Here is a 72089-nt window from a genome sequence, read left to right as displayed (position 1 = left end):
GGGGCGGGCCAAGCTTTTTATCGTAGAAAAGTTAACACAAGAAAGGGGCCATATGATTGATACTAATGCCACACCATAAAGTGGTTATTGGTGTGCACTGCCCCGTTAGCTATTATTATCAAGGACAGGTGTACCCCTAGATAAGATCTGCAGATGAATCGATCGAGACTTTCTCTGACACAAGCCCTTGTTGTTCGGACCAGTTATATGCAGCCAAGCTTGTGTGCATTGCAGATGTATTAACAGGTGTGTGACACAGGCAGCCACTTACCTCAGCGCGTCGACGCGAGCAGTGCTGCTCAACACTGGTCCACCTCGAAGGTCCTTCACTGGTCGCTCTCTCTGGTACTTCATGGTCTGGGGTCCATCTCTGGAGGAGGCAGAGGATGGGATGACTGGAGGGGGTACGTAGACACCGCCTCTGCAGACAGACCCTCTTCGTTCACTTAAAACAAATAGGATGTCTGGTCCTGGTGGCCGTGGTCAACATCTGGAGTCTGGAGATCGAACCTCTTCACCGATATTGGATTCATGATGCAAACCTACAGCCTCTCGTCACATCACCAGCATGCATGTGCGAGAAGGTTCTGTATATTTAGCAGACTACAAAGCAGCACCAACTCTGAATGAAGTGCTGGTGGGGCTCTTGGCCCACTTGCAAAGGGCCGCATGGAATATATATCTTGCGGTGCCAAGATCATGAAGTACAGCCCTGAGATCTTTGCAAGGAAGCCCCCTCTTTAAAGGCCCCCAGTGTACACCATCTGCAGCTGGAGGCAGATCTGACGTGCCCCAAGGAGAAGTCAAACCCCAGAAGCGTCCTCTGGTAATGAGGACTTGGGCAATCCCAGGTGGGCAATTAACGTTGGAACTCAAGCAGACCCGAGTGAGCTTAGGGACCACATACAGAGCCTTGATATCGACTGCACTGATCTCAGGTTACTTCTCTTCACTCTCCCCTTCTCGAGATCATTTATCACTAGCAATAGAAACTCATGGAAATATGCCAGATAAAGAGGAGCTGCAACAAATGTGCCTGTTCAGAGAAAGTCTGATGATCTACAACATAAAAAACGACCCTCACAGGCCAGTTGGTAGCAGAACAGGCCCTATTCCAGTGCCCCAAACATGATACATATGCATGCTGCAGGAAACTGCCTCTTTTTGACATGGTCACTGTGAGAAGGTGGCCTGGTATATGCTGTCCACTAGTTATAGTGGGCACCCTGTACCATCCAAACAGCCCCTTATGGTGATAGGTTAAAGACAACCTTTATTGAAAGCTATCCTAGTGGTAGCTATGAAGAGCAGCCTTCAGGCTAAGTCTTGAAGGAATGTAAAGCAGCTTGTTTGGCCAGTCTATAATTTCTTGAGTTACTAAATGAAAGACAACCACACCAGGTATATATATATAAAATATATGTATTTATTACTAAACACACCCTCCTAGGCTCCTTGTGAGACTAGAGGTCAAAATACATAAGTTACACTTCAAATTTTACAGTAAAATAGCACAAATACACATCAGGCCTTAGGGGCGAGCCAAACCATATACTAAAATAGTGGTATAAGAACCACAACTTAACTAGACACAAGCCCTAGAGCCTGTAGAATCGCTGGGACCCCAAGGAACCACCCAAGGTAGTGTCACAGGGGACCCAAGGGGGCTGTGTGCAGTGTGAGAACACAGCCAAGAGCTCCCGTTAGCTTCTATGGGGAAAGTCGTGGTTCGATTGTTAAAGCTTAGGGACACTTAGAAATGAGTCAGGACCAAACCCTTTGGGACTTAGGAAGTTGAAGGGTAAACACCCACAGGAGCACCGGAGTACTTGTGTTACCTCACCCAGGGAAGCCGGGTGCATAGGTGTCAAATGGTGTCGGATTGCGTCGTCGATTTCAATGGGAGCTGGCAAAGAAGTGCTACTGCCGGGAAGATACGAAGTGTCCGAAGAGATCCAAGCCTAGATCGAAGATGAGAAGAACCTGAAAGCGGAGGGGACAGAGTCTGGGTCACTTGCCAGTGACCAGGAAGACGATAGGCGGATGCCCACCAATGTCGGGTGTTTCAGATGAAGAAGGTGAAGCTTGACTCTTCAGCCACGAGGACCAGGAGGCGTCGAAGACCACCAGGAGCTGGATTCGAGCTAACCCACAAAGGATGTCGAGTGCTGCAGTGTCAGTGCACGGATGTGACACAACAAGCCTTGGAAACAGCAACCCACGCAGAAACTAGAAAGATGCTTCTGTGCAGACCAGCAAGGTCTGAGGGACTCACCACTTGGTTGGGAGTCAGGGCACGTCTGGAGCAATCAGGGAAGCCCAAGGAAAAGCAAAGTTACCCCCTCAGGGACCCACCAGTCGACGGACCAGGGATCGCGAAGGGACCTCGAGAGGAAACACAAAATGGCGGCCCATGGGTCACTCGGGGTGACTAGGCCGACAATCTTCGGTGGATCTTCTGCTCGAGGTGGGGGCTACAAGTAAACCCAAGTATGACTTCAAGAGACATTGAGAAGTCAATGCACTTGCAAAAGTGCAGGGTGACCAGAAGTTCCGGTTCGACCCTACTCACAAGGGCTGCGGGTCTCAGCTTTGCTGGGAACTCGGATCTGCCTCTGAGATGTCTGGAAATCCTCTTCCTGGGCTGCAAATACTTTGGAGTCCGGCGGGAGCTTCGGAAATGCAGACGGGCAAAATGCTTCATTGGTGTCTGCCAAGCAGGGGAGTCACTCCTTGACCCCAAGGGAGATTTCTTCAGTCCTCTAGTCTTTAGTAGAGCGTCGAAGTTGCAGGATTCAGCTTCAGAGTTTCGTCCAGGGATATCTAAAGTTTTGGTTACAGAGGTTCCTTACTTATACCTAAGGAAGGGGTTGGACTAGCTCTGGGAACCCATATATGGGAGGGTTTGGAAAGAGGGGTGGCTACACCCATTTCCTTTGTCCAGTTTCGTGCAAGAGCAGCGCCTGGAAGCCCCTGAACCGGTTTGAGCTGGACTATGCACAGGGACACCAAATGTGCCCCCCAGTGCAGGACTTCAAAGCACTCAGAGAGTGCTCCCACCCAGCCCCAATACACATAAGTCTGTCTGGGAGGTGGTTACACCTCCCTGTGACAGGAAACCTATTGTCTAGGCCTCCCCTGCCGGAGTTTCAGTCAGCAGCAGGAGGCCAGGCCCAAGTCTGTGGCTGCAGCATCCATTTTGTGATGCCAGGGCTCTATTAGATCTCTCCCTCTAGAAGGGTGGGATCATATCCTCTCATCAAGAACTGATATGGGGTATGATTCCAAGGTGTTTGACACCAAACACAACATGTTTCCGTGCAGCCAGAAAAGTTAGCATTAACCGTTTAAGATATAATGCACTTAAGGGTATATGGTCAGGCTGTACCGCTGACAACCCCGGAGAAGAGATTCCGAAGGTTGCAGAGGGGCTCAGCTCATGCCTGGGCACCCTCTCATATATAACCAAGCGCCCTGCCTTCAGGATTGATAAGGCCTGCCATAGGGGTGACTGATAGGTTACTATGTGCAGTGATAGGTGAGGTATAGTGAACATATACCTCAGTAAGAGGTGCATGCAACATCTTACCCAGGCTGCAGTAGCAGACCTGTGGTGTCATTTTGGATGGCTTTCCAGGGGTGGCATAATACATGCTTCAGCCCCTGGTAGGCCTCTGGGGTACCTATGCCCTGGGTACATAGTATACCATATACTAGGGACTCACAAGGGTACCTCAGGATCCAATCTGTGGTGCATCTAAGGTACATGCAATCAATTTACAGAGAAAGCAGCTAGACTGGGGCCCTGAATAGCAGGGTCCCAGCCAGACTAAAGTCGAAAAACAGTGAAACACCAGCAAAAAGTGGGGTAAACATGTGAAGCAGATCCTACTCTCCTACACAAACGCAGGGACATTAAACTAACCCCGACCAGTTGAGTCTTCATGTTCTAACTGGAAATATCTGGAGAGTCCATCTGCATTGGCATGGTTACTCCCAGGTCTATGTTCCACTGTGTAGTCCATCCCCTGTAGGGAAATGGACCACCTAAGCAGTTTGGGATTTTCACCCTTTATCTGTTTTAGCCATGAGAGGGGCTTATGGTCTGTCTGAACAATGAAGTGAGTACCAAACAAGTAAGGCCTCAACTTCCTCAGAGCCCAAACCACAGCAAAGGCCTCCCTCTCAATGGCTGCCCAACGTTTCTCTCTGGGGGTCAACCTTCTGCTTATGAAAGCTACTGGTTGATCCCGACCTTCATCATTCAACTGTGACAGTACAGCCCCTACCCCCAACTCAGATGCATCTGTTTAGACCATGAACTTTTTGGAGTAGGCAGCACTTTGCAGAATTGGAGCAGTGCACATGGCCTGCTTCAGGTTATCAAATGCCTTTTGACAGCTAGCTGAACACTGAACCTTTTTTGGGCATTTTCTTAGAGGTTAAGTCATTCAGGGGTGTCACTATTAATGCATACCCTAGACAAATCTTCTATAGTACCCAGTCAGGCTTAAGAAGGCTCTCACCGGAGTCTGGGTAGTGGGAGCAACCCAGTCCATTATGTTCTGGATTTTGCTCTGCAATGGTTGAACCTGGCCTCCACCTACAAGGTGGCCCAGGTACACAACCTGACTCTGCCCTATCTGACACTTAGTAGCCTTGATAGTTAGGTCTGCTTTTTGCAGGGCCTCCAAAACATTCCTCAGGTGGACCAGGTGATCCTCCCAGGTGGAGCTAAAGACAGCAATATCATCTAGATATGCTGCACTATAGTCTTCCAGGACTGTAAGGACTTGATTCACCAACCTTTGGAAAGTGGCAGGTGCATTCTTCAAACCAAAGGGCTTTACCACAAATTGATAGTGCCCACTAGGGGTAGAAAATGCTGTTTTTGGCTTTCCATCATCAGCTAGTCTGATCTGCCAGTAGCCAGCTGTCAGGTCAAATGTGCTCAGAAATTTGGCTGAGGCCAAAGTATCTATCAGCTCATCTGCCCTGGGGATGGGATGGGCATCAGTCCTAGTGACTGCATTGAGATCCCTGTAATCCACACACAACCACATCTCTCTCTTGCCATCTTTGGTGTAAGGTTTAGGTACCAGGACTACTGGACTAGCCCAAGGGCTATCTGAGGGTTCAATAACTCCCAAATCCAACATCTTTTGGACTTCTGTCCTCATACAGTTCTTGACATGGTCAGGTTGCCTGTAGATCTTATTCTTAACAGGCACAGTGGAGTGCACCAGGTGGTCTGACTTGGAGTCAGAGAAAACATATGTCTGTACTGACTGAGAAGCTTTCTGCAGTCAGTTTGCTGCTGGGCAGTGAGGCTGCCTGCCAAGGTTACACCATCAACTGACCCATCATCAGGGTTCTGAGAAAGCAGGTCAGGGAGTGGGTCACTCTCTTCCTCCTGTCCTTCATCAGTAGCCATGAGCAAGCCCATGCTGCCCTGTCAACATATGGTTTAAGTCTATTGACATGAAGTACCCTATGGGGACTCCTAGGGGTTCCAAGGTCTACCAAGTAAGTGACCTCCCCTTTCTGTTCAACAATTGTATGGGGGCTACTCCATTTGTCCTGGAGGGCTGCTGGGGCCACAGGCTCCAACACCCACACTTTCTGTCCTGGCTGGTAGACAGTCAGTACAGCCTTTTGGTCATGCCAGGCTTTTTGTAATTCCTGGCTAGCCTTAATGTTTTTAGCAGCCTTTTTCGAATACTCAGCCATCCTGGAGCGGAGACCAAGTACATAGTCCACTATGTCCTGTTTAGGGGGTTTGAGAGGTAACTCCCCTCCCTCCTTCACCAGACACAAAGGATCCCTCACAGGATAGCCAAACAATAGTTCAAAAGGGCTGTAACCAACCCCCTTTTGTAGCACCTCCCTGTAGGCAAAAAAAGGCAGGGCAAAAGGATGTCCCATCTCCGCCTAAGCTTCTCTGGGAGACCTTTAATCATGCCCTTTAAGGTTTTGTTGAACATTTCTGTTAGAGTCGGGGATCTCTGGTTGGCGCAAGGTTGCCCTTGTGTCAAGCAGGAACCCTCTCCTCCACGTCAGGGCGCAGGATAACCCCTCGCGAATGACCCTTGCTCACCCTCTAGGTGCGTGGCGTGAGCAGCCAAGGCGATTCCTCAGGCGTTGTTGGTTAAGCACTTACAATCATACACACAGTAAATACATCAATCCCCCCAGAAACGGACACCAGACTTGGATATATATAAAAATACGCTTCTTTATGTAAAAATAAGGATATATATCTCAGCAGACTTATCACAAGACCAATAACGTTTTCGCTAGGCCACCAGGTTGTAAAGCAGGCAAATGTTCTTTGTTCGTAGCTTTAAATGGAGACCTTGTAGTCTCTTGCAAATGTTACTTGTGGTTCCAGTACTCACAGAGGTCGGCTCCTGCGAACGGGGAAATAAGGCGTTGCGGGCCCCGAGCCCGATACTGGAACTTCTTTCGTGATGTGGAGAGTCGGCACAGGTCGGGGCGACTCTCAGCTTGGGAAGTGTTCTTGGGTCCTCAATCAGCAGGTGTGGGCAAGTAGGCAGGCGCGGCCAGCGACCCTTTAGCACGGCGGTGCCGGAGGGTCTCCACAGCGGGGGCGGCGCGGCCTGAGATGTCCGGGGATAGCGAAGCGGGGTCGCAGGGCACGGTCAGTGCAGCTGGATGACCCGGCGTAGATCACAGTCGTCGGACGGCTTCCGGCGGGAGGGGTGATAGCGCGGTCAGCGCGCTCCAGTAGCAGGCGGTGACAGGGATGCAGGCGGCCTGGCCCGGGGACAGAGAGCGGCTCTGGACGGAGCGGGGCTCTCACGGGTTTGAGGCAAGCAAGCTTCTGAGTGTCACGGCCCTAGGAGGGGCGATGAGGGGCGCAGTCTCTTTCCAGCGGGATGCACACACGGCTCGAATTGGAGGACGAGCAAAAGCACAGAGAACCCACTGGTCCTGGGGTTCAGTTCAGGGGGCAAGCTCAGATCAAGCCCTTGGAGAATGTTCAAGCACAAAGTAGCAAAGTCTTTTCAGTAAGTCTCTTCCTCTCCTTTCTCAGCAAGGCAAGCAGCAGGCCAGCTCCTCCAGCGTCTTCTTCTCCTTCTAGTCGGGCAGAGGTTCTTTGTGGTAAACAGGATTCTGCTTTCTTAGGAGCCAGGCTCCTACTTTTATACCATGATTCTTTTGTTCTTTAGCGCCAGGGGGCCTGGGCCTGGCTCAGTCCAGTTCTGGAGCACTTTGTTATGGTGACTCTGCTCTTTCCTTTCAGTAGCAGGGCAGAGACATCAGCCGCTCCACAGGGGGCGGCGCCTGCTTTGTGGTGGCAGAGCACAGGTCTATTCAAGAGTCAAGGTGTACTCCTCCCACCCATCCAGGTGTCACCTCTCTACCCACCACCTGGCAGCCAACCTGTCTCTGGGGATTCCCCAACCCTGCTCCTACTGTTGCTAGGCAGAACACACACACACACACACCAGAGGCGGACTGAAATGGTCAGGTCAGTAAATACTAACTTTCTAAAAGTAGTATTTACAAACCCAGGATATTAAAATAAACTTGACTACAAGAAGTATTTTATTATCCTGAGTTCAGGCATACTAAACTTGACACTCTACCATGCTCTCTGAGTCCACTGGGGTCACAGCGTTGGCGTGATCCCAGCAGCCCATTCTGGCCTATGGAGAGCAGGTAGCCTTCAATAGTGAAAAACGACAAGGGCTGTAATTCACTACTAAGACATGCCACACACATCAGGGCATGTCCTACCTTATGCCTACAATGCACCCTGCCCGTGGGCCTACCAGAGGGGTGGCTAATATGTAGGTAAGGGAAGGTTTAGGGACTGGCAAGTGGGGGCACTTGCGCAGTCAGCGCGACAGTCCCAGACTGCACGCAGGGTCTGCGGTGGCAGACCCTAGACACATTTTACAAAGCCGCTTTCTGTGGGTGGCGCAACCAGCGCTGCAAGCCCACCAGCAGCATTGGCATTCACAAGCCCTGGCACCCCTGGTGCACTTTACTGGGGACTGACAGTGAACCCAATAAACCAATCAGGGACATCAATTACAGGTACACTTTACCTAGGGAGCACTTGCACTGCGGCACGGATTAGCCGTGGCGCAGTGCCCTGAGCGGACAACACCAGCAAAACAGTCGAGGCACACCATCAAAAAGTGGAAGGGAAACTCACGCCAAGGTGCCAGGTCTAACACGTGTCCCCTCCAGCTGAAATGTGGGGAGAACTACCCTTGCCCAGGGGGTTCCTCGTCACTAAGGCGGAAATACCTGGACAGACCGTCAGCGTTGGCGTGATCTGTACCAGGACGGTGTTCCACCGTAAAGTCCATACCCTGTAGGGAGATGGACCACCTCAACAGCTTCGGGTTCTCACCCCTCATTTGCATCAACCATCTGAGGGGCCTGTGGTCCGTCTGAACCCGGAAGTGAGACCCAAACAAGTAGGGTCTTAGCTTCTTCAGCGCCCAGACCACAGCAAATGCTTCTCGCTCAATTGCACTCCACCTACTTTCCCGTGGAAGTAACCTCCTACTGATGAAGGCTACGGGTTGGTCCCAGCCCTCCTCAGTCATCTGTGAGAGAACAGCCCCTACACCATGCTCTGAAGCGTCTGTCTGTACTAGGAATTCCTTGGAGAAGTCAGGGGCCAAGAGTACGGGCGCCGTGCACATGGCAGTCTTCAGGGTGTCGAAAGCTTTCTGACAGGTGTCAGTCCAAATCACGTTCCTGGGCTGCTTCTTGGAAGTCAGCTCTGTCAAGGGGGCAACAATGTAAATGTAAATGTAAATGTAGTTGAGCTTATATAGCGCACAGCTACCCGCTGTGGGTTTCCCGGCGCTTGCTTAGGGAACCCGTCCTGGTATTCCCCTGTGAGATAGCAGGGTATCCACAAGGTGAAAGTCAGGCATCCCTTGACAAACCTCCTGTAGTACCCAGTGAGCCCCAGGAAGGCCCTCACTGCGGTCTGCGTCTTGGGGGGTTCCCAAGCCAGGATGGTCTCAATTTTGGGTTGCAAGGGTGCCACCTTGCCACTCCCCACTTGGTGTCCCAAGTACACCACGGAACCCTGCCCGATCTGGCACTTGCTTGCCTTGATCGTGAGGCCTGCTCGGCGCAGAGCCATCAATACTTCCCAGAGGTGGCGCAGGTGTTCGGGCCAGGTGGCGCTGAACACCGCGATGTCATCCAGGTAGGCGGCACTGAACGCATCCAGCCCAACCAGTACCTGGTTGACCAACCTCTGAAAGGTGGCAGGGGCATTCTTCATCCCAAATGGCATGACTCGGAACTGGAAGTGCCCATCTGGAGTAGAGAATGCTGACCTCTCTTTGGCCCCTTCGGTCAAGGCGATCTGCCAGTACCCAGACGTTAAATCAAACGTGCTGAGGAACCGGGCAGCCCCCAGCCGATCAATGAGCTCATCAGCTCTGGGGATGGGGTGCGCGTCAGTCTTCGTTACTGAATTGAGTCCTCTGTAGTCCACACAGAACCGGAGTTCAGGTGTGGCTCCCGGCGCAGCAGCCTTTGGGACCAAGACCACGGGGCTGGACCAAGGACTGCTGGAGGACTCAACCACCCCTAGCGCAAGCATTTTGGAGACCTCCTCCTTGATGCAAGCTCTGACCCTGTCAGTTACCCTGTAAGCCTTGTGCTTCACAGGTAAGCTGTCTCCTGTGTCCACATCATGGACGCACCAATCTGTGACACCAGGAACCAGGGAGAATCTATCGGGAAACTGCCCCAGCAAGTGGCGGCAATCTTCCTGTTGTTCGGGCGTCAGGGTGGGTGAGAGGTTAACTCCATCCACTGACCCATCTTTCTCAGAGGCCACTAAGAGGTCAGGGAGAGGCTCGGTCTCCTCTTCTATTCCATCATCAGTGGCCAACAGCATGCCCACTTCGGTCCTCTCTAAGTGGGGCTTAAGGCGGTTAACATGTAGGACCCTCAAAGGGTTCCTGGGAGACTGCATGTCCACCAAGTAGGTGATAGGACTTTTGCGCTCCACAACCTCAAATGGACCTGTCCACTTATCCTGAAGTGCACAAGGCTCCACTGGGGCCAAGACCCACACCTTTTGTCCAGGTTGAAGCTCTACCAGAGTGGCATTCCGGTCGTACCACCGCTTCATCTCCTCCTGGCTGGCTTCCAGATTTGCCTCAGCAAGTTGCCTGAAACGCCTAGTCTGGTTTCGGAAGGCCAGCATGTAACTGTATACATTCTGGGGAGGTTTCCTGGGAGATTGCTCCCAGCCTTCCTTTACCAAACTCAGAGGTCCTCTTACCGGGTGACCATACAGAAGCTCAAAGGGGCTGAACCCTAGAGACTTCTGTGGCACCTCTCGGTAAGCGAAGAGCAGGCATGGCAAGAGGACGTCCCACTTACGCCTCATTGGACCGTCCAGGCCCATGATCATGCCTTTGAGGGTTCGGTTGAATCTCTCAACCAACCCATTTCCTTGGGGGTGGTAAGGAGTGGTGAACTTGTAAGTTACCCCACACTCCTTCCACAGGGATTTCATATATGTGGATATGAAATTGGTCCCCCTGTCGCTCACCACCTCTAGAGGGAATCCCACTCGGGAGAAAATTCCCATCAGTGCTCGTCCCACCACGGGGGCCGTCACTGTCCTCAGAGGGATGGCTTCAGGGTACCGGGTGGCATGGTCCACCAAGACCAGGATGAACCTGTTGCCCAGGGCTGTCTTGGGGTCCAGAGGCCCCACAATATCAATACCCACTCGTTGGAATGGCGTACCGACCACGGGGAAAGGTTGCAGAGGAGCCTTGTGCTTCCCTCCGCTCTTACCACTTGCCTGGCAAGTCTGACAGGTTCTGCAGTAGGAATCGGAATTCTTATGCATTTGGGGCCAGTAAAAGTGGGTGACAAGCCTGTCATAGGTCTTGTCCATCCCCAAATGTCCTGCTAACGGCACATCGTGAGCCAGCCCCAGTAGGAAGGTTCTGAACTTCTGGGGTACCACCAGCACACGGGCTGACCCAGGTTCAGCAGCCTTAGGCTCGGAATACAGGAGGTCACTCTCCCAGTACACGTAGTGTGTTTTGGCCTGAACACCATTGGCCTGGTCTGCAGCCTGTTGCCGCATACCCACGAGAGAAGGGCATTCTTTCTGCTCCCTGCAGAATTCCTCCCTGGAGGGACCTCCTTCTTGCTGCCAATGGGTCAGCTCAGGCAGGTCTCCCAGTTCGGCAATCTGTTCCCCGGTAGGCTCCAGAGCATCCCCCTCAGGGTCTACTTCCTCCTGGGCCGTGGAAACTTTGGGGGCCGGTTTCCCGCGCTTCCTGCGCCTTCTCCCTAAGGCCGGTTCCTGGACCTCTCCCTCAGGCTCCAGGACCCTCTCAACACCCCTACTGGCTGCCATGGACCGGGTGGTCACGCACGCCCAGTCGGGTAGACCCACCATCCTCAGATGCGTGGTCTTCTCCACCTTTTCCCAAGGGGAGCTCTCCAGGTCGTTCCCTAGCAGACAGCCTACAGGCATGTCAGTTCTCACAGCGACTTGTAGAGTACCAGAGACCTCCCCCCACTCAAAGGGAACTTGAGCCATTGGACAACGACTCTCTATGTTGTCAGCATTGACAACCCTACAGTAGGCATGGGGTACAATCTGCTCTTGAGACACCAGGTGTTGCCTCACCGAGGTCACGCTGGCTCCTGTATCTCTAAGAGCCTCAACCTTCTTTCCATTGATGGTCACTACTTGCCCATATTTCTTAGTGTTAGAGGGCAGGTAGGTTACAGGGACCATCTCACTGTCTCCTAGCGAGACTAGGGTCATCTGCCCGGGACCCCCACCCTCCTGGACTGCTACCTCCTCCCCAAAGTTAACACTAGCTACTTGCCGGGGTGGAGCACCAGTGGGTGCTGTCTTACCAAACAGGCGACACTTAGGATCAGAGGCAATGTGACCCGGGTCACCACACCTATAACAATTGAAGGGCCCCTTTGGAACAGGTCTACCTGTCGGGGCCCCGTTCTGCTGCGGGGTTGGGGGAGGCTGAGAACCCTTCGGCTGGTTCCCTTGGGAATTACTTTGGGGGCCTTTTTGGAACCCCTTCTGTTTACCCCTGTCCCCCCCACTCTTCTGCTGGGGACCCTGCCCACCTTTGGCGGAGTCTCCCACTTGACTCTTGTGGACCCTGGTGCTGAGCCAGCGGTCCGCCTCCTCAGCAAGCTTCCTCGGGTTGGACAGCTTGCTATCAATTAGGTGCTGGCGTAGCTCAGGAAAACATTGACTGGACAAGTGCTCCCATGCAATTAAATCAAGCAGCCCTTGATAATCATTCACTTTGCTACCCTTCACCCAACCATCCAGCGCTCGGCAGAAAAAGGTCACATACTCCACATACGTACTCTCAGGGATCTTCTTGGTCTCCCTGAACCTCTGTCTATATAGCTCAGGAGTTAACCCATACCTTGTCATTAAAGCTTCCTTCATATGGGGGTATGAGGCTTGGAGATCTAAGGGCAAATCTAACAGGGTGTCACGCCCTTCAGCAAGGAACCTTCCCCACAACCCCGCTCCCCAGTCTTTCTCAGGGACCCGGTGTGAAGACATGGCCACCTCATAGGCTCTAAACCACTGCCCTATGTCATCCTTTCTAAAATACTCCTTTACTACATCCTTGGGGATGTACACCTTGGACTCTACCTGCACTGGTGGAGTGCTGCCACCAGAAGGAGCGGTGTCCAAACTTTTCGCCTTCAGCTCCAACTCCTTCAATCTGATATCATGATCCATTTGGCGTTGTTGTGCCTCCAGGGCCAACTTCTGCTTTTCCATTTCCATTTGTCCTGCCAACTTTGCCATCTCCATTGCATGCGCCCTGTCTGCTGCCCTGTCTGCCAGCTCCTCTGGCGACCGGACTCTGCTGGGCTCCTCAAGGTTGTCGGGTGGAACGATGTCCCCCGCATTCCGTGGGTCTCGTGACTCCTTCCAGGCTCTCAACGCCTTGGTGTACTGGGTCTTCCTCTTGAATCCAGCATGGGGGACTCTGAATTTTACACTGTAGCCTTTCAATTGCTCCATCGTGTAGCCTCCCAGTCTCTCTCAATCCACCTCATCTATTCCAGAAATCACAGAGCTAGGCATGATTGCAGTAATGGCAGATGTCTCAACAAAGTTCCAAAAATGAAAACCTGTGGCTGCGTTATTTGGTCTGCTCTCACTATCTGGTGATTAATAATTCACTGTATGCAAATTACAAGTGCAAATCCGAAATCCCACCCGCTGCCAACAATGTTAGAGTCGGGGATCTCTGGTTGGCGCAAGGTTGCCCTTGTGTCAAGCAGGAACCCTCTCCTCCACGTCAGGGCGCAGGATAACCCCTCGCGAATGACCCTTGCTCACCCTCTAGGTGCGTGGCGTGAGCAGCCAAGGCGATTCCTCAGGCGTTGTTGGTTAAGCACTTACAATCATACACACAGTAAATACATCAATCCCCCCAGAAACGGACACCAGACTTGGATATATATAAAAATACGCTTCTTTATGTAAAAATAAGGATATATATCTCAGCAGACTTATCACAAGACCAATAACGTTTTCGCTAGGCCACCAGGTTGTAAAGCAGGCAAATGTTCTTTGTTCGTAGCTTTAAATGGAGACCTTGTAGTCTCTTGCAAATGTTACTTGTGGTTCCAGTACTCACAGAGATCGGCTCCTGCGAACGGGGAAATAAGGCGTTGCGGGCCCCGAGCCCGATACTGGAACTTCTTTCGTGATGTGGAGAGTCGGCACAGGTCGGGGCGACTCTCAGCTTGGGAAGTGTTCTTGGGTCCTCAATCAGCAGGTGTGGGCAAGTAGGCAGGCGCGGCCAGCGACCCTTTAGCACGGCGGTGCCGGAGGGTCTCCACAGCGGGGGCGGCGCGGCCTGAGATGAGATGTCCGGGGATAGCGAAGCGGGGTCGCAGGGCACGGTCAGTGCAGCTGGATGACCCGGCGTAGATCACAGTCGTCGGACGGCTTCCGGCGGGAGGGGTGATAGCGCGGTCAGCGCGCTCCAGTAGCAGGCGGTGACAGGGATGCAGGCGGCCTGGCCCGGGGACAGAGAGCGGCTCTGGACGGAGCGGGGCTCTCACGGGTTTGAGGCAAGCAAGCTTCTGAGTGTCACGGCCCTAGGAGGGGCGATGAGGGGCGCAGTCTCTTTCCAGCGGGATGCACACACGGCTCGAATTGGAGGACGAGCAAAAGCACAGAGAACCCACGGGTCCTGGGGTTCAGTTCAGGGGGCAAGCTCAGATCAAGCCCTTGGAGAATGTTCAAGCACAAAGTAGCAAAGTCTTTTCAGTAAGTCTCTTCCTCTCCTTTCTCAGCAAGGCAAGCAGCAGGCCAGCTCCTCCAGCGTCTTCTTCTCCTTCTAGTCGGGCAGAGGTTCTTTGTGGTAAACAGGATTCTGCTTTCTTAGGAGCCAGGCTCCTACTTTTATACCATGATTCTTTTGTTCTTTAGCGCCAGGGGGCCTGGGCCTGGCTCAGTCCAGTTCTGGAGCACTTTGTTATGGTGACTCTGCTCTTTCCTTTCAGTAGCAGGGCAGAGACATCAGCCGCTCCACAGGGGGCGGCGCCGGCTTTGTGGTGGCAGAGCACAGGTCTATTCAAGAGTCAAGGTGTACTCCTCCCACCCATCCAGGTGTCACCTCTCTACCCACCACCTGGCAGCCAACCTGTCTCTGGGGATTCCCCAACCCTGCTCCTACTGTTGCTAGGCAGAACACACACACACACACCAGAGGCGGACTGAAATGGTCAGGTCAGTAAATACTAACTTTCTAAAAGTAGTATTTACAAACCCAGGATATTAAAATAAACTTGACTACAAGAAGTATTTTATTATCCTGATTCAAAGGCACGCCCACTGACACCAGCCACGCCCCGACCTGATACAAAACGCGCGCTGACTACAAGCGCGGCGTCTTAGTTGATTCTCCTGAGGCACAGCCAGGAGCAGGACTCTTGTGTTTTAATCCTGTGTAATTTGTGCAGTAATTGCGTGTTTTAAAAGGGTCTAAGACTTTGTCTCTTCCGCACAGCGGGTAGAACGCTGACGCGGGTGGGTGGCTTTCGAAGACCGTACGACATTGGCCGGATTCAAAGGCACGCCCACTGACACCAGCCACGCCCCTACCTGATACAAAACGCGCGCTGACTATGAGCGCAGCGTTTTAGCTGATTCTCCTGAGGCACACCCGGGAGCAGGACTCTTGTGTTTTAATCCTGTGTAATTTGTGCAGTAATTGCGTGTTTTAAAAGGGTCTAAGACTTTGTCTCTTCCGCACAGCGGGTAGAATGCTGACGCGGGTGGGTGGCTTCCGAAGAACGGACGACATTGGCCGGATTCAAAGGCACGCCCACTGACATCAGCCACGCCCCTACCTGATACAAAACGCGCGCTGACTACGAGCGCGGTGTCTTAGCTGATTCTCCTGAGGCACAGCCGGGAGCAGGACTCTTGTGTTTTAATCCTGTGTAATTTGTGCAGTAATTGCGTGTTTTAAAAGGGTCTAAGACTGTGTCTCTTCCGCACAGCGGGTAGAACGCTGACGCGGGTGGGTGGCTTCCGAAGACCGGATGACATTGGCCGGATTCAAAGGCACGCCCACTGACACCAGCCACGCCCCTTGTTTCACCTACTCACCTCCATAAAGGATGTGTCTGTACCGGAAGCGCAGCGAACGAGCGCGGCGGGCGCGACAATTGCGCGCCGAAGGCGCGCTTAAGGCAAGCTCGTCTGCGCTCGTCTGCGCCGAGACCGGGCTTAGGGCAACCCCCCTTGCCCGACCGTCTCCGGACCTGGAGGCTTACATATACAGTAGGGAAGCACTGATGCTGCTGGATCCACTAGCTGGCAGAGCTATCTGCCCACGCCTAGCCCCTAACATAATATCTGAGGACAAGAACCTCTGCCCCAACTGCCTAGGGCGTTTGCCACATATTAATCCCCTCCCACTTGATTCACTATCTAAACTGGATCAGACCTCAGGCATATCCCGCTAAAGCTTGCTGAATATAAGCATACTACTAAGGGAGAATTAATTAGTGGATTACTAAATGTCAGATCCCTCCCGAAACATGCCACTGAAATACAGCTACTGATCGAATCTAACAACCTGGATATTCTGTTCTTAACCGAGACATGGACGACGGCGGGAATGGAATCAGAGCTGGGGCGGGCATGTCCGATGGGATATAAGATTGTTCATAAACCCAGGACTATGGGACGAGTTGGAGGAATAGGAATTATCTTTAAGGAAGAATTAAATATTGTAACATTGTGTATCGATATGGTCTCATGTGCCGAGGTTCTTGGGATATCGATCAGACACGCCTCAGGCCACTGCCTCACGGGCCTAATCTGCTATAGGACAACGGGGTACATCAATGCAATGCAACAGCAGGAATTGATCTCTGTTATCAGTAACATGTCAATCTCACATAGCAGACTGCTGATACTGGGAGATTTTAACCTGTGGGACAACGACCAACTACATATGGCCTTTTATAATATTACACAATCCTGTAACAACCTAGGTCTGAAACAATGGATAACCACCCCCACACATAGGCAAGGAAATATAGTGGACTTAATATTCGCTGCAGAGGATCTCATTACTATGGGGACAATACTACCAGTAGACTGGTCAGACCATCATCTCTTACTAATCAATATCCATACCTTATATAATATAGGACCAACAAACACGCAGACTAGGACCTTTATTAGCCGTGACTGGAAGGGTCTGCTAAAAAGGAAAGAGGAAGGGAAGATCGACTTCCGTCAAGTTGGGAACTCGTTTGGTCTAGAGAACGACATTACCACCAATTATCATCTACTATGTAAAGAGGTAACCAGGAAACTTGACGATATTGCACCACTGAAAGCTATTAGAAAAAGAGGAAAACCCTCCGCGCCCTGGTATAGGGATAAATTAAAAGAACTGAAAAATGCCTGTAAAAAGGCGGAGAGGCATTGGAGAAAAAATTATCTAGAGCAGGAGAAACTGGCCTGGAGGCAGACAATTGTGCAGTATAAGAAAGAGATCACCTTAGCCAAAGTAAACTACTTCGCAGACCTAATATTAAGCAGCTCCAACAAATCTCGTGACACCTTCAGGATAGTCAAAGAGCTGTCCCATCCTGAATGTGCTAACAGCCAAATTAAGCCCTCACAAGAATTATGTGATGGTCTAGCATCCTTCTTTCAGGAAAAAATCACCAAAATTATCGAGGGTATGAAGGATGTCTCCACTCCTCCAGTGCAGTACAATAGTAACACCGAGAATAGGGAGAAGATCGAAGGAAATGTAAGACGCCCCACCCCAAAGGCCATCTTGGAGAATTTTGAGACCACGACAGAACAAGAATTTATTAGAACAGCCCTTAATATAACATCAGGATGCCCTTTGGACCCTCTACCTCATAAAATAGTAAAGGAATTCGGGGACGAACTCTTTCCAGCACTTCAACAATTGTGTAATCAATCTCTTTACACAGGCACTGTACCAAAAGACTGGAAATTAGCAGTTGTTACCCCCTTGCTGAAGAAATCAAATCTAGACCCGAATTGCTATAAAAATTATCGACCTATATCGCTCCTGCCATACCCAATTAAGATCATGGAGCGGCTGGTCAGCAGGGCACTAGCCCTCTTCCTGGAAACTAACAACATCCTTGATTAGGAGCAATTCAGGTTCAGACCAGCTCATGGAACCGAGTCAGCTCTACTGACGGTTCTGGATGATCTACGAATGAGGGCGGAGAGGGGAGAATCAGCAATCTTAATCCTGCTGGACCTGTCCGCCGCACTCGATACGGTGAGTCATGACATTCTGCTGACAAGATTGAAGAGCATTGGAGTCGGGGGAGCTGCGCTCGACTGGTTTCACTCCTACTTGACGGATAGATGGCAGGCAGTAGCAATTCCGCCGTACCAGTCAGAGTTTGTTACAGTTCCACATGGGGTCCCACAGGGGTCTGCAATTAGCCCGATACTTTTTAATATATATATGCAGCCCCTGATGGGCATCATCAAGGCTCACGGCATAAGCGTGATCAACTATGCGGATGACACGCAGCTGATGATTTCTCTTGATGGTGCCCACGCAGACTCACTTGAGACCTTTCACACCTGTATGCTGGAAATGACATGCTGGTTAAATCAGAATTCATTACAATTCAATAGGGACAACACCGAAATAATGCATTGCAAAGTAGGTAGAATCACTAGAAGTCTACCCACGGACTTCTGGCCTTTGGAGCCAGGCGAGTCATTAACTCCAGTGAAATCAGTGAGGAACCTCGGAGTCAGTTTCAATGACAGTCTGAGTCTAGAGACCAATGTCAATAAGCAGGTCAGTAGCTGCTTTGCCTTAATGCGAGGACTTCGAAAGCTGTAGCCCCTTTTACCAACACAGGTTAGAGCCACCATAGTCAGGAGCACTATTCTCAGCCGCCTGGACTACTGTAATGCTCTCCTACTGGAATCCCCTGCCTATCTGATTTCCAGACTTCAGAGCATCCAGGCGGCTGCAGCAAAATTGGCACTCTCCCGAGAGCGAAGATCCTCTACTACCCTCGCTTTGGCCGATTTACACTGGCTACCTATACACCAGAGGATCCTTTTTAAATCCCTATTCACCGTCTTTAAGGCTGTGCATGGGATGGGCCCCCGACCACTTCAAAACAAATTTAAGTGGTATGAACCCACTCGGTCCCTTCGATCCTCCTCTTCTAATCTTATTGGCATACCAAGGATCAGGAAAGCCACCTGCGGTGGCAGAGCCTTCAGCACTGCGGCAGCTCATCTATGGAATAGACTACCTATTGACATCAGGAAAACAGATGAACTGATGGCTTTCCGGAAAAAGGTGAAAACATGGCTTTTCCCTAAAATCTAACTATCCAGATTCATAAGATAATCCTTTGCTCCTGATGCACAGCGTTTTTCAGCTATATGTACACAGCGCCAGGATGCCCGTAGGGTTGCAGAGCGCTTTACAAATGCCATAAATAAATAAATAAATAAAATACACCCAAGAGAGCTCTTGCCACCACAGGTGCTGTAGTGGTCCTGAGGGGGATGGCCTATGGGTACCTGGTGGCATGGTTCACCACCACCACCAGTATAAACCTGTGCCCAGATGCTGTCTGAGGATCCATGGGACCAACATTGTCAATCCCAACCCTCTCAGAGGGAACCCCCACCACAGGTAGTGGTATCAAGGGGGCCTTTGTGGTTCCACCTGCCTTGCCACTGGCTCGGCAGGTCACGACAAAACTCCTTAGTGTCTTCAGACATGTGGGGCCAGTGAAAGTGAGAGATAATTCTGTCCCAAGTCTTGTTCTGGCCCAGGTGTCCTGCTAGAGGAATATCATGGGCTAGTGTCAATAGGAAACCCCTAAACTTCAGAGGTATAACCAACCTCCTGGAAGCACCAGGCTTGGGGTCTCTACTCTCTGAGTAAAGGAGTCCATCATCCCAATAAACTTATGTGTGCCACTAGCATTCCCAGCAGCCTCATCAGCAGCTTGCTTTCTGAGGGGTTCAAGAGAGGGGCAGGTTTTCTGCTCCTGGCTCAGATCACACCTGGAAGGGCCCCCTGTCCCCAAAAACTCAACCTGTTCAGGTCCAAGTTCCTCTGGGACAGTTCCTTCTTCAGTCTCAAGATCATCTCCCTGAGGAGACTGATCTGCATTCTGAGTCAGGGGGGGAGGCACTGCCTTAACCCTACTGCTCCTCCTCTTGGGAGGCACCTGGTCCACTCTTCCAGAATCCAGGGCCTGTCCAGTGTTAGACATTTTGGCCTGTTACCTAGTCACAGCAAAGACATGAGCAGAGATCCCTAACATTTCTGCATGTGTCCTGAGCTCCACTTCAGCCCAAGCTGAAGTTTCTAGATCATTGCCAAGCAAGCACTGTAATGTTAGGTCTGCACTTACCACAACCTTCTTAAGGCCAGTTACCCCTCCCCAGGAGAGGTTAACAACTGCCAGAGAATGGTCTGTACTGACATTGCTAGCAGTGGTCACTTGGTACATCTCACCAAGTATAATCTGCCCAGGATCAACAAGATCTTTTGTCACCATAGTGACACTTGCTCCTGTGTCCCTTAATGGCAAAACCTCTTTACCATTGATTAAAGGCTGTTGTCTGTATTTTCCCAGATTACTGGGACTCACAAAGGGGGACACATCCATGCCCCCATCACAGACTAGAACAGCCTGAGTTGGAACTCTGACTAGGCCAGAGTCCATCTCAGAGCCCATGATCAACAGTACTACACCCTTATTCTGAACATTACTACCACCAATTGTAGCTGTACTAGGGGGAACAGTTGCCTTAGGGGCAATGGTGGCAGGAGTTGTTTCTTTGGACTTGGTGCAGTCAATTGTCCAGTGAGTTTTCTGCTAACAGATTTTGCACCATGGTTTCTTTTGGCCTTTTCCATTGTTATACTGTGAATCCCCACCTGAAGAAGATTTTTGGGGCCCTTGTGAAGACTTCTGGTCTTCACCTTTCTCCCCACCCTTGTCAGAGTTTTTAGGATCTTGCTTCTTGGGTTCACCACCTTGGTCCTGTACCTTCTGCCTCACCCTGGTTCTGACCCACTTGTCTGCCTTCTTTCCCAATTCCAGGGGAGAGGTCAGATCTGAGTCCCCCAGGTACTGGTGCAACAGCCGATTTTGACAGTTATTAAGGATCTGCTCCCTCATAATCAAATTGTACAATCCTTGGAAGTCATGCACTTTGCTGCCAAGTAACCAACCCTCCAGAGCCTTAGCAGCACAATCTACAAAGTCAACCCTGTCTTGATCCTGTGCCTTTTGGGTATCCCTGAACTTTAACCTGTATTGCTCAGTGGTTAGGCCAAACCCTTCAATCAAGGCACTCTTCAGACTGTTGTAGTCATCTGCCTCCTCCTCTCTAACAGTGAGGAGCTTATCTCTGCCTTTGTCTGCAAAGAAGAGCCATGAGATTGCTGCCCACTGCTCCTGGGGGACCCTTTGAACTTTACAGGCCCTTTCCAGTGCAGTTATCCATTTGTGGATGTCATCCCAACTCTGGTACGGAGGGACAATCTTTCTACGGTCATGAGACCTCTCCCTATCTCTAGGGATGTCGCTGCCACCATAGGACTCTAGTCCCAACTTTGTCTAGCTCAGTAGAGCTCTAGAGCCTCCTTATCTAGGGCTACCTGCTTTCTTCTAATTTCAAGCTGAGCTTCCTCATACTTAAGCAGTCTCTCCCTCCTCTCCTGAGAGGTTTCCCTCCTATGAGAGGAAATAGAGGTCCCTATAGATGAACCAGAATGGTTAGACTCCACTGAGGGAGATCTAGACCTTCTAGGCCCACCACCAACTCTTCCAGGAGGGACAAAGAGGGGGCCATTGTGGCCCTCCCCCTCATCTTCCAGGGGAGATGGATTTCCCAGGTCAAGATCATTGTCATCTTCCTGGCCAGCATTAGAGGTCAGGTCATGGGGGATTTCACCCCTAGGCCCTTCCTCATGTGCTGCACGCCCCACTCTGCCTACCCCTTCAGACCCTATAGGTCTTCTGAGGTCATCCAGCCTGAGTACTTCTATGAAATGCTGGGTGGTTGGACATTTGCCTGTCCTCAGTTTCTTAGCTGTGCATAATGCTCTCAATTCCAAGAATGGGAGACTATCATACTTGGAAACTCGAAGCCCATTGGCTTCTGGCAGGGACCCACTGGTTCCTGGCCATGAAGACATTACTAGTGAGGTGTGGTGTATTGCACTACCTACTCTAGTATGACCTACTAAACTCTCTTGAGTTGTAGAATGGGTGTGCTAAGCCCCTCACACACAACTCTAAGTTCAGTAGAACTTACTGTACTCTAAAGCTTGTATTATATCAGAAACAATGCCTCCATCAGGATGGCTAGTGAGTTATCATATCAAGACCAGAGGCTTCAAAGCCTCTGCCACCTTTGATTTGTGACCCCGGCTTCCTGACAGACCTGGGGAACACAACCCCCTGCACTGGAGCCCATATGGCACCAAAGCAGTTGGGAAATTAAATATTCAGGAAGCGTGTTCCACTCAGAGGCTAGGGAGGACCTAGCCTTGCAGTTCGACCTGGACTGTTCCCATTGGGTGCAGGGTCAAGACTGATTTGCATATGGCTGGTTCCAAACTGGAATGGCACGGTGAGCAAAAAAACGATGGATTTAGGCCAGGATCTCTGTACTGGGATGAACGTACGACATTGTTCTGCATTCTGTCCATCAATTGTTGTTTTTGCATCCACTTACAGGCTAGGGACATCCCTAAGGTGGGCTCCCTGAAGTGAACAGCCGGAGAAGGGTTTCACCATTTTGGTTTTGGTGCAAATAGAAATGTCAACATCAGGGTTTTGCCTATTCCCCACAGGAAGTGGTCAAATAGGGGGCGTAGTCACTCCAGTGGTAGGTAGCCAATTTACTACAACCCTAAATTCCTTTAAAAACCCCTACATTGAGTATTTAGGGTTCCCTCAACACCAGGCTGACAGATTTGATCACCTGGGAACAGAAGAAGGACAAGGAAGAGCAGACACAGCCAGAACTAAGGACTTGCACTGAACCTGGTGCCAAACCCTGCCTGGTTGCTGTGCCTTGCCAATTACAAAGACCCGATTCATCCTGCACCTGGGCTTCTTCCCCAACACATAGAAGACTGCCCAGCAGTTTGACATCCATCTAGCATATTCCTTGGGGTGGAGGAGCCATCTTGCTGCATCTGCAGGCACAGACTGCATCTGCTCAGTTTACCATGTTGCTGGCCATTGGGCCCACCAAGGTAGCATCACATCAAGAAGAAGTGTCCGTGGCTCTAGAAGTTCTGCCCTATCTCTCTGCTGAGTTTCGAGACGCTAGACCCTCCAGCAGATCCCCTGCACTAATACCCTGAGTAGCAGAGCACATGCACCAACCAAGGCTTGTTTGTGTCCAGCCTAGACACCACCACCATAGAAAATCTTCCTTCACGATGAGGAACTTCAGGACCAATGAGATCCATGATCAGAGTGGCCCTGTAGTCCTGTTTTTTCCTCCTCTGCAGAACCAACTGTCAACAGTGAGAACCTCGACCTTCAGTGACCAGCCAGCCAAGACCCGCTGCACCAAAGCTCCTCAGCCCAGAGCTGTGACATCTGACTGAGTCCCCTTGGCCCTGGGGTCCTCACAACCTGAGCCCCTCTTTGGGTTCACCCACACTTGACCCAAAGTCCCTTTTTGCAGACTTTGTTTTCATGTCCCCACTGACGGCTACAGTGTAGCGCTCAAGCCTATCATCCTAATCAGCACCGCTGCACCCATACACCCCAAGGCAGGTAACCCAAACATGCTGGTGGTTCTTTGGACATTGGCCCATAGGACAACATTACTGCGTTCGATGTTCATACCTCAAAATCCATAACGTTTTTTTTTGCTTTTTATTTGTGAAATCAATATCTCTGAAATAACAGAAGTTATTAGAAAGATCTTGGTATATAAATTTATATAGAAATTTGTGAAATCTTTGGTAAATTGATTTCGGATTTCTTTTTGAATGTGTACATCACTTATTGTCTGTGTGTGTGCAACACATGCTTTACACTCCCCTCTGATAAGTCCATGCTGCTCAACCATAGTACCACAAATAGAGCACTTGGTGTTATTAAAGTGAGTCCCGTAAATCAAATAAGGATCGTCAGGACTTTTTGCATGGTGTGCCCTCACATTGTCGCTAATACATAAAAAGCCAGGTTCTGCTATTTAGTGGATCAGCAGGGGGATAAAGTTCTGGCAGGGGTTACACAATGGTCCCATACCCCTTCAAAATACCCACTTTATGATTTTGAGAATAAAGATGGGGAACCTTCTTTAAATGGAAAACATTAGCGGTTCAGGCTGCAGGTTCACAGGAATACCAAAGCCTACACCAAAGAAGGTGTAACACCAACTCGGGCAGCAGATTGGGAAGTTAGGGAAGAGTAAATGCTACAATAAACCTTAAAACCATTGCAGCGATCCTTGAAGATGAAAGAGACTGGTAGTGCTATGTACCACTCCACTGTTTGGTTGATGGACCAACTAGTTGGACTGGTTGATGGTGAATTAAAACCCGCTAAAACACAATTAAACATTTGATATTTTCTGTAATTATTTTAAGAACCACAAACTCATTTCTTATTATTTCAATTTTGTTTATCTAGAACATTGATTAAATTCTTAAATCTCGCATTTATTAACTACAGCTTATAATCTCAAGTTTCGTTTTATTAAAGAGACATCAAACATTTAGAAATTAGACATGAATTTGAAAATTGCAGTTAATCAATTACCAATTAGCAAATGACGATGGCTTCAGAGCAAACAAAGAGTTATCCGCATTCTCAAGTAAAACTCCCTGGACAGGCTGTCTGACCCACACTGAGGGATCAAACCATCAGGCAAAATATATGATGCACTGCAAATCTCTTCTCCCAAATGCCAACAAGCCCAATGGAACCCAACGAACCAGCCAGTTCAATGCAACCCAACGCCACACACGAGCGAACCAAAACCAAAATAACATCTCCTCTTAATGACAGATGAGGGGCCTTTTTATACCCTTTTTCCCCTTACTTCATATGAATATGGTGACTTTTAGGGGCAGAGAAAGTGTTCTGATTGGACAGTTCGGGGTTATCATCAGTTCATTTAATTTTTTCCCAGTGTAAACTAGTTCTTCATGGTAACTTGGCATAGGGAGGCACAAATTGAAAATGTTACTCAAATTCTCAGGCGAGAGCAGCGAATGTATCTTCTCTAGGTGAAAAAGTCATATTCCATGTGTTCTTTATTGTCCTTTCCGCTATTCCCACATAGTCATCTATTGGCTTGCGGTCAAATCCCTAAAATTCTGTCCATTACAGGGAACACGATGTCAGGAGTTCATGTCACTTGGTGATCTCCAGAGCCCTCTGAGCATGCGCAGAAATCATCGCGCTCACGTGGCATCTGCTTCAGAGAACGCCATCTCGGGTATTGCAGCCTAGTAGGCCCAAATGCCAACTTTAGCAAAAATAGACATAACAGTAATTAAAATATAGAAATGAAGATTCTAATGTATAAACCCATACTAATGCCAATGTATATTAGTATCTTCCTAGCTGTAGCAACATTTAAAGCGATAATACTTACCATTTTATAATTTGAAGCCACAATACAATCACAAAGCAATATAGACCATGCAACTTTACTATTTTATCACACTCTAAAGTTAGTTTGCGTACCATTGTTAATCAGTTAATTATTCTGCCATGCAATTTGCAATTTAGTCCCACGTGTATTTCGTGCTTATCAAAGGTTGATTAGTAAATTTTCACTGCAAACATGTTATTGTAAATTAATTTTAGAATGATTACGTAATTAATGTTGTTTTACCTGCTCCATCAATCCCCCCTTTGGTGATTTTAAACATCACCACTACTCACTAATTTCTACGGAAAGGGTTTTATTCAGATCCACTTGCATTTATTAGTTTAAATCATAGTGTTCTCCATACTGTTCTCTTTTATTTTCTTGTACATATTTTCTTGAAATTCTTCTAATTCTATCTCTCTTTCTCTTATTTCTTTCTCTTTATTTTTCTTGTTTTCTCTTTTTGTCTTATTTTGTAATTTTCTTCTTTTTATGCACAGACATCCTAATCTCAATATTAACACTAAAATAATCACAAAAGTCACAGGTATCAGTATTTTCCCTACAAAAGAGCTATCTAATTTTGTTAATAAGTTCTTAATAGTGGAAACACCCTTACCAAGTTTCTCCCATACACCTTCAACCTTCATTGGAACAATTTCTTCATGCAATTCAGTTAAATGTTCTTAATATATTTCTTTAGGGTCTGACTTTCGTCAGGAATGTAAGTACAGCAATGTTGTACTTTCAGCATTCCACAGACTCCTCACTCTTTTGCCAAAATAATGTCAAGGGCAAGTCGATTTTGCATTAACATAGCTCTAATGGCAACCATTTTGGTATTTACCATTAAGAACCCTCCAGCCATGCTTGTTGATGAACGATCCACAACTGTAGACAATTGTCTAATTTTATGTGCATTCAGAGATATTCCAACTGCTGGTATTAGTGCTCCAAAGATATCACCTATAATTTCTGACCAACTCTCCCTTCTTCTACATGTTAGCTGTTACCTATTTCGTGCAATCCGTCATCTCCCCTTTCCACGTGAAATATTTTTGGAAAGACCAGGCCTAAGTAGCAATTCCAGTACCAATGATCCAGCAACTTATAATAAGCTCTGTTCCCACAGATGTAATATATTCCAGGGAATACTGGATCTTTTCCTCCTTTAAATCCCCATCCTCCTATGATTTTGTAGAAGTCATGGCACTCACTTGCACCTACAAAATAATTATCATATACACCATTATCTCTACTTATGCATAGCTTCCCTTTCTGGGGCCAATCTAAAGCCATTGCCGGGTTTGTTTCTCCCTTTAAATGATTTTTCTTTCCCAACATCCCAAAATGTTGGCTCCATCTTTTCCCCAGACACCTTCTTTTGCATTTTAATTCTCTCTACCATGTTAAGGAAAGTTTTCTGTTCTTTTCTTAGACTACAAGTTAAGTTATTCTTAAACACTTCTTCTAAAGTTAATTCTCTTGTTTCTAGGAAATATTCACCAAGAGTTTTTCCAGGAATCAGCTTGTTTAATTCAGGAACGACAGGAATCTGTGAGAATATATTATCTATATCAGTGTAATAGTATTCTAATTTACCTGTTTTATAAAACAAACTGGCTAGGACACTACAAGTTATCCCATATGTCAAAGGAAGGTGATGATAAGTGACACCTTCTGATACAGAAGCAGGTAACTGCATGCATACATAACAATCTCTAACGTCCATTGCTTTTACGTACTCATATATTAACTTTGAAAAAACATTCTTAGAAAAATCATTTATGAACTTATCTTTGTGAAATTCTGTTCTATCTACCAATTTTGTGACATGACTGTCATCAGATTTTTGATTATTAGTTCCATTTGTTGTGTGTCCACCTATATTTTCAAATGGTATTCTAAATGAAAGTGTTATTGCTAATATAATCCAAGCATTAATAGCCCTGTACAACAAAAACACATTTTACACCATCTCCGGAGAAATCCACATGTTGGATTTCTATTTTCAGCGTTTGTCATTTTGTGAATGATCAGTGTCTTTTGACTTAGCCTCTTTCTTCAACAATTTACCTTTGTCTGAACCTAAGGCTTTAGTTGCCTACTTGTGAAGAACCAGAACCTTTTGGACCTGGCGGCGCAGGGTACGCCCTCCGTCTTCTGGGTTCACCTTCTTCGTTACACAGAGACACGGGACACTCTGTCGGCGTTAGAAGATTAGATTTATTTAGCTGCAGCTAGTACAGTTATCCTAGAAGTACACAAAGTAGGTTCTCAGGAGACTGCCACTTCACTCTGTGGCGCATCAGATTAAATACCATACAATACAGAATTATTAACAAAACACACGCCCCAAGCAAAGAAGAAAAGAGCCAATAGGGTAAGTGGAAAACAAAGCGGAACCAGTAACAAGAGTTCGAAAACAGAAAGATCAGATGACTCGAAGAGACCTCTCCTCCAACTCTGTTTGTCATCCCACCCCTGAACTAATTTATTAACAGATTACAACTGACTTGAAGGTGGTGAGGTGTATTGGAGGACAGGCATGACACAAGAGAATGCTAGCAGGAGACAGTGAAGGCCAGTCGATAAGATACGATCGGGAAAGAATGGTGTGAGCCTACAGATAGTTGAAACAGGGATTAGGAAAGCCAGACACGGATTAGTGTACTCGGCTAGTGCAAACATCAGCTTCACAAACAAGGCCGAGGACGGATTTCGACACCAAGCTACGGGAAAAGCAGCATAGACTTTGTTCGCCATGCTGCCTGAGTGATGGCAACACAAAATGGCGGCGGGTTACAAAATGGCGGGTCGATTCGATCGTGATCGAAAATCGAAGTTCCTCAGACCCTCCTTTTGCCAGAACTCAGGCAAGATAGACCCACGTTAATCTGAGTCCACATCAATAGCCATGAGATCATCAAGCTGTTGTTGTAACATCATCCTTATGTTTTCTGTTACTCGAGGTTTGGGTCTTGAAATCCACATGGTAGCACAAAGATCCCAAATAGCGGGACCACAGTGCATACAAAGGCAACAGGAAAATACGATTGTCAAGATTATTCCAAGGAATGTCAATGCTTTCCAGCCCCATTTGGACAGTAGTCCCCAAAACCATTCCGTTAAGGACCAATCTCCATCGTCCTGATGAATAGACTCGGAGATTATATGCAACTTGGAAATAGCTTGGTATACTGTCGGAGCGTCATTAGGAATGAAAATACAACAGCTTGACCCGATCAATTTACATACTCCACCACGATCGGCAAGAATAAAGTCTAAGGTAACTCGGTTTTGCAAGGTCATAAAACGATCCGCCTGTAGTTCCGCCGTGATATTACTCAAGGCTCCTACAGTGATGTCTATTGTAGTTTCTACGACACGGACCAGTTGCCTTATATTTCTGCTGTTGGCCATTGGACCCCAGAAGGGAAGAAAACCTTTAAGGAAATCTCCTCCTTCTTGTCCCGTGGTGTCTTTTGAGTCATTAATTCCTCGACTGAGACGGGTTCGGTGATAATTGGCATAAGCAGTGTAAGTAGGAGGAAGAAGGAAAGCTATGTAGCAGGTACCAGAGAAACCCGTTGGCAACCAGGTATAAGCTCTATCATGGCAAATGAAATAGGTGCCTTGAGACGGTACTAGAGGAGGTGAGTTCAGAGAGGAATAAATGTATGTGTAGGAACAGTTACTCTTTGGTGCAGTGTCAGAAGTGCGACCGTTTATTTTTAAACAGAAGTTACCTTGATGCGGTACAGTCCAGATTGGCGAGGATTTCTCCTTTCCCATTTTATTATTAAGACTCGACATGTATTGGGTGACGTTCCAATTGGTGTATGCTTTTCTTTCATCTATAGAAATCTTGCTATTCTCCATGATTTTAGCCATAACTACCATACCCTTAATCAAAGAACTATGACTAAAATCCGGATAATTAATTTGTGAAGCAACAGACCGTCTGAATTTACTTTGATATGCATTTGAGAAAATAACAAAGAATGCCCAAGCAGAACCCTCGTAGGAGAAAGGAAGAACTAAAAATGGTATTCCTTTCTCAGTAGTATGCGGCATAAGACTACATACCCAACAATCAGTTGTGTTAACCACTAATTGATGCTGGTGTAATAGTTGGACAAAGGAATTGTTGTAATACTCGGTTCTTCTAACAAGTTCATGTGAAGGAAAAGTATGAAAGAGGTGTGGAGAGATAGTAGAAGAAGACAAAGAGGAGGAAGGGGAGGTGTTTCTTGGCTGTAAAACATAAACTATCCAACCAATAATCGCCAAAGCAATACATAATGATATCAAAACACATAGAGTTACATTGTAACGACTGTACATTATTTTACAAGATGCTTTCTTCATTTCATTTCTTCTCTCTTTATTACTTGGTGTAGTTTCCATTTTCACTAGTGGATGCTCAAGGCAATCTTCCTCAATCACTGAAGTCACGATGCTCAACCGTCCTATGACACTGAAAATCCTGCAGACCTATTGTCACTACTCAGGTCGTGACCTAGACTCCTACCGTGACCCTGTAACCTAAACAGAACACTACACAAGGAAGAAGAAGAAAGTTCAATTGTTCTTTTGTCTGGACCTCAGATGGTAGGGCTCCTTCCCTAGAACACTCTGATCTTGAAACAATGTTCTTGGTTCAGTCGTATTCAAGCGATGATGCAATGGTATTGCTTCCTGTAAAATGTCGTCGTCCTCTTTTTCAGACAATGTCCCATTCAGGTGTGCATCGCTGAAGGGTACAAATCGTGGAACTGTTTCGCCTTCACAGTCACCAACCCCTCTACGAACCCACTGATCAAAAGGCAAGGGCAAAGGTACTTTCTTGCAATGCACACCGTGAATCCAATTTTTCTTTCCTTCGACTTTAACTGCTGTCCTCATCGTTAGTAGGACCATTCGGGGCTCCCGCCAGCTGGGCTCCAAATTCTTTTTCTTCTGAAAATTTCGGGTGCAGACCCAGTCACCTGGTCGGATGGAGTGACCTGGATCTGTGGAAGCCTCTGGCAAAGCACTCTGAACCTGTTGATGAAGGACATGCAATTTAGTTGTAAGGTCATGCAAATAGTCAATCAACATTGGGTAGGGCAACTCTGAGAACTTTTTAGGACGAGGTATTCCCCATACGTTGGCCGGACGGCCAAACACCACTTCGTAAGGGCTAAGTCCCAGACGAGAGTGTACTGCAGTTCTGGTGGATAGCAGAGCTAACGGCAAAGCATCAGGCCAATTAAGTCCCGTACTTGCTTGAATCTTCGCTAATTTTAACTTCAAGGTCCCATTGTAGCATTCTACTAAACCCGCTGATTGGGGATGATTTGCCGCATGGAACTTTTGCTTGATTCCAAGACCTGCACAAACTTTCTGCATGACTTGGCAAACAAATTCGCTCCCATTGTCACTCCAGACAATGCGTGGCAATCCAAACGTAGGAAATAACTCTTTTAGAAGGATTTTGGCTGTGGATAAAGCTGTATTGTCTTTCAAAGGGTATGCTTCTATCCATCTTGAAAAGGCACATACTACCACCAAAACATATTTGAGGTTGTTGCATCGATCCATGTGAATGTAATCGATTTGCAACACTTCAAATGGGTATGTCGGAGGAGCAAAGTGACCTGCTGGAGTGGGGGTTTCCTTTCCTGGATTATACATCAGACAAATAATACAATGCTTTACTACGTTATCTGCACATTTCGGGATATTTTCATTCTGCCAAACTGGAGCTAGAAGTTTACAAATGCCTTTTGCACTAAGGTGAGCTGGACCATGAGCCATAGTAACCACTGGGAGTACATAAGCATCCGGTAACAACCAACGTCGATGTTCGGATAATTCTACCCAACAACCCATCTCATCTAACATTCCCGTACTTTCTCTCCACTTGCTTAACTCTCTTTCTGTAGCCTCTTTCTGAATCGTTTTTACGCTTTCCACTGTATTCTCACACATTCCTCTCTCTCTGACCCAATTCGCAGGACCTGCCATATACATTCGACTCGTTGAATCTCTCGCTGTTTTCTTTGCTGTTTCATCAGCAAATGCATTTCCTCGTCCAACATCATCCGTAATCTTCTTGTGAGCACTACACTTCACTATCGCTATTTGGACTGGTAAAGCAAGTGACTCAAGGAGATCAGTCACTAACTGACCATGCTGTATCTTAGTGCCATGTGAAGTTAGGAAACCCCTCTCTCTCCAGAGACGCCCAAAATTGAATGCGACACCAAAGGCATGCTGACTGTCAGTGTACACGTTCACTCTTTTCCCTTTTGACAATACACAAGCTCTCGTTAATGCTATGAACTCTGCTGCTTGAGCTGAATTGTGTCTAACACGTGCAGTTTCCACAATCGTATGTAAGGTAGTTACAGCATAGGCTGAAACCGTATCTCCATTAGGCATCTTAAAACAAGAACCATCTACCCATAGAGTCCCATCTGGATTCTCTAATGGTGTGTCTCTCAAATCAATTCTTCCTTTTGTCTCTTCCTCAGTACGGAAGAAACAATCATGCTGATCCTTAACACTCTCCTCATTTGGAAGGGGCAACAAAGTAGCTGGATTCAGAGTATTGCATCGTTTGATGTGTACGTGACTAGCCAATAGCGTCAGCTCGTAACCAGTTAAACGTGCACTCGTGAGATGCTGTGTCTTTGTTCTGTTTAGTAAGGTATCCACTGCATGTGGTACCATGACAATGAGAGTGCTATCTAACACTATCCCAGCGGACTGTCGGATAGAAATTGCTTTGGCTGCTGTGGCTTTGAGACAACTAGGCAATGCTTTAGCTACGGGATCTAATGTAGCCGAAAAATAAGCACATGGCCGCTGTCTATCTCCAAATTGTTGTGTCAAAACTGATAATGCACAACCTTCTTTCTCGTGAACATACAGCGTAAAAGGCTTAGTGTAATCTGGGGTACCCAGTACAGGAGCAGAACACAGAGCAGTGAGTAAATCAGTGAAACTCTTTTGGCACTCTTCAGTCCAAGGAAGGGGCTGAGGCGTATCTTTTAAAGTGAGTGCCAACAAAGGTTTAGCAATCACAGAGAAGTTAGGGATCCACTGTCTACAACATGGATGTCAAACACAAGGCCCGTGGGCCGAATCCGGCCCGCCAGACCTCGTCATGTGGCCCGTGTAGCCGCCGCCGGCCGCCAGCCTTCACCTTTTATTCTCGCTTTTTTTTTGACACAAGAAAGCCTTCACCTTTTATTCTCGTTTTTTTTTTTTTTGACACAAGAAAGCTGCCTCTTCAGCGCATGCGCTGCAGCCTACAAGCCAGAGAACGTCTGCCCTCTAGCGGCGCCGGCCGTTCTACACAAGAAACCTCCACTTTACATGCATTCAGGAAACCTCCACTTGTTTTTATATTGAGCGCATGCCATCCTGTGATGTGACAGATCCAACGGCTGCCTGAACCCTTCTCTCCTGTACTGTGAGTACATATGATGTATGTGGGGGGGAGGGGGGGGGGTCTGCTTATTAGGGGGGTCTGCTTATTATTCTGCTTAAAAGTCTGAGCGGTAAACTTTGGATATACTGACCACTTCCGTGTCACTTTACAGTGGAATAGGGACCATAAACTACAATCAAATAACCCAAAAATGTCGAAGAAAAGAAAAGTTGATGCAGAGGGAAGGCAATTTCAGGAGAGATGGGAAAGTGAATACATGTTTGTGATTAATGGAGACAAGCCGGTATGTCTTATTTGCTATGAGGCAGTGGCAGTGATGAAGGAATACAATTTACGCCGGCACTTGGAGACCAAACATGGAGCCAAATTTGCTAACCTTAGCCACCAGGAAAAGCAACAAAAGGTCCAAGAATTAAAAGGTAGCCTGCATTCTCAACGGAATATTTTTGCAAAAATGACAGCAAAAAATGATGCAGCAGTGAAAGCCAGCTATCTTGTGGCTGAAGAAACTGCGCGAGCTTCAAAGTGCTTTTCAGAAGGTGCATTTGAAAAGCAGTGTATGCTGAAGGTATGTGAACAGGTGTGCCCTGAGCAGAGACAGGCTTTTAACAATGTCAGCTTGTCAAGAAACACCATCACAGACCGAGTCAGGGACCTAGCCTGTAATCTTAAAACAAAGTTGGCTGAAGAGGCATGCAGTTATCTGGCATTTTCATTAGCTGTTGATGAAAGCACTGACAATACTGATACAGCTCATCTAGCTATTTTTGTAAGAGGTGTGAAGGAAGACTTGTCTGTCAGTGAGGAGCTCTTGGATGTGGTCGCCATGTATGGGACAACAACTGGGAGGGACATCTTCAATGCAGTGGAGGAATCCGTAAATAAAATGAAATTACCTTGGGAAAAGTTGGTGGGACTTGCTACTGATGGCGCTCCAGCAATGCGTGGAGAGAGAAATGGCTTGGTTGGACTGTTAAAAGAGAAAATGAAAAAAAGTAATTGCCACACGCCGCTGATAACTTATCACTGCATTATCCACCAAGGCAAGGTTCTGCAACTGGATAACATAATGTCCACAGTCACGAAAACAGTGAATTTTCTGCATGCACGGGGTCTGAATCATCGTCAGTTCCAACACTTTTTGAAGGAGGTGGGCATGGAACATACAGATGTGCCATACCATACAGAAGTAAGGTGGCTGAGTAGGAGCACCGTTCTCAAGAGATTTTTTGAGCTTTTGGAAGAAATTACTCTTTTTATGCAAAGTAAAGGGAAGCCCTTGTCAGAACTGTCAGATCCAAACTGGCTGTGCGATTTTGCCATGTTGTGTGACATAACAGAGCATCTCGCCCAACTGAATCTGAGGCTGCAGGGCCGCAAACAAGTCATAACCTCAATGTATGAGGCAATAACAGCTTTCCAGGAGAAACTGCGCCTATGGAAGTCACAGCTTGAAAAAGACAGTCTTGCCCACTTTCCTATCTGCCAGAGCATCTCAACCTCATTCCCAGGTACTTTTTCATGTGCTCGATTGGGTACCAAAGTGAATCGGCTGATTGATGAATTCAATCGACGCTTTTCTGACTTTAAAGGACAATACTTAACCTTTACCAGCTTTGCCAATCCCTTCAACATCGATGTTGACAGTGCACCACATCACCTTCAAATGGAATTAATAGAACTTCAGTGCAACAGCAGCCTGAAAGCGAAGTTCCAGGATGCGACAGTCGACGACTTTTACCGTCTCCTCCCCCCTGCTTTGATGCCACAGCTCCGACTTCAAGCTGCACGTGTTCTGTCCATGTTTGGGAGCACCTATCTATGTGAATGATTCATGAATCTGAACAAGACCAAGCTCAGATCACGCATCACTGATGATAACCTCCATGCTGTTTTGCGGATTGCTACAGCACAAGACCTAACGCCAGACATCGATGGAGCGGAACGAGTAAGAAGAGTTCGAAAACAGAAAGATCAGATGACTCGAAGAGACCTCTCCTCCAACTGTGTTTGTCATCCCACCCCCGAACTAATTTATTAACAGATTACAACTGACTTGCAGGTGGTGAGATACGTTTGTGTGTATTGGAGGACAGGCATGACACAAGAGAATGCTAGCAGGAGACAGTGAAGGCCAGTCGATAAGATACGATCGGGAAAGAATGGTGTGAGCCTACAGATAGTTGAAACAGGGATTAGGAAAGCCAGACACGGATTAGTGTACTCGGCTAGTCCAAACATCAGCTTCACAAACAAGGCCGAGGACGGATTTCGACACCAAGCTACGGGAAAAGCAGAATAGACTTCGTTCGCCATGCTGCCTGAGTGATGTCAACACAAAATGATGGCGGGTTACAAAATGGCGGGTCGATTCGATCGTGATCGAAAATCGAAGTTCCTCACATGGTTCTTTTCTGGTCATGTGTCTCGTCCTGGCTTTCAATTCTTTTCCGAGTTCTTTTGTCTCTTAATTCATGTCTGAATCATCCTTATCCATAGGTTCACAGTCTTTATTCAGAATTTCCTGATCATCCGTTTCTTCTCTAGTGTCAGACAAGAAAACTCTCAGGATTTCTGAATCTTCTTCCTTTTTGTCCACCTCCTGCACAGTCACTCTTAGACTTTCCTGTCTATCAGCTTCCTCTTGTATATCAGGAAGTGCCACATATGTCCATTCCAGTGACTTGTACTTCGGATTTGGTCCTCTGTGCGTTGCAAGTGCTTCTGATCTGTGTCCTTTTGTTTTTCTTGACTAGACACTTCATTCACTTGTCAGTCGGTATCTTGATTTCCTGATTTTTCTGGGCCAATTATCTTCTTTCAAAGGCCTCTTAAATTTAGATCCTTTCTCTTCTCGCTCAGTTTTCCAAGCTCTTTTCCTCAAAATTCTTCCACCTTTATTTTCTGCTTCACTTTCTTTTGATTCTGTCTCCGTCTGGATTTCACTTTCTTTTAATTTTATCTTCAATGTTTCAGGTTCACTGTCTGTATCTATCCCTCCTCGTGTTTCTTCCACATAATCTTCCTGCTGACTATCGGACCCTTTTTCTACCTGTGTGTTTTGTGTCCCTATACCTCCTCGGGGTTCTTCCGCAATTACCTCACCCTCACTCTCTGTATCTAATTCCTCACCTTCTATCCCTATAACCTCTGGAGGAATTTCTCTTGTGCTTGTACTTGGGATTTCTTTACCAAAGATTTCTTGTTCAGTTTCTCCGGTTTCACAATTTGTTCTTTCTCGTATTCCTGCTTGTTCTGTCTCAGATTCTGAGCTAGTATCAGACATTTCAAGGCGTCTTCTTAGTGGTACCTTTTGCTGTCCAATAATTTGACTTGAACCTTGTTCACCTGCTCCTGAATCTCATCTTGTTCTTGTTTCTTCCGATTCTGAGCTGGTATCTGATGCTTCCTGATGCTCTTCTTCAGATTGCTCTTCAGGATTTGGGTCTCGGAGAGTGTGACTGGCATGAATCCAGTTCTTCACCACTGCACACTTCATAGCAGTTGTTGTGGTCAGAATCACTTAACGTGGTCTTCCCCAGCGTGGAACCAGACAATTTCTTCTTCGGTGTACTTTTGTGCGGACCCAATCTCCAGAACTCAAGTCATGAGCTGGCTTCTTTTCAAGAGTGGTCGAATCTGGTCCAAACTGATGAAACACAGAATGTACCATATCAGCCAATCCTTTGCAATAATCCAAGACAAAGTCATCAGATATACAGAAATTTGTTGACAGGAATGAAAACATGTCTCATTGCTCTGCCCATGATAATCTCATGGGGGCTCAGACCAGTTTTCCTATCAGGAATTGATCTAATGCTCATCAAAACCAGAGGCAAGACATCTGGCCATTTGAGACCTGCGACATTTTTCCCAATCTGTTTTTTGTGTTGCCATTCATTTGTTCCACCACTCCAGAAGCCTCTGGTGGGTAGGCACAATGCAGTTTTTGTTGTACGTTCAATGCTTCACAAATCAATTTTATAATTTCATTCTGGAAATGTGTCCCTCTATCTGTTTCAATTGTTACTGGGAAACCAAATCTAGGAATGAACTCTATCAGTAGGAGTTTTGCAACAGTGTCTCCATCATTTCTTCTAGTCGGGTAAGCCTCCACCCAACGAGAAAAAAGACAAACAATCAGCAATACATATCTTAGCCTGTAGCATGAAGGCAATTCAATGAAAGAAAGCTGCGTAGGAGTGAAAGGACCTCCCTCAGGTCCTATGTTTCCCAAGCTCGCCCAGTGTTCCTTCTTGGATTAAATTGCTGGCATAGGAGTCATCTCTGACAAAGGCTTTCAGCTATAAGCCGAAACTTTGCATTATACCAGGTTTGTTTAAAAAGTCTGTTCATGGCATCCCTGCCTATGTGAGCCTGACAAAGGTAAATCCGTGCCATGGTACAGTTCATGCTATCAGGCATTACTGGTCTTCCATCTCTGTAAACCCAAACTCTGTCTACTTCTCGTTGTGTACATCCTGATTTTATCCACTGTTTCTTCTCCTCTTCCTCTGCTTCTTCCTGTAACTGTCTCACTTCATCCCATGTACTTACGGTGTTAGTAAAAAGCAAGGGACATAAATCAATTTTCTTTTCCCTGTTACGATTTAATGAAGTTTGATTTCGTGCACAGTATTGAGCTAGTTCATTGGCAAATTCTTTGCCTGCTGACACATAATCTGTCCCCTTCCTGTGTGCGCTAAATTTTATAACAGTGATCTGTTTAGGCAGCTGTATCGCCTCAAGTAATTTTCCAACTATTTCTGCATTTCTAATTGGAGTTCCACTCGACGTCAAGAAACCTCTTTGGGACCAAATTTGCCCAAAGTCATGCACCACTCCAAACCCATACTGGCTGTCAGTAACCACAGTGACTCGCAAATTCTTTCCCAACTTGCATGCTCTAATCAATGCAAACAACTCAGCAACTTGAGCATATCGTACTCCTCTCAAACAAGATGCTTCCAAAACAGTCGCTATGGTGCACACAGCATAAGCAGCACTTAAAATCCCTTCTCTAGTTCTTAGGCATGATCCATCCACAAACATCATATAGTCAGATTCTTTCAGAGGCACATCTTTTATGTCCGGATGCGGTTTAGTGCAAAAATCAAGCAATTCCAAACAATCATGATCAACATCATCTTTCACTTCTGAATTCACAGCATCAGGCAGTAATGTCAATGGGTTCACGTTAGTGCATCTTACAAGACTCACATTTGTAGCACCCAAAATCAACTTTTCATATTTAGTTAGGCGATTGTGCGTCATGAACTGTGTTTTACTTCTTGTCAAAAGGATTGCCACATCATGGGGAACAAACACTCTCACAGGATATCCCATTACAATTCCTTCACTTTGTTCCAAACTTTTACATGTGGCAGCTACTGCTTTCAAACATCCAGGCAATGCTACAGCTATGGGATCTAGTATAGCTGAAAAGTAAGCAATCGGTCGTCTCAATCTTCCATGTCCCTGTACTAACACGGAAAGAGCACATCCATCTCTCTCACTGCAATAGAGCTCAAATTCTTTTTCATAATCAAGCATTCCAAGAGCCGGTGCTTCACACAAGCTTTCTCTCAATTGTTTAAAAGATTTTATCTCTTCTCCATTCAGCTCAATCGGATCTCCCACATTACTCTTTGTCAAACGTACCAATGGTTTTGCTATCAACGTGAAGTTGCTAATCCACTGACCACAGTATCCCACCATTCCAAGAAACATTCTGACTTCGCTCTGTGTCATTGGGGCTCTCATTGCTTTAATGATTTTAATTCTGTCTATTGTTACTTTCCTCAGGCCTTTTTCAATCTTATGACCTTAATATTGTACTTCTTTCTGATAAAACTGCAATTTCGATGGTGATACTTTAAGTCTTCCATCCGCCAAATGATTTCACAGTGCAACAAAAACTACTAGATAAAAGATACTACGTGAGCGCCTGGTAAAGGGCTCCGATTGTGACCGTCTTTTACTCCCCACTCTGTTTTTAATGCACTAGTCTTAAAATGACGTATTTAATTTAATCTGCGTGCACAGAAAACTGTTTGTTGTTGAATTCTCGGTACCTGATACGCTGTCCTTGTAGTGCTGTAGGTGCCTCCCCGGTCCACCACGGAACGTTCCGATTGTGTGGAGGGAGCAACACCTACCGGAAGGCAGTCAGGCTGCACTTCCGGCGGATACCAGACTGGGCAGTTAGCGCTCTAGTTGTCAGCATGAAGGGATGCAGGGCACGACGCGCAGCGGACGCGTGCAGCGTGCGTGCTGCTGGCGCGCCAAAGGCAAGCCCGTCTGTGCCCGTCCGTGCCAGGTCGTCGCCAGTGGCCAGAACCCCTATCAGTCTCACCTCAGATCTGGCCCAAAGTAACCCCACTCTTAAGAATTACTCCAATGTGGAACTCAGATACATTGGAGACAGGTATCATCTTAGCAAACCCCCCACTAGTACATGCTCGTATCCCAGATGCCTAGAAGGGCATTTCTCTTGTAGAAACTGCAGGTTTTAATGCTCAGTACAAAATTGAATCTTAACAAATGCAATACAGGTACAACATGAGCCCTTGAATTCGGCACATCCAAACAACAGAGACTGGAACTGTTTCTTGGCTAATGTGTGCTTCTTACCTAAACATTCCATGAACATTTGGGATTTGCTATCCTCCACTCTCCCCCACATTGGGTTCCTGACAGAGACATGGACTAAGCCCCACTCTAATCCTGACATTGCTATCGCTCTCCCAGAGGGCTACCATATCCAAAGACAAGACAGGCCCATCAAAGCAGGAGGAGGATTAGCAATCATATATAAAGACCCCATTAAGATATCTATCATTGATCAACACTGCAACGACACTCTGGAGATATTAATCTTCAGAGCAGATATACATCCACAACTCTGCTGGAAAGGTGCCTTGGTTTATCGACCCCCTGGGCCCTTATCCAACTTTCCATCTCACTTACTGGAATTAATTTCTCCCCACGTGATTTCCACCCAAAATTTCCTACTTCTAGGAGACTTTAATGTGCATGGGGAAAATATTGGAAACAAAGAAACAAACACCTTATTAACTGACCTCACCACTTTGGACTTAAGAAAGATTAACACCGATCCTACTCATCAGGCTGGACATATGCTTGATTTTATTTTAACTAACTCTCCCAATATTATCTACAAAACTACGAGTCCCCTTGAGTGGTCTGATCATTATATGATTGATTGCTCTATCCAGGACAGACATGGAGATGTTGGCCCCAAAACCAAATCCACCAGGAAATATAGACAGAGGCATAAAATCACACCACAATCCTTCCAGGATTCCTTCATCTCTCCCCATTATGAAGAATCGGATAGTACAGAGGAAAGACTAGCGTCCTTAACTACCAACCTTCTCGACACTATAAACCACTTAGCCCCTCTAAAGTCACAATCGAATCCCCTCAAATGCACTCAGGCCCCTTGGTACTCTCCCACCCTCAGAACAGAAAAATGCCTTTAAAAAAACTCGAACGTACATGGCGCCTCTCACACAACCCAGTAGATAAAAATCAATTCAAAAGTACTCTAGCGGCTTACCACAAAAATTTGAAACTTGCTCGCAAATCACACATCGCTTTACAGATCAATAAAGCAGAAAATTCCTCCCGTACGCTGTTCCAAATATGAAACACTTTCACTAATCCCAGAGCTTGCAACACTGAAGAAGCTCCTTCGCAAAATCTCTGTGACAACATTGCGAATCACCTTTCCCAGAAAATTTAAAAAATATACCAAAAAAATCACCTCTATTTCCAGCCGTCACTCAGACCTTCACACAGAACTACCGCCCGCTGAGGCAGATCTACACACCCTAGATGCCTTCCCAGCCCTCACCATCACCGAAGTTGACTCTCTTTTAAAAAGCGCCAAATCAGGTTCGCCATTAGACCCTCTGCCGGCCAAAATGGCCGCCACTTTGTCCGCCACTCTTGCCAGGCCTATATGTTCAATTCTTAACAGGTCCTTGGACGAAGGTACCCTCACAGCCGAGTGGAAAGCAGCTCAGATCATTCCCATAAGGAAAAATCCGAAGATCCCTCCAGAGGATATCACTAACTACCGATTCATCTCTCTACTCCCCCTATATAGTAAACTTCTTGAAAAACATATAAATAAACATCTTTCTGAGTTTATTGAATCCACCCATTGCCTCGATCAATCACAGTCCGGCTTCCGCACAAAGCATAGCACAGAGTCAACACTAGTGGAGGTTACTGACAACATCCAAATGGCAGCTGACACTGGTCGGGCAGTACTGTTGGTGCTGCTCAACCTGATGGCAGCCTTCGACACCATATTCCACCAGGTTCTGATCACACGCCTTAAGGATATAGGTGTCAGGGGTAAAGCCCTGAGCTGGCTAACTGATTTTCTAACCAACAGGACACAAACTATCATCCTTGGCCCATATCGCTCACAGACCACCACCATCACCAAGGGGGTCCCACAGGGCTCCTGCTTGAGCCCCACATTATTCAATATCTATGTCACCCCCTTTGCAGGACTACTAAGAGGACTAGGATTCACCCCCATTTCTTACGTCGATGACACGCAACTCCTTTTGTCCTTCGACAAATCAAATATACACATTCAAGATATCTTTTCAGAAGGAATGAAAGGTATTGCACAATGGATGAGGGATAATTTTCTACAGCTGAACACGGATAAATCGGAAATCATGTTATTCGGTGATGCAAAATGAAGATGGTCTCCCGATTGGTGGCCACAGGAATTAGGATCGGCCCGTCCCCAAAGCATACAGTAAAGAATTTGGGAGTCCGAATCGATCGGGATTGAACACTAGAGGAACACGTAAACATCACAGCTAGGACCTGTTTTCATACTCTCTGCACTCCCCGAAGGGTTTTTCCTCTACTTTCCCCAATGACCCGTAAAACTCTAACCCAGGCTCTGATTTTCAGTCGCCTGGATTATTGTAACACCCTACTGATCTCAGCAAAAGAAAAATCTTTAAATAAACTTCAGATAGTCCAGAATACAGCGGCCCGCCTAGTAAGCAACGCACCTCCTAGAACTCCCTCTGCTCCTCTTCTTCGCAGACTTCATTGGCTCCCAATAAAAAAGAGAGTCAAGTGTAAGATTTGCTGCATGGTATACAAATCCTTAAACATGGGCCCCAGCTATCTTTCCCAAAAGTTGGTCAGATATACACCGATCAGACCACTGAGATCCAGTCATCAAGCACTTCTCTGCACTCCCCGTATTAAACTGGCGCGGATGGGAGGAAAAGCCTTCTCTCACCTGGCCCCTCGGTACTGGAATCTTCTCCCCATACAGATTTGTCAGTGTACAAATTTTACAGCCTTCAGAAAACTTCTGAAAACGTAACTATTCTAATCCTCTCTGGAATGCCAACAGGTGGTGATTCAGGCGCTATACAAGACACATAAATAAATAAATAAAACTGTGTCAACCACACATGCTTCTCACGTCTTTGATGCCACTAATAGTTCATCGATATATTGAACTAGCACTGAACTTTCTGGCATCTTTAAATCTTCCAGTGATTTCTTTAAGATCTGATTAAATATTGAAGGACTCTCAGTATACCCTTGAGGGATACGGCACTATGCCAAAATACACTCGCTGAACCGAAACGCAAACATTTGTTGGCTATCAGGGTGCAATGGAATAGAAAAGAAAGCATGACAAATCAATGACTGTGTACCATTCTGCATCATGGGGAATCTGATATGGAATTACTGAAGGGTTTGGCACAATGGGACAGCAAGGAACAACAATTTTATTCACTTTTCTCAAATCCTGCACTATTCTAAATGTCCCATTTGGCTTTTTCAAACCCATGATTGGAGAGTTACGTGGACTGCTCATTATCTCCCTCAGAATTCCTTGTTCAATCATTCTGTCTATTACAGGTGTTACTCCTGCAATTATTTATGGTGTTAATTTATACTGAGGAATGTTTGGGTAATTTACTCCTTCTTTTAGTTATTTTCACAGGATCTACTCTTTTCATTATTCCAACATCCTCTCCTGTGAAATTCCACACTCCTTTTTTCACTGTTTCTTTTAACTCTTGAGGTAACCCTTCTGGATCAAACGCTACAAATGCTTCAGTAATTTCTGGTTCTGTGTTTGCCATTGTCATTCTATACAGTACATCATTGTCTGGAGTTTCAAAGGCTATACCATCCGGTGTACAAAAGATGGTGCAGTTCATGTTACAAAGTAAGGGGCATATCAACAAGGCTGCGATAAAAAAGTTATCGCCGCATCAGCGCCTGTTTCCGGAATTTTATCGCCTTTCAAGCCAGCGATAATTATCGCTTATGACATGCAAAGTAGGCGTTCCTGACTGAAAAACCACGAAAAAAGTCGCTATCACACCTGCTCACTATTAACAAGGTTATCGCCAAACCGCTTAGCTACAAAAAAACGCACGCTAACTCCCGCTAACTCCAGTTTTAACACCTGATAAAAACCTGACTTAAACTGGAGATAAGTGGGTGTATATAAGGGAGAGGTGGCCCGAGCCTTCTCAGAACAGCCACAGAAGCCATGGAGATAGTCATCATGCAGCTTGGAGTCCCACCAATGCAGCAACAACAACAACCACCGCCAATGCCACCACCACCAGGACCACCACCACCCATGCAGCGACAAAGAAGACAGCGGTCACTGCGCAGACGTGTCTACCTCACAGACTTAAGGCCAGAGGAAGTCCAGTCCACTACAGGCTCAAAAGGACATCCATCCAGTACATCCTGACCCTCATTGCCCATAGGCTGACGCCACCAACAGAGTGGACAACCAATATCCCTCCGCAGACAAAACTGCTCGCTTTGCTGCACTTCTTGGCCTCTGGGACATTCCAACCAACAACAACCAGAGTCGGTGGAGTATCACAGGCATCCTTCTCAACCTTCCACTCCACTGTCTTGGATGGCATACTCAGCCTGATTCCTCAGCACCTACACTTCCCCAACACTGTGCAGGAGCATATTGCCATCAAGCAAGGATTCCATGCCATTGCTGGCATACCACAGGTTATCGGTGCAATTGACTGGACACATGTACCATTTGTGCCCCCTGCGGACAGCGAACACATCTACCGCAACAGGAAGCACACCCATTCAATGAATGTGCAGGCAATAGTGGACCACCGCGGACTGTTTACAAATGTTGTTGCCAAATTTCCAAGGAGTGTGCATGATGCATTCATCTTCCGACAATGCATCATAAACCAGCGCTTCCAGGATGGCACATATGGAAATTCATTGCTTGTCGGTAAGTACCAACTGAACACACCACATGCACAAAAAACACAATCATTTTGACCCATCTAGAGGGAGGATGTAAATACATTGCCTAGGTACTGATTGGGGGGTGCACAAAATGCATGTGCACATGTTGATGTATTGTGTACGAGGATGAGGTATACAGGCTCCACTGTGTGGAGCACGGCTACTCATAGTATGGCCCACGTGCTGCCAGCAGCCTGGCAAGACTTTCTTGTTGGGCCGTGGACCTTGCAGACATTGTACCTGTGTGCCATGTCTGCAGATTTCATAAGAGTGCCACCAAACACTGCCACACCAACGTGGACTCCGAGAGACTCTGCACCATGTGGGCTGTGCGAGTCCAGCGATAGTCAGAGTGGAGATGCATGTGCACCAAGAGGTGAAATATAACAAAAACTCGATAACAAGTAAATGGTCCATGAAAGACCTGTGAAGTACTAGGGTGTGGCTGTGTGTGTGCCCAGGAAGCTGTCCCAGCCCAGGCTGCCAGGGGGGGAGGTGCAGAGGGAGAGAGAGACAGAGGGAGGGAGACAAGGGATGGAGACAGAGGTATGAGGGCGACAGAGGGAGGGAGAGATAGAGCAAGGGAGGGAGACAGAGAGAGGGAGGCAGAGAGAGAGAGAGAGAGAGAAAGATGTGTGTATGCCAGGTCTAGTGGCTCGGTGAACGAGGGTGTCCGCACCAGGGGCCTGTGTCCAACCACATGGTCAGTTCTCTTACTCACTAGCCCTGCCCCCTTCCCCACTGACCCCCGCCCCCACCCGTGTGGCACACTGACACAAACCACACAGAAAATTTGGGACCAGAGAGAAAGTATGTGAGTACCCATGGTGTAGAGTAACCCCCAGTACCTGCCCATCTATTTACCTAATTAAAGACGGTGTGTGGTCGCATTGTTGATGAAGATGATCATGTTGCAGTTCTTGTTGCCGGTGACCTATTAGGGTGACCCAACGTTTCACAAGTACTCACACATGTACAGTCAGTGTGTCAATTCTGAGGTTTGTCGTGACCAAGGTTGTAACAATGCACTTTGATTGTAGGAAGTCAGAGTGTGGCAAATGTGCATGCATATGCCGGAAAAAGTGTCATGAAACCACCATACAGCGCCATTGGTGTTTATTGCAGTGTTGTTGGAACTGCTATTGATGGTGTCTAGTAACATCTCCTCTCTCTCTGCCACACATATTTCTCATTCTCAACCCTGTTATATGATGTGTCATGTGGTTGCCCGATGAGTAAGTGGATGTGTATTCGGTCACTACTTGTTTGGGTATCAAGCACAGCACCAAGAACGTACACCATGCTGACAATGCTTAGATATGCATGCCACTTGACCCGTATCACATTGTGGACAACACATCCTACTATACCTCTATGCAGCCACAAACAGCCTCTCACACACCACACCCCAGATGCCAGACACCACCACAAGGGGATACGAGGAACAGCCCTCATCTGGATCCACTCCGTCTTCCCTGCAATAAGCCAAAGGCCCCTCACCCACCCCTATCTCCTAAACCACAGGCAACAACTGCGGAGTCTCCTCCACCTGCTTCAACACCCTCTGTATGCTCAACAAGATCTACAGATGGATCCCGACGGACACAAGGAAAACAGTCACCCAGGCCCTCGTCAGCAGCAGACTCGACTACAGAAACCACTTCACGCCGGAGCCACCACCAAGCTCATTAACAGACTGCAAAGAATCCAGAATGCCTCTGCACGCCTGATCCTCGACGTCCCGCGCCGCAAACACATCACCCCCCACCTGAGGAACCTGCACTGGCTCCTCTCCGATAAAAGAATCTCCTTCAAACTCAGGATCCACGCACACAAGGCACTCCGCAAGACCGGACCGCACTATCTCAACAGTCGACTCTCCTTATACGTACCCAACAGGAAACTCCGCTCCGCAGACCTCTCCCTGGCTACCGTTCCACGCATCCGTAGATCCACAGTCGGAGGCAGATCCTTCTAACACCACGCTGCCAAGACCTGGAAGACCCTCCCCCTCAACCTACGACAAGCCGAAGACCTTCTAACCTTCAGGAGATGACTCAAGACCTGGCTGTGCGACCAGTAGCAACAGCATCCCCCCTCTCCCCACCCTCAGCACCTTGAAAACCTTGCGGGCATATAGTGTGCCTGAAAAATTATTTGATTGATTGATTGATTGCTTGAGTACCACATGGAGCATCACTAAGACACACCTCAGCATAAAGATCAACTGTGAGAAGACTGACCCCCTCATCTCCGCTCCATTCAGATCCGCATGGGACAACCTCTGGTGGTTGTCTGCCCTTGTGAGCCCGCCCTCACTGACAGACCATGCACGCAAGTTTGGCATCATCTCAAATCCACCATCACCCTGTCCAGCCAGATCTACTCCTTTGCATGCTACAGCTGTCTACAGATCTAACCAAACCCATCACAATGGATAACCCCAGGATGCATTAAAATTGGCACAAACGCACTCATCCCCAGCAGACTGGACTACTGCAACAAAATCTACGCAGGGAGATACAAAACGCCACTACACAAGTTGTAACACAGCCTGAAAGCTGCAGACACACCTGTCTTAAGAAACCCACATCCCAAACACAAGAGGCAGAACATCCAATGTAGCACCAACAAGGAGAAAGTAAGCCGCTAACTACTCACACACACATACAATTCACTACACATCAACCGCCACAAAGACATTCACAAGAGAGTCAACTTCAACATCCCCAAGAGGAACTGCTGCTCTGACAACCTTGCCCTTGCAGACTCGACCGGGATCAGAAAACCACAAGGCAGAGGAAGAGCTGCCACCTACACCGCCAGCAAAGCCATGGACGAGATGAAAGTCAACTTCCAACAATCTCACACCCAGCATGCTCACATGCGGAACAACAAGACAATGCTATTTGGCTGAGGCGGAGCTGCACTCCCACTCCCCCACAGCGACTTGGGAGCCTCACATGTGAGTAGGGCACATCATGCCCACCCTTATTGTCGGATTGATCTGCACACATACTCATCACTTACAGACCACCCCAGGGGAGTAGTACCCTTACAATTCACATCTCTTTTTTGAATGAATGTCTGTGAAATTACCAAAAGATGTGGGGATGAGTAATGTCACATACCATTATGGGTGTCAACTATCTTGGAACATAAAAGTTAGTCTGTGTATACCCCTGAGGAAGTGTTGGCTATGGAACAACAATTCCCATTCTGTTGGGTGCAGGGGGATACACAGTACCTGGGCCTACAACGTGCTCCGACTTTTGCCTGTACAGCGAAGCTCAAATATTCAACACTGTTGGATGAGACGGATAAGGCGCTGGACGCCTGCTCAAAACTGAGCCTCACATGGTTTTGATGGATAGCGGGAGGGAAAATGTAGTCTTCCATGCATTTCCTATATATGTCAATCTGTACACATGTTGTCCCACCCCCGTGCACTCACACAATTGCAAGCCATCATTAATAAGTCTGTCAGGGAGGGCAAGTGGACTTGCCTCTCACTTGTGCAGCTTACACGGCCGAAAATTCAAGGTTGCCTGGGATTGCCCCTCATTGGTGGCTACTAACAAGCCACATGCCTTTGATATATAGTTGAATGGAATAAGCTGCTATGGGAGAAGCAATGTAACTTCATGGACCAATCTGTGGTGGGCGAAAACATCTGGATCTAACTGTGGCTAGCCCATAAGCACTGGCCCTGGGGCTTGTACTCTTAGCTGGTTCGGGCGCCCACCCACAAGGTCTTGGACAGGGTGGCAGTATGGAAGGGGTGGGCCTCTTTCTCCTCACCGATGAACTACAGCATGGATAACCTGGACTTTCCCCCGGATCAGGAATCAGCGATATTCCATCGCTGGCAAAAACAGGTCTGCAAGAGCATAGGGTCTATCTTTGATCTAGAAGGGCTTGTGCCATATCTGTGGCCCATACAGGATTATGAATTTCCTGCTGCTGTTGTGTATTCATAATGCCAAAAAACACACTGGGTCACGGGACACGACGTTGGTTACATCATATGCGAAGTGATTAGCGCGTAAGGAGGACAAACATTCCCACATATCTGAACTGTACAAAATGCTTTTCACCAGTCTGAGTGGTCAGTGCACAAAAGTGCAGGTTTTGTGGGAAATATAGCTGGTGAGGCCAATTTCAGCCAAGGAATGGGAACGTATCCTGTATTGCGCACACCACACTGCGCACATTGTAGCGGGGGCTGGAACACCCTTCAAGGTTTGCTCTCATTGGTGTTTCACACATGTGCAACTATATGTCTGGGATAAAAGCAAGCCAGATCGCTGCTGTCGTGGATGCCGGATGACTGGTACCCTCGTGCACTTACTCTGGCATTGTCCAAAATTGTAGAGATATTGGGGTGAGTCCTTAGATAACATAGATACAGTATGCAACATTGCAATGCCCGGCGCACCGGAGTACACTCTCCTTGGCCTCTCACATCCGAAGGCCTGCCCACTAACATCCCTCAGGGGTAGGCATATAGTCCCAGCGTTGCTGGCGGACAGGCCGGTTATCCTAGCACAGTGGGGTACAGTGGCAGTTCCAGGGCTCCTGTCTTGGTTACAACGTCGAAGGAACCTATTAGCTCTGGAGCGTCTGTCTCGGGGTGCAGAGGGAAGGGTGAGAGATTTTGCAACTCCGTGTTGCCCTTTTGTGATTTCATTGTCCAGAGATATGAGGGAAGTCACATGCCCAAAGTACTTGCAGGTCTGATGCATTCCACCGATGGGGCAATCATCCTCCGCCGCTCACCCAGTGGAGTGACGAGGGGGCTCCCTTCCACACATATTGTGTATGCTTACTATCATCTAGTTAGGCTGCAACCAGTGCGGAAGGTAGGGTTGTGGGAGGGTTATTGGGGGAGGGGTGTCTTTTCTCCCTTGTTCTTGATTGTTTCACTTCTCTGTTTTACATGCTTATTCTTTGGAAAATGGAAGACACTCTTAGTGGCTTGTTTGCTCTTCCGGTATGCGTTCGGCCTCCAGGTTGCTGTTTAAACGCTGTGTAAATGCCCACAAGGCTTGCACGGCCGGCATCCGGATGTAGCCAGCAAGCTGGGTTTGCCACATTAGCCTGCCTTCCTATAAAAATAGGTAACCCTAAAATGGAGTCGGCCTATTATTGTGCTGTCACCACAGTTTTTGCCTGAATGTCCATCATTGCTATAAAAATGCAGGGCCGTTAGATTCATATCGCAAACATGATGATATGGCTGGACACACTCCCCAATACTGTATCAGCATCAGGCCAGTAGCAGCCTCTTATCGTGAAGAAACCCATTGCAAACTAGTCTGTGGTGAGAACTGGGGTGTGTGGAGATGCTGGCAGTGGGAAGGTCAGGGTGGATGTCAGAGGGGGCATTGGGGGGCTTCCTGTGGCTGGTGCGGTGCTACCTGCGTCTGATGCTGGAGAGGGGAGGACGTATCCTCCAGGGCTATGGTGTGGCTGTGCGCAAGTTGCGGTGGGAGCGTGTGCGGCCGCAGATGCTCCGCTGCTTCAAGGTGAACCAGACCGTGCGCCAGTGGAAGCACTGCTGGCAGGACATGCTGGTGCAGGAGGAGGACCTGCTAGACTACACCGGAGTCATGCCTGGCATCCAGGGTGGTAAGTACCAATTCCCTTGTTGTCCACAACTAATGTTACCTACATATATGAGTGACGTGTGTGAGGAGAAGATAAGATGTCTTAATGCTGTCCCAAGACCGTGGCACTGTCACAACATGGTTAATGCAATGCAACTTGCGAAAAATACTTGCGCATGATGGCCTTGACCTTGGATTTGCATGACTCACTCTTCCCACTAGAGTGTGTGCAACAGTATGGATGGTGTTGGTATAGTCAATCAAAATACACATTATTGATGTGCGCCATGCAGTGCAAGGTGGAGTGACGATTGGCGTTGCAATGACTGCGTAGATTACGTTTGCCACTGGAAATACCACATAGGAATGGAGGTCCCCGGTGTTAAACATCCCAAAATACACATGCTTAATGTGAGTGAATACTCAGCAGGAAGGGTTGCAGGGGTGTGGCGGTGTTTGCATGTTGAAGTATAGCAAGGGGTGTGTCTGTCGAAGAGTAATGTTCAGAGTTAGTGCTTGGAGATGGGGAGCAACGTTGCCTGTCAGAGGTGTAGCGACAGGCCATATCTGCAAGGTAGAAAAAGGAGCAGACTCACAATCTGGTCTCTCTGGGGCGGGGGAACACGGCATAGGCCAGCTGGTCGGATCGCCGGGTCCTTTGATGTGCCATGGAAAGAGAGTTGTACGTTAAGGTATGTTTGCCCAGTGGTGTGGATGGATGTGTGAGCCTGGGTGCACATCTTGAATGTGACTCTAGCTTTGATGTGGAGACAGTGGAGTGTGCGCAGGTGGTGGGAGGTGTGACATGGTCCTGGCAGTGTGAGGATCAGTCCTGTGGTTGCATTTGAGATGTCCTGCAGCTTGCGGATGTGGTTCATGTATAATCTGTCATGGACTGTGTTGCTGTAGTAGGGTGAGCTATTGCACAGGGCATGAGTGAGTGTCTATGTGTGTTTGAGTAGGAGTCATTTGACTGTCTGACATAGGAGGCAGAGTGTGTGGAAGCACGATGATGAGACCAGATAGATCTTGCAATTATCTTGGACATCGGAGTCCACGATGGATTACATGTTGCGTGCCTTGGCCGTGTTGGGGTGTGGGTTCCCCATGCCGTGTGAGGAGCCTGTGTAATTACATGCGTGGATGTTTTGGTGCATGATGGGTACTTATCTTTTGTTGCTACTCACTTGTATGCAGCTCTTTGACATTCATCTAGCAAGCTCTGCCATAGATTCGCAATACGTGTGTTTGCTGAAGTTGTGTTGGCTGGATGTGTCGAGGAGGAGTTGCCAGTCGTATGCCTATGATACAATGTTGAGTCCATAGCTAATCACGATTGTGGCGTGCGGAGACATGTGGATGTGAAAGATTGTAGGGCTGAATGAGGATCTCTGGGGGACTCCACGGCTGGTTGTTGTAGGCTCCAAGACAACAGAGGGGTGTCTGACCCTGAGGAAATTCGTTTTTCGATCTCGCTTGTATTCAGCCACCATTTTTTTGTGTTCCACCGCCATTTTGTGTTGCCCTCACTCAGGCAGCACAATGAACGCAGTTTTTCTGCTGATCTTACTGCGTCGTGTCAAATAACCTTCTGCCTCTGTTTACGAGACTGATGTCAGGGACTGGCTGAGTCCACTAATCCTCGTCTGGTTTGACTAAACCCTGTCTCAACTGTCTGTCGGTTCACACCATTCTTTCCTGACTTTATCTTATCTTCTGGCCTTCGCTATTCTCTACTTGTATTCTCTCATTTCACAACTGTCCTCCAAGGCATACAAATATGTCCTGCTACCTGCAATTTGCGAGTTGTAGACACTACCACTGATTAACTTGTGGGGAGGGGTGACAAAAACAGTTGGAAGAGAGGTTTATTTGGGTTACTTGATATCTTGTTTTCAAACTTTTCTCATTGGTTATATCTTGTTTTCAAACTCTTCTCATTGGATAACCATGCATGCATTGGGAGTGTTCTTGGTGAATCTATGTGCTATAAAAGATTGTGCGCCACGCAGTAAAGTGGCAGTCTCCTAAGAACATACTGAGTGTACTTCTGGGACAACTGTACTTAGCTGCAGCTAATAAACCTGATCTTCTACGCTCAACAGAATGTCCTGTGTCTCTGTTCAACAAAGCAGGTGAACTCAGGAGATTAAGGCGTGCCCTGCGCTGCCAGGCCCATAAGGCCCTTGTTCTTCAACCCACACATATGTACGTTGAGGAAGGAGCAGATCCAGTCGAGGGCTTTGTCTTGGATCCCTTTGTTGTGGAGTCTGCATATTGGTGGACTTTGTGAGACAGTGCTGAATGCCGCAGCGATCGGTCAAGGATGATGAGTAAAAAGGTTTTGTTTTGCGCATGAGGTACCTTGATATTGCGTGAAACAACTCATATTTGCAGCTCGCCAGCAGTGATGTTTTGGCTGTACAGCCTCTGCTTCCACATGTTCGTGTGTGGATGCCATTCAAAGTAGGCCCAGTCATGTGGCCAACATGAAGTCAACACCACAGGGATGTAGCATTGTCTGTCACTGTAACAATTCACATTGTGAATATGCCACGTTTGCTGGGGTTTCCTAACAACACCTATTTGCGTTTGTCCTCTCACAGATGGACGCCAACCTATCACCCATGGGGACATTGACCGTTTCCGGGACCCACACGCCACTGGTGAGTAGTGACAAAAAATATTGGCATGTTGCGTGGTCATGAGTGTCTGTGCCAAATGCAGCATGTTCTTGATTAGCAGTATGGGTGTGTATCGCATGCCAATTGCCTATGATGTGCAGAGGTATTCAGACTCTCCGAACTGTGTCTAATATGGTAGTGTAAAGGGGTACAATGAATCTCATTCAGAGTTGTGAGTTTGTCCATCAACAGTCATTGATACACATGTCAATGTATGTACCTATTTCCGAGCAAATAATGCTGCCAACTAGGCATTTACACTGCAGTTGTGTTGGCAATAGGCCACTAGCATTTACTCCCATGTTCATTTGCGCAGCCTAGTCAAGATGGCACACTTACATGCGGTAGACATCGTCCAAGGGGCGTGCAGTGGGTGTAGCATTGTGCACAATGAGGTAGTGCTATTATGTCCGTACAAGGTCAGACATCTTGGCACAGTGATACCTAAGGTATGCTGCATAGCACAGAAGTGGCAGGGTGTAGGTCAGATCCAATTTTGTCAATGGCGTGTTACACAAACACATTCCAAAGATGTGTACGTCAATTGAGAATTGATATTTGTGCACTGCAATGGTGTTGACAGGCTATGTTCGTGTAGACATTCCATGCTGGAATCAGGATCATGTGTACCAACTCATCTGACACAATTGGTGACATCACTTAACACACATTTCATGCCCATGCATTAGCTATGTATCATTTGATGTCACATAGATTTGCAAATCAGGACTGCGGAAACAATATCTGTGTGTACACATTAGCCATAACAATTACACAACCCTCATGACCCCAGGGTGCCATTACAATGTGTACTCCATTGTAACAGTTTGCGTAGTTGATGCATGCATGTTCATCTCTACTATGGAGTGAGTGGGGGTTACAACACATGCATGACTGCCAGTTGTGGGTCAAAGATGTGTCCCCCTCGCAGTGGTTGACTATCACCAATTGCATAGTAATGGTGGAGTGAGTAAGTGCCTAAGTCAGCATTCATACCCCAAACATGTTTCCATGTGTGCGGCATGATGCAGAATGATTACAAGTGAGAGTAGGACAGTCCCAGGCCTGTTATTGTGAATGTAGTGTGAGACTACAATAGGTAGTTATACACACCTGCACACATACACCCTTGTCTGTCTTGGCACTGACTTGATGTACTGCACACAGTTCCTGGGGGACACATATGGCTGCACATGTGTATTGTACTTCTGATACAGCTGTCTGTCACCGGATGGGAGAGGGTTGTGCTGTGCACATAAGGGTTATGGCTTCTGAATGAAGTCAATTGTACAGGTCACCCACAGCCCGGTTGTCCATTGGTGCCATGTTTGTAGCGTGTCCTTAGCTTTCATTTGTGTCAGTGCATGTACCATGCCATGCACTGTCATGTCAGTCTCAACAGCATGTAGTTATTTAATCATGCGTAGACATTGGGTTTAACAGGTCAGTCCTTGACTTAACATGTTGTTTTTAACTTGTGATACAGATCTCATGTTGGACGGTTACATAGTGTAGAGGAGAGAAAACTCACATAGATTTTTTTTCTCTCAGACAACATGACACCTGAGGAACAGCACCGGTTCTAGGTCGCCAAGGACCGGTACCTCCATGTGCGTAAGGTACATAAGGGTTTCAGATTGATGGCAAGGAGGTACCGGGCCGAGAAGAAGGCAGGGACCTGGCCGTCGCTGCCGGAATGTATCATGACTAGCAGCGGCTCAAGACCATCCACCTCAGGTGTCAGTGTGGGATCCCAACATGTCAATCCCCCTGCTGCCACACCCGCCACCGGTGCCAGGCCACCATGCGCCGCCACCTGCACCAGCCCCAGCACCGGCATCGGCCCCCATGGATCCTGGACTGGCCCAAATTATGCGGATTGTCCAGGGCCACACAAACATCCTACAGGACATCTGCCGTGAGTTCCTGTATCTAAACCGGCAGATACACGAGATCCGGGCCCACCTTGGACTGCCATGAACACTGCCCCTGTTCTCACCCCCCCACCTCTTCTCCCTTCCCACACTGTCCCCCTTTTATTATTATGTTGTGTAATGTCATAGTTGTGTGTGTTATTTAGCATAGTTTTAGTGTAGGCTTAGTTAGGGTTAGCTTTAGACTGTTTTTACTTATTGAATGTTATAGGATTTGGGGATAGGTTTAATTTATCTTTGGGTGGGGGGTTGATGTATTTATTCATTTTCTGTGTTTGTAAATAGTTAGGTAAGATAGTTTTAGTTAGAATAAATAATTGTAGTTAGTTTAGGGCTAGAGTTAGGGTCATAGATTAGTGTAGGGTTGATTTATATATATATAATTGTAGAATAAATCTTGTTAATTATAGATTTCTGCTTGCACTTATAGCATGGCTGATGCGGGGGAGTGGGGCTTGCCCCATCGTGTGCAACTCATACCATCACTGGAGTAATCATTGTATGTGTAACTATGGTCGTGACCTGTCACTCTGCAGGATGGATTGAGGCCAGATACCTTAGATGTGAGCACAATGACCTTGCATGTCTGATAGATTAGCAATTATGGTTTACGGCCTACTCTGGTGACAGTTTATTGTGACCTCCAACATCTCACATGTTCCTGGGCATGGCCAATCGATCTCCATTCCATGCATGCTGTTGGTCATTTGTGGGTCCATTGTTAACGTCACATGGCACAACAGTGCTAGTGAGTCACATGAGTTATATGTGACTGAGTCATGAGTTTGGAATAGAGGTCACTCACAGGTGTCTTGGAGTATTAGCACTATCGGGAATACAGACTTAACTTCGAGTTTCTTGCTTTTGTGACACACTTAATCATTACAGTTATGCCTTGGGACCTGATGATGTTGGTTTGCAGATACACAGTTCTGCTGCACACAAGTGGTGACATGCTGCATTGCTCCCTGTACCAACAGTGCCATAGCCACTCATCCCAGCTGTAACTTTTGCATTGTCTCATAGTGATTACACACTTGTAATCTTGCCACTGATTCAGACTATATGCTAAGTGCAGTTCAACTGACATCCATGGGAACATTGGCCAATATGTGTGCACTTCATGGCAGTACTCAGAAGTTGCTTTGGCATTGTTTGTGCACAGGTAGGGGCTGACTGACGCAATGCACTTTGGCTCCAGTAAATATTATGGACTCAACTTCCATGTATGTATGTAAGACCTGTGCCGTTGGGTCTCCTCAGCAATATGAATCTGTTGTGAACACCTAGAGATGTGACATACAATGTGCTACATCACAACAATCTTTGACCAACACGTCCTGTGTTTGGCGATATGCCAGGAGACTATGCTTTGCTATCATTCTTGGTGACACTACATGTGTCCTGCAACAGACTTGTACATGTTGTCACACATGCATATTGTGAGAAAGTGGCTAGGTATATACTGTCCCCAAATAGGTACAGTGTGCACAGAGTCCACAGTCACCAGAGTTTGGGCAGAGGTTCAAGTTAGATATAACCTTACTCTATGAAGTGTTAGTTTGGTCAAGCAGTAAGGCAGTATCAGAGGACAGTGTAAAGCATTTGTTGTACACACTCAGTCAGCAGATGGTCTCACACACTCAATAATTGAACTCTAGGCCAATGGTTTTTATATAACAATATATGTTTGTTTTATTTTATAACCAACAATAGGTATCAAAATATACTTCCTCAGATTGCGAGGCTTTAGTTACATACTTTGGCAATATGTAATTGACTTTGGTAGGTAATAGTTACAAGTTGTTGCAATAGGCAACATAATTTCAAACACAATAATACATTGAGCTCAATGTGAGTTTGAAGTGATTTGCAATAGATTACTTCCAGGATTACTTTTCTAAGTCATGAACTGGATCCTATATTCAGTCCTGTGCAAAGTCTTGGAAACATGTGAGTATATCCGTTGTAGTTGCTGTTGTGATTTTCAGGCAATAATTAGCTATTTCTAACCTTGACACTAAGAAGAAATTTTACAGAGAAACTGGCAATGATTTCCGATGGAAGAAAGTTGTGTTATTGGTAAGTACGGTTGTGAGTGCTTTTCAGGGTCAGTGCTGGGCACCAAGATCCAGCATTGGGATCTCTCCTAATAGCAGTTGAGTTTTTCAGTTTTTGTTAGTTGGTTGATTTTAGGCAAATATTTTAACTTTTAGAATCTCCACACTTAGAAGAAATTTCTGATGAAACCAATCAATGTTACCCTATGGAATACAATTGGGTTATCAGCTTTTGGGTAAGTACTCGACTGGCAGAGTTAAGGTTCTGGCCACAGACTCAGGGTTCCCCCAGGGTCAGGTTTGTTCAGTTGTTACACCCTCTGCAGGACTGTGGCGGACGGGGGCAGAGTGAGTTTGGCACAATGTTATCCTATGGGAGGCAGGGGGTCCTTGGTTGGTGGCTGCTGACTAGCAGGCCACACGGCTGTGGGAGTTGGGCTCCTGGTCACTTGCTTAGGGCGATTGGGGAAGTAGGTAGGAGTAGAAGTTACACTGCCAGGGCCACTCGGGCGGGTGGGTGCAGGGTGCCTTTGACCCTTCGTGCGCTCAATGTATTGCAATGGGAAAGCCTCTGGACAAACAAAGGCTGCAAGTTCGGGGTCGCAGATTCTTCATGTGCCCCCACCCCTTTGGGAGGTAAATTGGGTAGTTGGAGGGTGGGTATGTACCCAGGAGTCAAGCACAGGGGGCCGCAGTGTGCCGGGGTGACTTTTGGTCTTGGGAAATCTTACCCTCTGTTGATTGTGGTCATGGGGGTCCCTGGTTCTGAGGCTGCAGGTGTCGTCATGAGCGTTGAGGTGAGACCTTGGTGGCCAGATTCGGGGTCACAGTCGCCGGGGGGGGGGGGACGTCATCGGGGTCTTTGTCCACTCCGACACAGGCCAGGCTTGTCCAGTGCAGAGTGTGCAGGGTTTGCGGTTCCGGGATGATGCCAGGGGTTAGAAACTTCCTTTGAGCAGAGCTACTGCTCATGGGACTCCCAGATGTCAGAGTCACAAGGTAGCCAGGTCCACCGGGGTTTGTGAGGTTGCTGGCCACAAGTGGGTCTGGGCTGTGGCAGGAACAGGTTCAAGGGTCGACAGGCCGGTAGGGCTGGGGCCAAAGCAGTTGGTGTCTTCCTCTTCTTAGCAGCTGCACGGCTGTTTCTTTCTTCTTGCTCTTCCTTGCTTTTTCGGAATCTGGAGAAGGAAGGTTCAGGTTGCCTCTAAATACTAGGTTAAGTTGCGTTACAGGTAGGTACAGGGCAGAGACCAATGGGTCCCTGCCCTGGGGTGGATACACACACTATCCTGCCACTCACCTGTGGGAGTGGGCCAGTAGCCTCGTCCTGATTGTGCAGGGCTTCACATCTTCAAGATGGAGAGCGCCCGGAGATGGGCTTCACCTCGCCTTCCCCACCTGATCGTTGGGGTGGGCAGGCTGGCACATACCCTGTCCTTATTTTGTGTTTCCGGACAGTCTTCCCGCCAGAGTGGGTGTCAGAACCAGGGGGTTGGGGGCAGTTTACTGGGTACACCAAGTGGCCTGGAGAAGCTCACAGAGTCTGCATGCCTTTGAAGCTTCCCCCTGGCCATCCTGGGGGAGGAGACCTAGCACCTCGCCTAGCATGTGCATTGTTGCAGGCCCAGGAGAGCGGGGGCTCTACACCCAGGGGTCCAGCAACATGTCTGTGTTGCCGATGCCACTAATCTTAAGTCCAGCGAGGCTCAATCCACGGGTGCGACAATAAATTCCCCACTCTCCCCAAATCAAAGCACGTATGTGGACAACAAAACAGCATCAACACACATACCCCGACTCCGAGAGATGTGGGGATTTAGAACTCTGGCGGTATCACTTCTAAATCCCCCAGCCGGTTTATGAGGAGGGCCCGTGGAACTGGAATAGTGACAACCTATAGAGAGAAGAACATATCATTTAGCAAAAGGCGTTCTTATCTCAGGGGTGGACTAACAATATCAATAGTTACAACAATATAACATGTTTGCTCTCTAGAAACAAAACCATGCTCACTGGCTGGACATCTCGTTAGGCCAAAAAATGAAGAATCCAAGCGAGGTTGGGAGAATCCCCAATGAATGTAGTCTTGAATGGCAGCAGGAACAGAAAGCGTGAAATTATAAAGAAAGGGAAGGGCAACTTAAGACAGGAATATCACGCCGTAACAACCCTTGTTCACTTAACGCTGCTTTTGGGGGTATGCGAAGTGCACCCTGCAGTGGACTACGTTGGAGTAGTTTTACGAGCGCACTAGCTCGTTACAGTTTCAAAATAAACAATAGTCAATGAAGCGCACCTATCGCTTTTATCAATAGAGGATACAAAGTTTCCAATGGGAGGCTCGCACACCAAAGTTGCTGGATGGAGACTCAAACCAAAAAAACACCGCTTCTTAAATAGACAGAGCGCGGTTCATTACTAAAGAAAGAACTCGAGTTCAAAAAAGGCTTTTCGTAAAAAGCACTGCATCTAGGAAAGCGGTCATAGAAGCGAAAAGCCGTCCGTCAGGACATCAAGGCTCAAAGACCCTTACCTCTGGGAACGCTGCGTGAGTATTTTCCAACGCGACCCAGGCCGGGTTCTTCTGGCTACAAAAGCGAAGGGAAAACGGGAATGCCCGGGACTCGGGAAGTCTGAAATGCCCGGGAGCTGTGCAGATGAGGGCGTAACCGAAGTAAATATAAACACCAGGAAAGCTAAGGCTCAGGGTTCTCGAAGTAACGAGCAGCTGAGCGAGGGAATCAGGTAGCCTTGAAAGGGAGACGTAAGGAAACAGGACTGGGAGCACAAGGAATCAGGGAGGCAGGAGAGAGCAAGGAAACTCGACTGGAAGCGAAAGCCAAGCAATGGCTTCTCCAGCTGGTGTGGTTTTTGAAGGTGGGGAGTGTCAACAAACTCCTCCTCCTGAGAAGAGACCAGGGACCGTCTCAAAAGTATGCTGTATTTCTAAAGAGCAAACACCTACACTGCCCTCACGCTACAGTGTAGTATACAGGAGGCTTGATGTCTAACAGTCTGATGTGTGGCAGCCTAGGCAGCCTCCAAACCAGACGTGGATTGTAGGTTAGTTGTCAGGGGGCATCTCTAAGATGCCCTCAGTAGTGCTTTGTACATTGAATCACACACTGGCATCAGTGCGGGTTTGATGTGCTGAGAAGTTTGATACCAGACTTCGCATTCTTCAGTATTCCCATTATAGTGCTGTGGAGTTTGTGTTCGACAAGCTCTCTGCACCATATATTCTTAAATGGCAGCACTGCACTTACAGTGCCCAGGAATGGACCTGAGTACTGTAGGTGCAGAGGGATAATGCCGCTGTGCCCACACCACTGGCATAGGGCACCCAGCTATAGGGGTGGATGATGTATGCCAGGGCAGTGTAGGTTGTGTGCATGCAACACAGGGATGTGTGCCATATCAACTCTTTGTTTTGCCTTGTACCCAGACACTCTGCTTGCAAGGGCAGTGTGTTTGTGTTAGGGGACAGGACCTCTAAGGCTGTCACAATAAGTGCTGCAGCCCTTAGAGGCCTTCCCTTGTCACAAGGCCCTGGGTACCTAGGGTACCATTTACCAGGGGCTGACATGTGGCCAGGGTTTGCCAATTTTGAATGTTAGTGTTTAGGGAAGGAACATAGGCCCTGGCACCTGATTGGCAGGAGTCCAGGGCACACTCAGTCAAAGTCCATTCAGCAGTTCCTCAAAAAGTGGGTGTTATATCCTGGCTTTGATGATATTCATGTATCTCTTGCTCTGCCAGTGGAATGTTCATCCAATGATGTGTTTCAGAATGTTGGGAGCCAGAGATGTCAGTTGAGAAGGGCTGAGCACCGTATTGGCTGCTCCTGGTGCGGTCTTGTATTGGATTTAACTGGATGACCTGTAACTATCTACAAATAACCATCTAAAGATCCTCTACACGTCTGAACTCAGTTACTACAGAATTTTGGCGATGATCTTCGAAAGAACCTACAACTTTCACCTCTTCAAACTACATTCAACTTCAACTACCGACTTAACAGTAACTGAAGCTAAGTTTCTACCTTTAACTGGCACCCTTGACCCCACCAGTGACCTCCCATCGGTCGCCCTCACCGCAAAGTGCCAGTTCCAGTTTACGCAGCAGTCTGTTCTACTTAAAGAGCAGTTCATCTTCTAAAGGCAGTCTACTCTCCTGAGTGCATCTCTAAGTTTCAGACTAAGCCTACCTCTAATGGTGCTGAGCCTTCTGCGAAGGTAAGCCTACGTCTGCACACTGTCCGGTGAGTCTTCTATGAGGATAAGCCTGCGCCTGCACACTGTCTGGTAAAGAAGTGTGTGTTCTCAGATGTGTGCCAGTTTCTACTGTCTCTGCCCTGGTAGTGGAGAAGTAGTGTACTATTGTAGCTGTGCACCAGTCACTGATCTGAATGACTTTCGCTTCGCCCTCATTTGGATGCTTGCACACTGTCCTGTGTTTCTGCCATATTTCACCTGGACAGTTCTGCCACTAAATGTATACTGCCAAAGACTTTACTTTCTGCTTGCCTGCATGCCAGTTCTGCCTGCATTCAACTCCAGATGTGCCCCTGCATGCTGCTCCGATTTGCTCGTCCCTCACACAGTGACAGGCAGTGTTTGTAACCTGCAAGGATTTTCTCTACGCTACCTCCCTCTTCTTAACGTCTGCCCGAGCTTCAGGGGTTTCATTTAAAAGTCCTGTGAACTTTACAAGCAGTTTTAATTGTCCTGCACACACCGGTTACAGCGTGAGCAGACAGTCATCGCCAGTTATTGGAGGTCAGTTTTATTCTTAATTTTGTCTTTCAACAAAAATGCCATTTTCCAAAGCACCGTTACCGCTATTTGCAAATTTTGAATATGGCACGAGCCGAAGTCGCGCGGATCTCCTGTGGGTGCATCTTTCATCCAAGGTTTTCCCTTCTGTGACGATCCTTCCCTGCGTCATCACGGTTAAACAGCTATTGTTGGTGCCTGCTCTTGCCCAGAGCCACTCTGTCCGACGTGATCTTGCGTGCCGCCATTTTCAGTTTGGCGCTTTTCTTCACTTCATCTAGTTTCCAGCATCCTACAGTTGTTTCAATAATGAGGTCACGCGATGTCCGTCGTGCCTCCTCCCGATGCTTGGATTTTATTCAAGGGCATCAGACCGCCTTAATGGATCACCCGCAGGTACGGGTTCACTTTGTATTTTTAAACCTGCTTCTCTCTCACATGGATTTTAAGACAAGCCGTCTCCTTTGGAAACTTTCTACATCACGTCGATCTGCTGTTTCTCTAAATACTGTACTTTAACTTGTCCAACAGTGCCATCTAGCGGTTTTCTTTCACCACTGCATCTCTTCAAGGAAAACAAAATTCCACCTGATTTAATGTATATTTTCGAGTGTTCTTTCTGTTATTTTAACCCCTTGAAAGCCCATGACGAGCTGAACTCGTCATGGCACACAGTTCTCGTGTGCCCATGACGAGTCCAGCTCGTCATGAAGCATTCCCTTGGAAATCCCTCTGGTGCGGGCACCAGAGGGATTCCCTTTCACTAAAAATAGCCTCGGGAGCTGGGGAAGAGCTTCCCCAGCTCCCGAGGCCCCCCCCCCTGCTTTCCGCGCACGTCGCGCCGACGTCATTACACTGAAACTGAAATGAGCCAAGAGGCTCATTACAGTTTCACTTTCTACGTGCTCAGGGGGCTATCTCAGCCCCCTGAGCATGTAGAAAGACGGGAGAGGTATCGTTGGAAAGGGTGATCCCCAAGCAGAGATCCACCCACTAGACACCAGGGAGGAGGGAGCGGCCCCTTGGGCAAGGGCCTTTGCTCCCCCCTGATTACTTTGGCAGGATTTAGTCTTTTTGCCCCCCCGGGGGGGAGCGAAAAGCCCACAAGACACCAGGGAATTAAAAAAAAAAAAAAATAGGGGTGGGGGCCTATGCCGCCACCCCACCCCCCAATTATCGCAGTCTTTCTGCCCCCCCCGGGGGGCAGATGGGGCATTGGCCCCTAATCTGCCCCTTCAGGGGGGCAGAAAGCCCATTATACACCAGGGATTTGTTATCAGTTTTTTTTTAGGGTGGGGGCTGCCCGAAATGGGCTCGCAAATGCCCCCACCCACCCGCCACCATTACAGCCTTTCTGCCCCCCCTGGGGGGCCGATTGGGGGCCAATGCCCGAAAGGCTGTAATGGTGGCGGGTGGGTGGGGGCATTGGTGTGCCCATTCCGGGGGGGGGGCAAAAAGACCACTAGACACCAGGGAATTTAAAAAAATAAAAAAATAGGGGTGGGGGCTGCCCAAAACGGGCAAGCCCATGCCCCCACCCCACCCCCCAATTATTACAGTCTTTCTGCCCCCCCCCTGGGGGCAGATGGGGCATTGGCCCCTAATCTGCTCCTTCGGTGGGGCAGAAAGCCCACTAAACACCAGGGATTTGTTTTTAGAAGGATTTTTTTTTGGGTGGAGGCTGCCCGAATCAGGCACGCCAATGCCCCCACCCACCCGCCACCATTACAGCCTTTCTACCCCCCCTGGGGGCAGATGGGGCATTGGCCCCTAATCTGCCCCTTCGGGGGGGGCGCAAAACCCACTTGACGCCAGGGATTTTTTTCACGCAATTTTATTTAGGGTGATGGATTTTATTTAGGGTGGAGGCTGCCCGAAATAGGCATGCCAATGCCCCCACCCACCAGCCATCATTACAGCCTTTCTACCCCCCGTGGGGGGCAGATGGGGCATTGGCCCCTAATCTGCCCCTTCGGGGGGCGGAAAGCCCACTAGAAACCAGGGATTGTTTTAGAAAGTAAAAATAAGGGTGGGGGCTGCCCAACACAGGTATGCCCATGCCCCCACCCCCCCTAATCTGCCCTTTCAGGGAAGCAGAAAGCCCACTAAACACCAGGGATTTGTTTTTAGAAGGATTTTTTTTGGGTGGAGGCTGCCCGAAACGGGCACGCCAATGCCCCTACCCACCCGCCACCATTACAGCCTTTCTGCCCCCCCGGGGGGCAGATGGGGCACTGGCCCCTAATCTGCCACTTCGGGGGGGCGCAAAGCCCACTTGACGCCAGGGATTTTTTTCACGCAATTTTATTTAGGGTGATGTATTTTATTTAGGGTGGAGGCTGCCCGAAATGGGCACGCCAATGCCCCCACCCCCCGCCACCATTACAGCCTTTCGGGGGCAGGTGGGGAAGTAGCCCCCAATCTGCCTCCCCAGACGGGCAGAAAGCAAACTATCCACCAGGGATTTTTTTTGCGCAATTGTTTTTAGGGTGTGGGCTGCCCGAAACAGGCACGCCAATGCCCCCACCCTCTCCCCACAAAAATGACAGTCTTTCTGCCCCCCAGGAGGCAGATGGGAGCTGTAGCCCCCAATCTGCCCCCCCCCGGGGGGCGCAGAATGCCCACCAGAAACCATGGATATTTTTGTTTTATTAGTGTAGGGGTAGGGGCTCCCCAAAATGGGCATGACAATACCCCCACCCCACCCCCAGAGAAATTCCAGACTTTCTGCCCCCCCCCCGGGAGGGCAGATGGTGGCAGTGGCCCCTGATCTGCCCCCTGGGGGCGGGGGGTAGAAAGCCCACCAGGCGCCAGCGAGTACGCAGGCTTTTTTTATGCGTGGGGGTGGGGGCTGACCAAAATGGTCATACCAATGCCCCCACCCCCACAAAAAATAGCCACAGTCTTTCTGCCCCTTTAGGGGTATATCAGGATGAAACCCCCTTCCCCGATTCCCCCCCAGGGCGGGAGAAAGCCCACTGGGCTCAGAATTTCTTTTAGCAATGTGCATACCTGTGGATTTTGGGCCCTAGCGCAGTTGGCACATAGACAAACCTAGCAAACCTGCACATTTTTGGAAACTAGACACCGAGGGGAATCCAGGATGGGGTGACTTCACTGGCTCTCACCAGGTTCTGTTACCCAGAATCCATTGCAAACCTAAAAATGTGTCCAAAATAACACATTTTCCTCACATTTCTGTGGTGGAAAGTTCTGGAATCTGTGTGGGTCCACGAAATTCCACCCACCCTGCGTACCCCAAAGTCTTCAGAGAAAAATGGTACCTCACTTGCGTGGGAAGTTACAGGTGAAAACATTGAAACAAAAGGCTTTTTTTTTTCAACAAATTTTCAATTTATCCTATATTTAACTGTTAGTTTTTATAAAGAAACCTTGATGGATCTACACAAATGACCCCTTGCTGAATTCAGAATGTTGTCTACTTCTCTAAAATGTATAGCTTTCCAGGATCCATTATTGCTTTTGTACCCATTTCTACCATTAACTGGAAGGAGGTTGAAAGCACAAAAAATAGCAAAAATAGGCTATGTCCCAGAAAAATGCCAAAACTGTGTAAAAAATGTTGGGTTTCTGACAAAAGTCTGGTATCCCCTAAAAGCTGGGAAAATGGTGATTTCAGCCCCACAAACCCTTTTTTTGATAACATTTTCAGGAAAAAACCCAGATGCTTTCATTTGCAGCCCGTTTTTCCCATTTTTAAAAAAAAAAACTAAATTTTGCTGTATTTTGGCTCATTTCTGTGACCCCTCCAAGGGAATCCACAAACCCTGAGTACCTTCAGAATCCCCATGATGTTGGAAGAAAAGGACGCAAATTTGGCGTGGATACCTTATGTGGTCAAAAAGTTACAGGGGCCTCAGCGCGCACTACCCCAAATAGCCAAAAAAGGGTGTGGCATAGGAGGGGGAAAAGGCCTGGCAGAGAAGGGGTTAATTTGAAGTTGATGCTATCAGGTTCAACCTTGCCTGAAGTTACCCGCAAGGCTCACATTATTACCATTTGGCATTTATCATTTCCATGACTTTGACAGAATTTTCTTGTACTTGCATTTTTACAGTGTAGTATGTTTAAAAAGGGGGACGGGGGGGGGGGGGGGGTAGTTCTACAATTACGTTGTTGACATCATATTTTCTTTCTTAAAGAACGTTCTTATTTATTTTGTGGCACTCACGTACATGGTTATCTTTTACATGCACTGTGTATTACATGACCTTTGGTGTGTCTGTCCTAAGGGCATGTTTTTACCCTATATAGGGTGTCTATGGGGTTTTCTCCCATTTTGTGCACAACTCCAGTTTGCTTTCCTTCGGGGAACTATGCAAGGGTTCAGTTCCTTTTTGCATTTATATGTGGGTTTTTGGGTTTCAGACCCACCACTATGGTGCACAGCATTTTTACCTCCACACGAGGTGAATCACAAGGGTTTTTGTCCTTCTACTAGTGCACAACACTGACCTCTCCATGAGGTGTCTCACATGGGTCACAGTCCCATCTTCAACTAGTGCACAACACTGACCTCTCCATGAGGTGTCTAACATGGGTCATAGTCCCATCTTCTTCTAGTGCACAACACTGACCTCTACATGAGGTGTCTCTCATGGGTTACATTCCCATCTGCTCAGTGCATGAGAAATTACCTCAAAGGTATTTCTTCCTTTACAGTGCACACTTTGTCACGGGTTCCTACCCATGTATTCGGGTTCCAACGCGAAAAGCTAAAAATGTTGTTGCTTTAGTGCACAGTGTGGAAGCTCCACATTAGTTGTCCATACACAGACACCTCTCGTCTTATTTGATTATCCTACATAGGGGGTGTTTGGGGAGTACCCTTTGGGGTACTTCTCCAGTCTCATTACCTTCACACAGGGTTTTTAGTCTGATTACCAATTGTTTATTTTCTCAAATTTATTGTGTCTTGTTCACAGCTTTCAATTGGTATTCAACGTCATCATTTATGATACTGAAATTTTAATTTATGGGAAGTATGTGTGATTCATTTTCATTGTCTCACTATTTCCTATTACAGTCCAGTTTTCATTTTGACATGTTTATTGGTGTCATCTGTGGATTCTGGATTCTATTCTTCTTTGTTTTGCTCTGTCTTTTTCTTACTGTGGTGTTCTTTTGTTCACTAGAGGTGTTCTTCTCCTACTTTTTGTCAGTGTCTGGTATGACATGTCTCCTTTGATACATGCCTGGCCAGCAAGTATATCTTGAGGTAGTTGTTGGTGTTTTCTCTTTTCGTTTCTGTTGTTGTGGTAGAAGGGAGAATGTGGTATTCTCACCTTTTGTCTTTCTTCTCTGTTCTCTTCCCTTGTATTTTTGCATCTTCTTTTTGTTGCCCTTTTCTCTTGGTTTGCGATGTTTCTTATTCACTCTTTGTTTTCCCTCTATCTTGGTTTTCTCTCTTCTCGTTCTTTATTGTTTTTATGGAAGGAAAGGGGATATGTTATATCCTGGCTTTGATGATATTCATGTATCTCTTGCTCTGCCAGTGGAATGTTCATCCAATGATGTGTTTCAGAATGTTGGGAGCCAGATGTCATTTGAGAAGGGCTGAGCACCGTACTGGCTGCTCCTGGTGTGGTCTTGTATTGGATTTAACTGGATGACCTGTAACTATCTATAAATAACCATCTAAAGATCCTATACACGTCTGGACTCAGTTACTACAGTGGGGGAATACCATGCAGGAAAGATGGTACTTTCTCACACATATGTCATACATGTTGGGGGCTCAGAGTTGGGATATTGCTAGATTGTGCTATCTGATCAATGTTGTCAGTGCAATTTGGCCCGTGTAATCTCGTGGGACCCCCTGTGCCCCTTCTTCACTGTCTGACTCCGGTTGTCTCATCTGTGCCGTCATTGCAAGTGTTATTTAGTTTGCCTCACTGTGCCCCCTTCTGCCGGGTTTAGTTGTATTGCTAATTTACATTTCTTACCCTGTATTCGGACACGTGTTTTTCAAACCGCCTCTGCTCTCCCTTTCCGCCACAGTATCCCCTGCTGAGCCGCACAGCAACACGCACATCCGTACCACCCACATGCCAGGCTGATCCTCCCACCTCCCCTTCCAAAGGCGTACATCCACGCCAGGTCCGCGCAAAGTGCAGGAACATCCTGGGTCCGCAAACGCAACTACACACGTTGCCACTACGATGCTAGCACACTCAACGTTCTCAACATAGGACGATCACACACCTGCTTCCTGCCCGGAACCGAACACACACAAGGACACCTCTCCAGCCGGAACTGCATTGTCACCAGCATCCAATCTGCAAATCCACCAACTGTGTTGGAAGCCAACTACCTCAGATGCATTGTCCCCAACACCCGCCACAGACGCCAGCACACAAGTGAACTCTGGGACCTACTCAAATCAACCTCCCCAGACATGGTCTCCATGACAGTGACCTAATTGTACCCCTCCTCGGAACACTACCTCGCCATAGCCATCCTGTGCAGCTACAAGATCAACCACAGGGACCGCACCAACGGAGTAGGACTAGGAATTGCCATAGTCAACAGGAACACTGTCAGAGTCTCAACCAACAACGACAACATCCTCATCAATGCCGAACACCTGCACTTCCAGATCCACACCAGTCCCAACACCACCCTCAGAGTAACCCGCGTCTACATAGCCTCCAGACCCCTAACACAGTTCTGCAACTCCATCACCAACTTTGTCAGTACACACGCCCTCACATCCACAGACTACATCCTTCACGTTGAGCTGAACTTCCACCTCATGTACATTAACGGCACCGTATCCACCACCCTGATCGACACCCTGGCCAACCTCGGCCTCATACAACTTGTCACAACACCCACCCACCACAACAGCCACACGCTTGAACACATATTATCCACAAGCTCCCACGTCTACTCCAACCACACAACCAACCTCCACTGGAACTACCATCGATGCATCAACTTCACATTCCATGAAGACACCACGCGCCACCACACCCAACAGATCCACTGGCACTGCTGGAGCATAGTCACAGAAGCACAGCTAACCAGCAGCCTTGCCTGGAGCACAACCACCGACACTGACTTCACCGCCCAGAACCTCAGACAAGGGATCGGCAACTGCGCCAACACACTCGCCCAGATTAAGACACACTCCAACAGACACACCAGCAAGTAAGCCAGCTGGTTCAATGCAGAACACCAGGCCTCAATGCCGACTTGCCATGAGCTAGTGAAGAAATTGCACCGTGCACAGACACTGGACAGCTACGCAACCCACAAAGACGCCACATGCAGACACCATCACCTCATCAGATACGCAATTGGGCCTCCTTCAAAGACCGCATTGCCAACAACGCACACACCAGCTAAGTGCTCTTCAACCTAGTGAAAGAACTCTCCAACACCAGCTCCAACACCAACACCATCCCACCTTTGCAAGACCTGTGCAACTCCTCTGATACTTTCGTCCATCGCAAGGGTGCCGACATGGACGACAGCTACAACGCCACGACGGCCACGAATAGCACTGAGACCTCCATCCCCACAGATCCCATACGCACCAACCCCCTGCTCTCCTGGACCAACGTAAACGACACAAACACTATGCAAATCTGGTACAATATCCACTCCGGATCAATGTCAGACACATGCCCACACCACATCTGCTCCAAAGCCAGCCCCACCACTGCACCCCATTTCCAGATGAGCGTCAACATCTCCCTTGTGAATTCAACATTCACATAGAGCTGGAAGCACGCCGATATCAACCCCTTACTCCACAAACAAAAGGCTGACCCCAAGGACCGCCTGAACTCTCCCTGCTACCATTCCTGTGAGGTGTCATTGCAAAGACCATCAACAGACAACTGACCCAATAACTCTATGGGAACAGCATCCTGGATCTGTCCCATTCGCGCTTCAGCTGCAACTCCTGCAGCAAACTGGACACATCTCCGCCACCAATGACATAATGCCACGGATGGACAACAGTGAAACAGCAGCACGCATTGTCCAGGACCTGTGATTTGCCTTCAACACTGTCTTGCACCGCACACTATGCACACGCATACACAACAACGAGATCCGAGACAAGGCTCGTGACTGGACAAACTGCTTCCTCTACGGCAAAACCCAGTCCGCCCACCTCCACCCTTCCTGCTCAGAGTCCATAGTAATCTTCAGCGTATTACCCCAGGGCTCATCCCTCACACAACATTGTTCAACAAGTACATGTCATCACTCGCACACGTTACCCGACTGCACAACCTCAACATCATCTCCTACGAGAACGGCAGCCAGCTGATCTTCTCCCTCACCATGGCCACCCTCACTTACACAACCATACACCATGTAGGACTATAAGACGTTGCTGAGTGGAGGAAGAACTGCCAACAGGAGATAAACATCAGACAGGACAGAAATGCTCATCCTCAAATCCACCCCCTCCGCATGAGACACCTCCTGGTGTGCTGCTGCCCTGGGAACAGATCCAACACCAACCAACAACGCACCAACATGGGGTTCAACATCAACTCTACTCTCTCCATGCCAAAGCAGCTAAACGCTGTCTCGTCCTCCTGCTTCATCACCCTCCAGATGCTTGTCAAGTTCAACAGGTGGATTACCACCGAAACATGGAGAACAGTCACACAGGCACTCAGCAGCAGCAAGTTGGAATACGGCAACACCCTCGATGCAGGAGCCTCGACCAAACTCTAAAAACCACTTAAACGCATTAAAAATGCCTCTGCACGCCTGCTCCTCAACATCCCTCGCCGACAGCACATCACACCCCACCTGGGAGACCTGCACTGGCTCACCGCCTACAAGTGTATCACCTCCACGTGCAAGAACCACGCACAAAAGCCACTCCCCAACACCAGACATGCATACCTCAACAGACGACTCAGCTTCTGCACCCCAATCCAGCAGGTCCGCTATGCTGACATTGCAATCGCCACAGTCCCCCGCATCTGGAAAGTTAACTCCAGCAGAAGATCATTATGCCACCTCAACGCTAAGAAATGGAACACTCTCCCCACCCTCCTGCGGCAGGCACAGCACATGCTAACATTAATGTGACTCCTCAAGAACGGGATTTTCAAACAGTGGCAGACTCCCACCCCCCCGCTCCTTGAGACACTCACGGGTTAGTGGCGCCCTTTAAAGATGTCATAGGAAAATTATCTAGATTGCTTTTTCACATACACGGTCATCTCACTGCCTATCCGTGTCAGGTGACACATTACATTGATTAAATTAGCCTTGCTGGACCTTCTTGTGAATTCACAGCCCCTTACTTATTGCACGCACCTGTGTGATTTAAGGGAATTTATTTACAAGACAAGGTTTTGCATGTATCCGAAGTGGCCCATTGGACATGGGATTGGCAGGATGCCCGTTGGAGTAGCAGTCCATTGTGAGTGACAGAGCCAGGGGAAGAGGTGGATTTTGCTGTGCCATTGTCAATGAACAAGAGGAGATTTGCTGTAGGTCAATGTGTGGGTCCAAGCTGTGTGTTGGTGGACGTCGGCAGACAGTGGGAGAGGAAGGGCAGTGAAATGATGGTATGTACAAACCGACATGCCTTTGTACATCACTGCTAGCTGGACTTGCGCATTACCATGGTGGCAGTTTCATCCTCAGATTCGTCCGATGATGATGATGTGTCATGTGTCTCACATGTGGGTGGTGGTATGGTGGGAGCAGCACTGTGAGGCACAGACACATCAGAGTGCGGAGCTGAGAATGTGGATGCCCAAGCAGCAGATGTTGTTGCAAGACCGTGGGGAGGTAAAGATGTCATATGGAGAAGCATGGCCTGCCATGTCTGTTCCAGATTACGCTGGTGTTGAGCCGTGGCAGCCATCCGTTGGAGCTCCCTCCGCTCCCTGGCCTCCATTATCCCTGCCAGTCTGGATAATGGAGCACAGACACTGCTGGAGCTACCCTGCCGGGCCAGTGTGTCCGCTCTCCAGATCAGGACCCCAGCAATGTCATCCAGGGTGCGTTGGATGTTATTGAGGGGTGTGTGGATGTCTGACATCCTCGCGATGTTGTTTTCGAGGCGATTCAGACACCCACTGAGCTCCTCAAATTTGGCTGCCAGGCTCTCCAAGCCCACCTGCACAAAGTCCTGTGTCTCCTGTTGAACCTCAAGCGCCATGTTGTGAAAGGCCGCATATGGAATGGCTGGGTCCTGGGAGGCAGCTGTGGTGGGAGGTGCTTGCTGCTGGGTGGTTTGTGCAGGGGGTGGGCTGGGTGCAATGCTGTTGGGTAGCCCTGCTACTGGAGTTGGTGTGTCGAAGGAATCGAGGAGAGGCTGAAACTCGTCCACATTGATGGTGGGTGTTTCGGATGAGTCATCGTGGCGGAGTGGGTGTTCATGGGAAATACAATTTAACAGTGGTATCCATGTATGGGCATGCATTATTTGACTTAACAATCAGACTGAGGGAGACTGTACATTATAGATATTTTGTACAATATGCATGCTAGTTTCTGGATGGTGATTATTTCAGAGACATCACAGATGTGAGGGTGTACTTGTACGTTGTAATATCACAAGTTGCCTAGGTGAGAAATGTGTCTTGATAGTGTCTACACACAAATGCTACCTTTTGTGTCCTGGTTTGTGTTGTGTGACTAATGCAGTCCGCAACACCTATTAGGCAATGTTGATGTACTCAGATTAGTATGTATGTACACTGCATTGTGGGATGGTGGCAACTGCTGCCTTTGTTTAGCTGCCCCTTGTCGCTTTCATGAAATGGGCCTTTGACTTCCGTGTATGGACAATGCAGACATGTGGAAATCTGTGTGGATTGTGTGTCTTTTTCAGAGTTGTGACACTTGTGCATAGTATCTCATCAAGTGTCTTGTTCACATCAAGGGTTGTGTGTACATGAGTTTGTGACAGGGTGTGACATGCTCCCTTGAGGATGAGATCCACACTCCGCAACATCAGTGAGATGTCCTGCACCATGTGAATCTCTTTGTCCTGCAGGCATGCTATCCATCATGCCCTATCACATGCATTATCAGTGTGG

The 72089-nt window shown here is 47.8% G+C and overlaps 1 pseudogene; it reads left to right on the top strand.

Moving 5' to 3' along the window:
* The first annotated feature begins 32835 nt into the window (after positions 1 to 32835).
* On the top strand, positions 32836 to 60421 carry LOC146822250 (general transcription factor II-I repeat domain-containing protein 2-like; annotated as a pseudogene).
* The last annotated feature ends 11668 nt before the right edge of the window (positions 60422 to 72089 follow it).

Source organism: Triturus cristatus, chromosome 6 (genome assembly GCF_964204655.1).
Source record: "Triturus cristatus chromosome 6, aTriCri1.1, whole genome shotgun sequence".
NCBI lineage: Eukaryota > Metazoa > Chordata > Amphibia > Caudata > Salamandridae > Triturus > Triturus cristatus.
The sequence above is the reverse complement of the archived record's forward strand: the minus strand, read 5'-3'. Positions and strand labels throughout refer to the sequence as shown.